The 64,472-nt window shown below is 34.5% G+C and overlaps 4 protein-coding genes across 5 annotated transcripts in view; 1 reads left to right on the top strand and 3 right to left on the bottom strand.

Annotated features, from left to right (window-relative positions):
- Positions 1-18,697: 18,697 nt before the first annotated feature.
- On the bottom strand, positions 18,698-19,174 carry LOC133855049 (uncharacterized). The gene has a single exon (XM_062291341.1). The coding sequence runs from the start codon at positions 19,154-19,156 to the stop codon at positions 18,755-18,757; it is 402 nt and encodes a 133-aa protein (XP_062147325.1). The 5' UTR covers positions 19,157-19,174; the 3' UTR covers positions 18,698-18,754.
- Positions 19,175-33,537: 14,363 nt separating this feature from the next.
- LOC133854334 (mitochondrial adenine nucleotide transporter ADNT1-like) lies at positions 33,538-39,787 on the top strand. Of its 2 annotated transcripts, none has more exons than XM_062290484.1 (8): positions 33,538-33,864; positions 37,165-37,213; positions 37,425-37,588; positions 37,699-37,736; positions 37,990-38,099; positions 38,228-38,341; positions 38,683-39,027; positions 39,362-39,787. In XM_062290484.1, the coding sequence occupies exons 1-8, from the start codon at positions 33,698-33,700 to the stop codon at positions 39,443-39,445; spliced, it is 1,071 nt and encodes a 356-aa protein (XP_062146468.1). In that variant the 5' UTR covers positions 33,538-33,697; the 3' UTR covers positions 39,446-39,787. The 2 variants fall into 2 exon arrangements, with proteins under 2 accessions (XP_062146468.1, XP_062146467.1); XM_062290483.1 differs by having other exon boundaries at positions 33,540-33,864; positions 37,987-38,099.
- Positions 39,788-42,724: 2,937 nt separating this feature from the next.
- LOC133854198 (COP1-interactive protein 1-like) lies at positions 42,725-48,883 on the bottom strand. Its single transcript, XM_062290283.1, has 4 exons — positions 48,691-48,883; positions 48,028-48,091; positions 46,372-46,547; positions 42,725-46,137 (listed from the first exon to the last, which is right to left on the bottom strand). The coding sequence occupies exons 3-4, from the start codon at positions 46,463-46,465 to the stop codon at positions 42,914-42,916; spliced, it is 3,318 nt and encodes a 1,105-aa protein (XP_062146267.1). The 5' UTR covers positions 46,466-46,547; positions 48,028-48,091; positions 48,691-48,883; the 3' UTR covers positions 42,725-42,913.
- A 13,922-nt stretch (positions 48,884-62,805) lies between these two features.
- Positions 62,806-64,472, bottom strand: part of LOC133854306 (uncharacterized) — a 10,720-nt gene continuing 9,053 nt past the window's right edge. The window contains exons 7-8 of the mRNA XM_062290439.1: positions 64,266-64,384; positions 62,806-63,360 (exon numbers count right to left, since the gene is read on the bottom strand). Of these exons, the coding sequence (XP_062146423.1) occupies positions 64,270-64,384 (115 nt within the window). The 3' untranslated portion in view covers positions 62,806-63,360; positions 64,266-64,269. The remainder of the gene's footprint in view (positions 63,361-64,265; positions 64,385-64,472) is intronic.

The following is a 64,472-nucleotide window of genomic DNA, read 5'->3' as shown; positions in this document are numbered from 1 at the left end:
TTTAAATGATGGCTTACATTTTGTTCTTATAGAGCATTGTTTCTCTATGTGACAGAAACAAATAAATCAAATTAAAAAGAAATGTCACGGGTACTCAAAATGTTATAGAGAGAAGCTTATCGAATGACATGGAACCGACATTGTCGAGCCACTAATATTAAAAAATAAATAAATAAAAAATAAAAAATTAGAAGACGTAGTCTTGCATGTTGACTGAAGGTATCAAATCAATCAAAATTGATGTGATTTAAATTTTTATCGGGATATGATTATCTATATATAAAGTCATCCCGGAGCTTCCACCCACCTTCTGTGTTATCTTTTATCTCATAAGGATGTGGACATGGACGGACCAAAGGGAGTGAATGAAGGGAACCTCTGCGACCTTCACTGCTAAGAAGTGGAAGGGGTGGTCGTACCTTCGCTTTACCCGTTAATATAACGTGGTTTAAGTGGCTTTTATTTTACTTTATAAAATAATTGACATATAAATTTACTTAAAATACACCAATTGATATGAAATGAGTGTGATAAATAGGTAACATTAATTTTATTTTATTTTTCTCTCTCTTTTATAGTAATGCTACATTTCAAACCTATTTATCACACATATGTCATACCAACAAACATGAGTGTGATCAATAGATGTGAAGAGTAACATTATTGTTTTATGAAAAATAATAATAATAATAATAATAATAATTTTTTCAACAGATTTAACTCGGTTGAGTTGGCTGGCCACGTGTAGTAAGTTGGCAGCTTTTATGTGACTTTGTGCACGCGTAGTCATGGTTGGCAAACCTTAAGAAGCTAATTGATTAAATTAAAAATTCATACATTAAATTGAAAATAAAAATAAAAGAAAAGGAGACTCCATGACAATTGTTGGAGGAGCGAGAAAAAAAAAAAAAAAAAGTTCAAGTTGGTGGTGAGGAGGAAGGGACAAATGTGGAATTATTATTGCGGTGGCTAGCATTAGTCTGTTGAGCTGGAACTGTCAAGGGCAGTGGTGGACCCAACCTTGTGAATATGGGGGGCCAAATTGAAAATAAATAAATAACTAAAATAATAATAATAAAATAAAATTGGGAGGCAAAACCAAAAAAAAAAAAAAAAAAAAATTAGGAGAAAATTTTGGAGCTTGGGGGAGGCCAGGGCCCCCTTGGCTCCTATGTAGGTCCGCCATTGGTTGAGGGCTTGGAAACCCTCGCACAATTCGGAATCATTTCCAAATAGTAAAGGATAAGAGACTCGTTTTGGTTTTTTGGATGGAGACCAAATTACGAACAAATAAAAAGGAAGGAATTTAAATGAAGCTTGGTTTTAATAAAATGTTTGTGGTGGATTATGTAGGGAGGAGTGACAGTTTGACCCTACTATCGAATAATGAGATAGATGTAAAAATTCAGAACTACAGTCATTGGCACATTAATGCTACAATCAAAACAAATGGCGCTACATCTGCTAGTGGTTGGAAACTTACGAGCACTGATAATAGCTTAAAAGTGCTTATTTTATCTATTAAAGTAAACATTATCATACCTTATTATGATTTAATTCTTGCATTTTATATTTAATTGTGGAATATTGTTTAATTATTAATCTTAAACTTAAATAATATATTAATCTAAGAGATTGTATTATGTAAGAATTACAAAAAAAAAAAAAAAAAAAAAAAAAAAAAAAAAGCCAAAAGGGGGGGCAAAAAAAAAAGGTTCATCCTATGCCCAAGATCGAGTCCAACGTATAATACAAGAAGATGTGAAACCAAACTCCTGAACCTAAGAATTAGAGAAATATTTTAATACTACTACATGACAAAACAAGGAAAAGAAAAATGAAGATTGAAATCTAGTCTATCACTAAGACTATTGGTAATACAAAACCAAGAAGAAAAATGTCTCTTTGGCCCTTATAAAAAGAAGAAGCATTGTTTTGTTTCAAGTGTAAAAGAGAGACCTAAAACAAATAGAAGACTGGGATTCCTATAGTTGTACGAATCCCAAAAGAAGAATGAATCTTATCTCTATAAGAGAAGACAAATTGCACAGGAAGAATAGAGGAATTTTCGGCAGTTTTTCTTTCTCTTCAACTCAGTGACAGAGTGGATTTTTAGAAGGCTTCTAGAGATTTTTTACTAGTTTTAGTTATTTGTTATTTTCAATTTTTTTTTTGGGTAATTACCTTTTTCTCCCATCAACTACCAGCCATTGTCAACATGCCCCCATGAACTGACACATCGACCAAAAGAGAGCATCCATCTACCAACTTTACACACTTTGCCCCCTTCCGTCAGTTTAATTCGTAAAAAGACATAAATGCCCTCAACTTTTTTAAACATATTAATTTTAATATTTTTTTTATTAATTACTGTTGGAGGGCATTTTGGTCTTTAAACCAAAATTAACGCCCAAAAATGGAATATTCCGTCCAAGTTAACGGAATTCCTTGACGGAATGGGGCAAAGTGTGTAAAGTTGGTAGTTGGATGCTCTCTTTTGGTCGAGGTGTCAGTTTATGGGGGCATGTTGACAATGGCTGGTAGTTGATGGGGGAAAAAGGTAATTACCCCATTTTTTTTCTCTTAGTTGTTTACGTTTGATGTTAGTTATGAGTGGCTAAATTTCTAGTTAAGACTAGAGGTGAAGCATAGTATTTTTATTATGTGTTCTTGAGACTATTTTATTTGTTATTCATAGATTAATAATTGAATGTTTGGGATGATTTTTATTTGAGAGTAATTTAATGAGACAAGTTTATTTTGATTCATTATGATTTTTGTTTATATCAGATACTTACTTTGTTTGATTTGTTATGATTCGAAAATATATTGAATGTTTAATTTATTGTAACATGTTTTTGAAATCAAATTCTCAACCAACCTATGTTCGATTTATTTTATATTTGATTTGTGTCGAATTGTGCTATCTTCCGATTAGGAGAATTGATTCTCTACCTAGTTGAGTTAAAAATATGTCTCAGAAATATGTAATATAATGCTAGGTGGATCTATGAAACCTTATTGTTTTCCATTATTTTTTTCTAATTCCATCTTTATTTAGTTAGTTTAATTAATTTAATTTTAATTTACCATCTCTCTATTACTCCACTTTTTAGTGGAGAAATCAATTCAATTTACTTTTCTGCACAATAATAGAAATTTTACTTAGTATCTATCATTCCCTGTGGATCGACATTGTACTTATCGAGATTTTATTACTTGCGAAAGCCTGCACTTAGGTTTGCACTCTTTTTGATGCAGCAGACACCCTAAAACAACTAAAAGATGAGGCATAGGGATTCCTAAGACAGTTGTCACAGTTTACTCCAGTTCCATGGATGTGTGTTGGGAATTTTAACAAAATTCTGGATCTCTCTGAGAAATCTGGGGCGTGTGGAAGCCTTTGGGGTCAAATGGAAGCTTTCAAAAAGACCTTGGAGGACTGTCAGCTTTGTAATCTTGGATTCTTTGGGCCAAAGTTCACATGGAGTAATGGCTGGAGTGGTCATTTTTTCACTCGTGTTCAGATCACTCGCCACTTCTATTGCTATTGAAGAAAGGTAAGGGAGATCAGAAAAAGAGGAGTTTTCATTTTGAAGCTAGTTGGGCAAGGAACACAGAATGTGCAGCTATTATTAAAAAATTATGGAGAGAAAAGGAGAAAAGAGATGACAAATGGGGAAATTTTCAGAGAAAGCTCACAATATGTCGACAAGACCTCTTGCAGTGTAATAAGTCCAATTCTAACGAGTTTCATATCCTTATAAAATAGAAGTCCAAACAACTTGTTGAATTGCAAAGGGACGACATAGTACCGGATTTGGGAAATATTACTCGGCTACAGGCAGATTTGTATTCTTTAATGGTACATGAGGACTTGAAATAGTGACAGAGGACTAATGAGAAGTGGCTGAAGCATGGGGATAAAAATACTAAGTATATCCATGCTTGTGGTAGGCTAGTCAAATTGACAAAATTATGGATGAGTTCGGCACAATGTGCGAGTCAAAAGAAGATATACAGCAGGCGATAATAAATTATTATAAAATATTATTCATATCTGAGGCACAAGGGGGAATTGAGGGTTGTCTTTCTGCCATGAATTGGCGAGTCACAAATGTTATGAATTCACAGTTGCTGAAGGAGTTCACAGTGGAGGAGATCAATGGAGATCTAAACCAAATGCAATCTTTAAAGGCTCCTGGTCAAGATGGGTGTGCCACTTGTTTCTACCAGAATAATTGGATCACTGTCGAGGAGGAGGTATGCAATGTTATACTCAGTTTCCTAAACTCAGGCCATTTACATCTAATGTTGAATTTCACTTATATTGCTTTCAGTCCCAAAGTCAAAAACCCATCTAATGCTAGTGAATTCAGACCCATTAGTCTGTGTAACATGATTTATAAGATAATCTTGAAGGTGCTAACTAACAGACTTCCCCATTTCCACTCTCAGAGTGCTTTCATTCATGGGCGCCTCATCACTGATAATATCCTGGCTGCATATAAGATGCTTCACTTATGCAAACCAAAATGTGGGGGAATGAGGTTTCATGGCCTTGAAATTAGATATGAGCAAAACCTACGATAGGGTGCAGTGGGACTTTCTAGAGGAATTGATGAGGAGGATGGGTTTTGGCTGCAAATGGGTTTGCTTTGTTATGAATTGTGTTTGAACTGTCAATTATGTTGTCATTGTAAATGTTGAACCAGTGATGTAATACCCCAAACATTAATTAAGGGGCTAGAGTTAGATAAATAGGTAATTTTTTATTTTCTGTAATGGCCGAACGTTCGGCCATGATTACCGAACATTCAATATCATAGTACACCGAAATTTTGAATCCTCAGTCAACGAACGTTCGACAACCTAATGTATGTTACTGTTCAAGCATTAGCTTTGTGTTAGAAGGTACACTACACATTCGACCAGGGACCACTGAACGTTCAATCTAACCCAAAATGCTGGATAATACAATACACCGAATGTTCTATGTTCTACAGTATTGTGTAATAACTAACTTATTCTTATTTTCATATGACCCAGCTATATAAATACCCACCTCTATGCCCCTTCAGCTTACTTTCACCCTCTTTTGCTCAACTTATTGGTTATGTGTGTGTGTGATCTCTTGAAGAAGGAATGAGTCATTGTCATCCTAAGAGGGTAACCTTCTCATCCTTGTTCGCTTTTGGTAGAGAAATCATGTTACTTGCTTACTGTTTAGGTCTTATCTTTAGCTACTTATGCATCTTTGCTTAGGTTTTGACCTTAATATTAGCTTAGGATCGGATAAGTGTTTTGATAATGTTTGATGTAACAAGTTCGGCATGGAGATGTTATTCAGGTCTAGGACTCTGTTAGGAATCATCCCAAGACCTTAGGAATTGCATAGAAGTGGTTTGGTGGCTTTTAGGTTCGGAAATGGGATTCTGCCCTAGCATCGAACGTTCGATCCTGAACTGATTGAATGTTTGATGTCGGGCCAAACTTTCAAATCTTCTGTCTGAACGTTCGACCAACAAGCAAAGAGCATATTTTAAGCTTTAAGGTTAAGATTTTGGCTTAAAACTAATATATGGTCTTTCTCAGATTTCGAGGAGCCTCAAGAGAACTTTATGGAAGCACCCTACGACTCAAGTGAATAAAAACTCACATGGATACTTGTTATTATTTTCCCCGCATAACATGATTATTTTGTGTACCGAAACATGCATGTTTACAGTTCACATAAAATATACTTTTGATTACTGTGAATTATATTTTTGTGAAAATAAGTGATTAATGACAAGAAAATGAAAATGATGAGTTTATGAAAAGCATGTATGTAAAAGATGATGAATATTAAATTGCATCATACGATACGGTACACCGGTATGTGTGGAATAACGTGTAACACCCCCAAACTTAATGATTTTACTTAACTTGAAGAGTTACTAGCAGTCCCTCCAGAACAATTAACGAGTAATTGCTTAGCAGAACTTAACATCTTATCAATGTGAAACAAAGTGGAAAACGGAAAACATAATATGAGAATCTAAGTGTAATTTAACATAACAATAGTATCATCGATTACAGACTCAGAGTCGTCCAATATCATACTAACCTAAACAACCAAACCTCATACTACGGGCCATTAACTTGGCGTCTTCATCCTAGTGAATTTCTCGGTTTGGACACTGGTAACCTGCTAAATCGTTAACACCGACGTGTTTAACGAGGGAGGAGAAACAAAATACTATGTAAGTTTAAGACTTAGTAAATAAGTTATTACAATACTAGTTATGTAATAAGCCTCAAGTATCTGTTTCATTTACAGAATCACAAATGTAAAATTTCCACAAAGATCACGTGTATTGCCCCCGTTAGTGTACCTATAAAAACAGTTTAATTTTGAATAGTTACTGAAGCATAGTTCCGGTAACAAACACTTGGTAAGTAATTGTGTTGTAAAATATTTGTGTATTGTATAGTAAGAAGTGATTGATGGGATATAAAATTTGAGAATGTTCTTTAGAAAAGTAAAAAAAAAAAAAAAATTGTTTTGTAGTGGGTTTTTTTATTTGAATAGTAATAAAATATGATTGATGTGATATAAAAAGTGTAAAAAAGTTAGAATGTTTTTTATTTGATATTTTTGGGAGAAGTGAAAAAAAAAAAGAGGGAGAGTTAGGAATGGTTTATCAAACAAGCCCTTGTATTTTGATGCAAGGAAAAATGCTATAATTATTAATGTCATAGTTTAATTCAACATAGTCTACCCAAAATATTAATCATTTTCAAGTAGGGTTGATACTCTCCCGAAGGACCTGAAATACAACACCGATGCCCCGGATATGTAAGCATATGGTCATATACTAGAAACCCAACCGAGTCCAACCTCAGGTGGCCCATGCTACTTGTAAAGCTGTAACTGTGACCCCAATTCAAGCATAGTGTGGCTTTCACAAAATAACCATTAGATCCAAGGCCCATCATATTATATCATAAATGTTTTACCATTAAAAATAAATAAATAAAATAAAATAAACCTATACCATGACCGTTATCCTACAAGAGATGGTGTACCATGTCATACGATGAAATTTAAGTATAGTTTATTTATTGTCATTCTAAAATAAATAGTACTCATCTTGAAACAGTTGAAAAATGTTATAGAAATTTAATATGCTTATAACATACCATTTAAGAAAGGTAAATCATGCTTAATCAACTGGAATATTGCATTTCAGGCTGATCATTTTTTAAAGTATTTACTTACCTCATTCACTCATCCATAAGCTCGGACATCTTGGATTTCTGCTACTGCAAAACATACCCTAAAATTAATGATACTTGTTTAACTAATACTAAAACACTAATTCAACATTTTTGGCATGCTTCAAACGTTCAGCCTTTAGAGTGATCGTTTGATTCACAGGTTACAAACGTTTGTTCAAGGGTTGGGGAACGTTCTACTGTACCATAATGCATGAAAACCTAAGGATACTCTACCTAAACATGATAACTCATAAACAAGGCTTCTAATAGCCTAAGAATAATACTTTGAAACATATTAATGTGACTGATTAAGAGTGAACTTATACTTTGTTTAGAAAACTTTTTCGTCCACAATAATATTTAAAGCTTACGTGCTTAAAATTTGTAAAAACATTAAAACTCATATGACCAAAATATCAATAGTATGAAAGATAAATTAGGTATCGAGGGTTACCTCTACGATGGTGAATTATCCTCAAAACTCCTTCCTCCCTCTCTAGATTTTCTCTCTCTTACACAAAAACAAGGTGAACATGGTTCATGGAGGGATTTTGTGAATGAAAAGCATAGAGAAGGGAAAATGGTTATTTATAGGGGAAAAATGTAGAGATAAGGATGAGCTGATTTGTCAATTGTCGAACGTTCGGTACACGAGGCTTGAACGTTCGTGTATGATTTAGGGTTCAACAAAAGTTTGTTGTTCGATTTTGATTGTTCGACATACGATCTAACACACACACCAAAGGCATGAGATGTACCTTTTGACACACAGTACACCACGTCATAAAACGTTCATAAAGGGAACTTTGATCGTTCGCTAAGGGATGAGAATGATGGTTTCGTCAACTAGGACAACCATCAATCGTTCGCGAAGGAATGAAGAATGTTCATTATAGGGTTTCATCAAACGTTCCAAGGAATAAGGAGAATGTGATAAGGGACTCAAAATAAATAAAAACACTATTGTATAAATTGTTTTGAGACGAATTATAGAGTTAATCTTTCTTATCTTGAATTTATAAAAACGTTGATTTTTATACGGGGCATCACATAACAGCCAATGGCTTACTATTATACAAGTTATTCTCTATAGTCAAAGGTTTTTTGTAATAGTTGACCTTGGATCCAATGATTCTTGTGATTGGCGCAACCATATTTGAGTGGTGGTCACTATAAAAGGAAATCATTAGCTGCGTGGGCCGCTCGAGGTTGGACTCAGTCGAGCCGTTAGTGATGATAACATGTGCATCATGTGACTTACACCTTAATTTCTGAGTTTACTTCATGATAACATGTGCATCATGTGTATTATTGTTCACTAAGTCGTGGACTTACACTTGTATCTTTTTCACCTATGAAACATGTGTTGTTTTATAGTTAGGTTTATAGATGCCGCCATCGAAACGCATGAGGGTCAGCTTGGAGGATGTGGTCCGTGTGATTTTTGCGGAGTTGGATCCGGTTTGCCTTAAGTCCATGTGTGATGTGGACGAGAAAACCCGGCATAGGATGATAAAGGTCATCCACTTGCTCTATCTTATTAAGACTTGGCCTTGACTCTTTGGTGATTATCTATGTTATGATGCTTTAGTATTGCTCTAGTTGTTGATGATGTGATTGTGGGTTTTAAATTGCAATCTTTATTGTTAAGTGAAAGTCTTCCGCTATAGACTATCTTCAAAGATGATAAATCCTTGTGGTCTTATTCTTCCTTGAATAAGATTGGGAGATAAACCATAGAGTTAACTACCACTTAATTAATTTCACCAGGGCGTTACAAGTAGGGAGTATCCCACCAACCAGAGATATTAGGCAACGAGACCATCTATCTCCTTACCTATTTATTTTATGTTCAGAGGCTATAAGCTATCTTCTCCAGCATGCAAAGAAGATAGGAAAATTAATTGGTATTCCTACTTGCAAAAAAGGACCCAAGCTTAATCACCTTTTTTTCGTTAATGATAGCTTGCTTTTTTGCAAGGCAAATTCTTTACGTTGGGGTAGGCTAACTAGGTTGTTGGAGATCTATGAAAAGGCTTCTATACAGAAATTGAACAAGGCAAAAACCTTCATCTTTTTTAGTAGGAACACAAGTCAGGTGGATCGAGATCGAATCCTCAAAATTTCTGGTATTCCAGCTACACAAAGATATGATAACTACTTGGGATTGCTAGCTTTAGTTGGTAAATCCAAATCAAAGGCGTTCAAGAGTATAAAGGATTGAGTGTGAAAGAAGCTGAATGACTGGAAATTAAAATTTCTTTTGCAAGCTGGAAATGAGATTTTGTTGAAAGCAATAGTCCAAGTAATTCCAACATATAGCATGAGCGTCTTCCTTTTGCCAAAAATGCTTTGTGAAGAGATAACTTGATGATGCAAAAGTTTTAGTGGGGACATCAGGAAAAAAGTTTCAAAATTTACTGGATGAGTTAGGAGAAAATGGGATATTCCAAAGTACCAGGAGGGATGGTTTCAGGGACTTAGTGTGTTTCAATAAAGCTCTGCTTGCCAAATAGTGTTGGCGATTATTACATAATCCTAATAGTCTGTGGCTACTAGAATTATCAAGCCAAAATACTACCTTCACAGAACCATCTTAAAGGTGGATGCTGGGAAAATGCTTTCCTTTACTTGGCCCAGTATCGTGGGGGCATGTGATTTGCTCAAACTCATATGGAGAATTGGGGATAGTACGACAGTAAAAATCTAGGGGGATAAATGGATTCCAACTCCTATAACTTATTCAGTCCAGTCATCTAGAAGCGTGTTAGATGTGAATGCCACAGTAAACGTGCTAATTGATCAAGCCACAAAATGGTGGAATCTAACGCTAATTAAAGAAATATTCTATAAAGATAAGGTGGGGATTATCATTCAGCTACTATTAAGTTACTATAAGCAACCAGATGTTTTGATATGTACAGGTACTGTAACATGCAAATTTTCTCTGCGTAGTACTTATCACATGGCAAAAGACAGGCTGTAGGGAGAAGGTTCAAAACGATTGGAGAACCATGGGATTTGACATGAGCTTCGGAACCTTAATGTACCAAATACAAAAAAGATAGTCATGTGGAGAGCATGTCAAAATCAGCTGCCAACAAAAGTGAACTTGCTAAAAATATGTATTGTAACTTACTTCTCTTGTCCTAATTGTGATATAGATGAGGAAACTATTGCACAAATTCTATGGAGTTGTCCATTAGCGATGGGTGTATTGGGGGGAGGGGGGGCGAGTGGAAAAAAAAATTAAGAAAATCACGTGTAGTGTATTTGATTTTTTGTAGGTGGTGGAGAAGATGTACAACAAATGTAATAGAGACAATTTCATGTTTTTTGTGGTAATAGCAAGGAAGATTTGGTTCCGGCAAAATACAATAGTGCATTGGGGACTTCATCCTAATCTAGTAGTTTGTGGAGCTAGGGAGTCACTTGATGAATTCAAAAATGCCAATCCATTGGACAGTGATCAGATGACAGGAAAAGGTGTTGAGGAACACAAACAATGGGAAGCCCCTCCAGTTGGTCTTCAAAAAGTAAACTAGGATGTGGCAATTGACAAGAAAAATGGGTGTATGGGTATAGGAGCCATAGTGCAGGCTGTGAGGGACATGTGCTTGCTGTGAAGAGTTTTACCATTGTGGGAACCCTCGAACCCATAGTGGCTGAGGCCTTGGCTGCCCTACATGCAGTTGAGTTCAGTTGAGACCAGGGATTGCGAAGAATAATTTTAGGAGGTGACGTGCTTCAGGTAGTGAATGCTGTGAAATCTACCGGCCGCAATTGGAGCAAATATGGTCAACTAGTGGAGGACACACGAGAAGTGCTCAATGGTATGATTATGTGGTACATTTGTCATGTTAGAAAATATGAAAATTTTGCTACTCGTAGTTTAGCAAAAGAAGTCGTTCAACAAATCACAGATTTTATTTGGATGGAAAAAATTCCTAATTATATCTGTAATATTGTTTTGTTAGAGCAACTTGCTCTATCTTGTTGATTATGAATGAAATCATTACTTCTTTTGAGAAAAAAAAAAAAAAAAAAAAGAATTAAATTTAGAATTTCCCAAAAAACAATCCATTATAGTGACATTTCATATGAGTTATTATTCTCTAGTTTATTCTAATGAAATTGTATGATTTGTTGACATTGTTTATATTTCATTAAACAATATAGTCGAAATGCTTTATGAACTTCTTAAAGGAAATGCTTAATTAGTAATTTTATCTCAAATTTTTATATGATTAAAGACTGATTAGAAGCTTCCTTAGGTTTTAGAATTTTAACACTTTGGAGAAGCAAGTTAGAAGGAATTTTCTTTCTTCTTTTTTTGAATTTGGAGATTGATATGTTGACAAAGAAAAGTTGGCGTCAAATATCAAACTAACGAATCGGACCAATCCAACAAGCATGTACCTTCTTTTTTTAAAAAAATAAAAAATAAAAGGGCAAGAGGGGGTGACTAACTGTGGCTACTCTACCTGTGCGTTACACCATGGTAGCACCTTGCCGTTGGGAATTGCTCAGGCGGCGAAAAACCGCAGGCAAGCCCCTCAAGACCAATTGAGTCATAGCATGACCCAGCCCCATTAAGGCATCAGTGGGAGCCATAGCCTGACCCATCATGTACCTTAGTTATGTCTATGAGGACATATACAACTACAAATATATAGACATATGAATTTAGATTGATTGCAATTAGCTCTTAAGAGGACAAGTAAGCTTTACACGTTTCTAGACTATTAAAACAGAATTCTTGGAGGATAAGAAGAGTCAGAAAACTATACAAAAGTCATAAGAGTTACAGTAATAATGAGGAGTTATGTAATATATAAATCATTTGAAGTGGAAGAGTTTGTAAAGTGTAGTGGAGAATTGCTAAGGTGTAGAGTCTTAATAAATGTACTTGTAACGTGCAAAAACTAATGAATGGTATATAGTTCATTATAAATAGAAGACAATTCCTCTCATTGATTTACAAGGGTTAAGCATAACTATATTTTTACGTTCTTACTTAAACAAGTGCATAAACCTAACTAACATCTCACATTGTCCCCAAGGGGTAGCTCAATCGGCTGGGGACCACGCCTCATGAAGTGGAGGTCACTAGTTCGAATCCCTCCTCCCCCTCTTGTGTGGACATGTAAAAAAAAAAAAAAAACTAACATCTCACATTAATTGCTCATATAATTCAAATTTTTAACAATTTGTCATCTGAATTGCACAGTAAATGTAAAAAGAGTCCCTATAAAACCGGACATAAATTTCATACAAATTGATTTGTAAGAAACTCTTACAAACCAACTTCTAACAGCGAGATGTCTTTTAAGTTATTAAAAAAGCACGTGAGAAGCTCATGCTATTAAAAAAAATGTGTTTTTCATATTGTAAAATACACGTCACTTTCATATGGTAATTTATATGAAATTTTTACCCAATATAATCCACATCTTTAATCAAGTAGGTGGGTTATCCAAAACGTGCTCGTAAATGTAATCTTTATAAAAATTCTCTCAAATTTACTACCCAAATTACTAGCTATCCAAACATACAAACTAAAGTGGGAGACCCTTAATTAGGGGTGAAAAGGCGGTTACGATCAACGGTTATTGGCCAAAACCGCTAACCGTAACCGCCTAGGCAGTTGACGATTATAAACCGGCAACATTTTTTTTTAGAGGGGGGGGCTTTTCGCTTTGTGGCTCTGCTATGCTATGCACCCCTAAAAGTGCTTAAATTAACCATATTGATTGGCAATTGGAGCCAGATCTGTGCGAAACAAATGTCAGAAAATGCGTAAGATCAACCATATTGACCATATTCGTCAGTGAGCGGCCGCCGAGAAAGAAATATGGCCAGTGGTAAAAGAATCAATCGCCGAGGAGCCAATGGTAGTTCTGGAGGAGCCCGATTTGGAATAGGAGGTGTTATGCGTAGCGTGCTGTTTGAAGGTGTGAAACAATTTGTGTCTGAAGAAGAAGAAGGTTCGTGAAGGTTGAAGACTTGAAGTGATAAGGTGGGGTGGTTTGGAGACAATCACGTGTCCCACTTGGCAGATGGGGTGTGCGTGTGTCTCTAGACTTAGATAATGTGATAATGGGTTAGTGGGCTAAAAGTAATGGGTTATGGGTAGTTATTTTAGTAAGTGGGTTAATTAAGTAAATATGTTAGTGCTTCTCAGCAATGTTTAGTGTTCTTTCCAGCATGAGTGGATCGAGGATCATAATGAGACCAGGGCCTGTTGTGAGTCATGGCCATATCGTGCAGTAGTTACTTCCTATTTCCTAGGCTTAGTTGGGCCATGTTGGCCAATAGAAGTTAGTGGATAGTTTCATTCAGTTATTCAATATTGTATTCAAATTCTGCATTTCAACTTAATAGGGATTATCAAAGTATTTGGATCAAAATCCGTGAGGTTATAGCCATGTGCTGGAGGAGGACTTGACCCCTTGAAGTGTCAAATTATTACTTTTGTTATCTTTTATTTTTTTCATTTCACTATCAATCCCACCACCAAATATCAAGGTCCATAACAAGTGGTATTAGAGCTGCGTTCTTGCGACCATGGCCAAAGGTACAAGAGTATCTCAGCTAGCTGAAAATCTATTTAAATTCATAGAAGAATACATGGAGTTCAAAACCAGCACAACCGCATTTCAAATCAGCACTGCTGCATTCCAAACACGTGTTGCTGAGTTCCAAACTTGCACTCAAATCACTTTAGAGGAGATCCTCAAGAGGGTCTCACCTGCTGTCCAGCCCAACAAGGACTAGGAACTTATCCAAGGAGGGGCTAGTGGACACTCCAACAAGTCTCCCATCTACGTGGAGCCAATTGGTGAGACTTCTAGTTCCACGGTTCTAGAAGGAGGAGGAATTCTGGCAAAACCCGTACAGCTTGAGTTTCCTAAATTTGAAAGAGCTGATCCGATTGATTGGGTTCTCAAAGCTCCACAATTCTTTTCCTATGGCCAAATTCCAGACACTCAGAAGGTTCCCATATCAGCCTTTCACATGGAGGGGAGAGCATTACAATGGTATAATTGGTTGATGGAGTCGGCTCCAGTAACCAATTGGGAGGAGTTTGTAGTATCACTCAAGACCAGATTTGCACCATCAGCCTATGATGATCCTATTGGAGCTTTCACTAAGCTCCTGCAAACATTGACAGTTGAAGAGTATCAATACCAATTTGAAGTCTTGTCCAACAAAATTCCAAGATTAACAGAGGAGTTCAAAGTGAGCTCATTCATCAGTGGACTGAATGAAGAAGTGAGGATCATGGTGACCATGCTAAAGCCACCAAACTTGCCAGCAACATTTGGACTTGCCAGGCTACAAGAAGAGGAAGTTGGGAGGAGAAACAAAAGTCCTAGAACACCTCTCTGAGCTCCTACCAATTACTCAAATAATGAGCCATCTTACCCTAAACTTGCTGTCCCACTCACCCTATCCAAACCATCAAATCCCATTTTTCCCACAGCAATCCGAAATAATCCCCATTTTCCCAACAGCAATACACCTTACCAAACTAATGAGGTAATACACCCCAACTTGCCCGTTACAAGGATTTCTTCCAATCAAATGCAAGAGTGCAGGGAGAAAGGGTTCTGCTATTACTGTGATGACAAATACAACATAGGCCATAAGTGTAACCAACCCAAAGTTTATTTGCTAAAGGGATTGGAGATAAAAGATGTTGCTGGACCAGCAAAGCAGGGAGGGCAAATTTAGGAAGGAGAGGCGTTTGAGACACAAGGTGAAGAAGGAGAATTGCCGAACCTTGTGGGCAAGGTCTTCTTAAATGGAAGGCCGTGTTATGCGCAGCGTACTGTCTGAAGGTGTGAAGCAATTTGTATCTGAAGAAGAAGAAGGTTTGTGAAGGTTGAAGACTTGAAGTGATAACGTGGGGTGGTTTGGAGATAATCACGTGTCCCACTTGGTAGATGGGGTGTGTGTGTGTCTCTAGACTTGGATAATGTGATAGTAGGTTAATGGGCTAAAGGTAATGGGTTATGGGTAGTTATTTTAGTAAGTGGGTTAGTTAAGTAAGTATGTTAGTGCTTCTCAGCAATGTTTAGTGTTCTTTCCAGCATGAGTGGATCGTGGATCACAATGAGACCACGGCCTGTTGTGAGTCATGGCCATATCGTGCAGTAGTTACTTCCTATTTCCTAGGCTTAGTTGGGCCATGTTGGCCAATAGAAGTTAGTGGATAGTTTCATTTAGTTATTCAATATTGTATTTAAATTCTGCATTTCAACTTAATAGGGATTATCAAAGTATTTGGATCAAAACCCATGGGGTTATAGTCGTGTGCTAAAGGAGGATTTGACCCCTTGAAATGTCAAATTATTACTTTTGTTATCTTTTATTTTTTTCATTTCACTATCAATCCCACCACCAAATATCCAGACCCATAACAGGAGGTTGCGAAACTACCGTGGACGAACAACTTTCCCTCAATATAAAACCAGAACAACTCTCTTACTAATCCTGAAGATTTAATCAAACCAGAACAACTCTCCCCCAATATATATTAAATATTTCCCCAGCCATACATCACATATTACATTACAAAGAAACAAATTAACAGCAAATTTCATAGATAAAGAAAGAAAATAGTTATACGCAAGGCGATTATGATATCCCATGGCCATCAAACAAGAACAACAAAAAGACAAGAGTTTTAGGCTTTCCCTTCAATCCTTGCGTGTGTAAACCCAACACATGCATCTACAAAATCTTCATCTATGAAATATGTGGAGAAGATCTGCATCCGATCCGCGTAGCCCCTAGAGAAGCACTCAGCAATAAACAACCTCACAAATTTGTGAATCAATGACAATCGTAGGTAGCGAGAGAGAGCGAGAGAGAGAGAGGCCGGCGAGTGGCGTTGTGTTGAGAGAATGGAGAATCAGAGATAAGAGAGTCGAGAGGTTGAGGGTGAGTGGCAGCGTGGATACGAGATGAGATGAGTGAGGGCTTTCTTTTGTTCTTTAGGTTTAGGTTTCAATTTTGTTTAACACCAAAACTGAAACGACATCATTTTTGTGTTAAATATCAAAACGGTGTCGTTTCATATATATATATATATATATATATATATATATATAAAATAAAGGCCGTTAGTGTTTATAACCGCTAACCGCCTTTATAAAAACTGTTAATTGTCACTATAGGGCAGTTTGCAGTTAGAGGTTTTTAAAGCGAGTTTAACGGTTTTACGATTGTATGGTTAACTATTATAGGCGGTTAACGAATAGCGGATGATTATTAGAGAGCGGTTAATTCACCCCTACCCTTATTGACACCCGTGCGCCTGCCAATCCCACACAAGATACAACTAGGAACTTTCTATTTTTTGTCAATGTGTCATTAGTCTCCATTACAGCTGAATCTGATTGTTTATTAGCCAAAAGTAACACACGTGTTGGCGCAAGACAAGTCGCCACGCGGCATTGCAGATATTTGTCCTCAGTATTTCTTTCTGACCACATGATATTTATTCTTTTCTTTTCTTTTTTTTTGTGGGTGATATTTATTCTAAGTTGGTGGCATGGAATAAGGACTTTGCCGACATGTAATTAATGCCACGCTTCTCAAACTGTTCCTTTCACATTGTTTAATAAAAATTTAATTAATAGTATTTTTAATCTACCAAGAAGATTCAAGGAATGATTTATCGTGAATATAACATTTGTAGGAAAAAAAATTATTAATTAAAAAGATTTTTCTAGCTTATACTTAACAACTATCATATGATATATAATTGTTGGCCCAAGTTTTTAGAGTTTATTCAGGCCCATTCCAATCTACGTTGGGTCCAATGTGTAGACGTGTGTTTGATTCATAGTGCTATAGTATTGCATGCCCCGGGCAATAAAATGGCTAAGTTTCAACCAACCTAGTAGACATAATTTGGGCTCAAACCCGCATTACTTTTGGATCTCTTGATGCTTTCCCCTTCTTTTCTCATAACACGGGTCATTGCCGATGCATATTTTTGCGATCTCCTTCCTTGCCAATTGGGCTTTTTCTTGTAATGACGGGAGGACTAGGCCGGGTATCTATTATCTTTTTGTTGAAGTTTTGTCTAATGATGGAAGAGATCGATGGTCTTTTCGATTGGGATTCATAGTAATTATCTATTTAAATTGCTAATAATTTAGACAAATAATGTGAGAGTTATATATAGGATTTACCTGTCCAGATTACTAACAATTTAGTCAAGTAATTAGTGTGGAGCTTTATCTTAGTCCCTCAGTTCCCTCCTTTTGTTTTATAAAGTTCATTTGCACTTAAGACTTGCTATTTAGGAGGATAAAAGAATGAAAGCATATGCTATGGAATCTCATAATTTAAATTTATTTACTAAATAGAAAGACAAAAGAAAGGATGCCAAAAGTGATATTAGCAAAAATTAAAATAAAATATTAAACTAACTATTTAAGCCCAAAACTTTTTCATCTTATTCAAGGGTATACTTTTTGTCCAAAAACATTTGAGAATTACTTCATATTCATATATCATATTAGTATGTGATGATGTTATCTAACCACATAAAAGTACTTTCTAATATGATATTAAAAAAAATGGGTAAATTGTATGCATGCCTTACTTTATAGTTCATATATCATATTAGTATGTGATGATGATGATAATGTTTTTTTTTTTTTTTTTTTTTGTTGGATGAATGAGAATTGCATTAAACAACCAAACAATATTATAAACACCCACTAGTTAAAAATTAGCTAGAAACCCCACGAAACCAACAAAGCTTCCTGAACATACCACAAACCAGTAAAGGGAAACAACCGGCCTTCACAAAACACAAACCAAATCTAACTACAAACAACTCAAAAAAAAAAAAAAACTGTGGTACACAGCAGCCTACTCCACTACCAGTGAAACAGACAACCAAAACTGGAAAATGGACAACCTAATAAACAGAGAAGCCCCTTCACTTACCACTGAAGTTGCTTTCTAACATGTTCCAACTTCTGCAAAGCTTTTCATTTTCCTTACTTCTCGAATACCTACTTTTGGACATAATTCTTGTTCTAACATCCCAGCAAATTAATTTGACAGATGATTTGCTCTTTAGCATGCAATTGATTTTCATGCCTAATATATCTTATAAATAGAAGCACTCAATATTACTAGACGGAATTAAACAGCTTGCAAACCTTTTCCCTTCCAATACTTAAACTCCCCTATCTACAATAAAGAAAGTGATGATGATAATGTTATCCAGGTAATTATTAACTATGTAAAGTACTTTCTAATATATATGCATGATATTAGAAAAATGGGTAAATTGCCTTAGTGATTTGCCATATTGTAATCTCAAAAATTTATATGAAATCAAAAGATATGGCACAAAGTGGGAAAAAAAAAAAAAAAAAAAAAAAAAAAAAAAAAAAACCCTCTAAAAATGATAAGGTTACATGCAAAGAAACTCCAGGCATGTCAGCTGTGGAAGAATCTATAGAGTAAAGATATTCTCAATATTCTTCACGTTTATATCATTCTTCTTGCATAAACCGACGGTGCTGCAGATAACAGAAAACGTGCTCCTAAGTTTCTTGGCCATCTCGTTCATTTCCACGTTCATCCTCCTCCTTTTCCTGATCAAGCTACTCCTTACAGAAATGGTGACTGCAGCTTCCTTCTCTAGGGTACCGCGGCCATGTTCTGAGCTTGATGTAGTTGGTGAAACCGTGAAGCGTCTAGGGCCGCAGAAAAGTGGCAAGGCCATCGTATGCCGCTCAAGAACGTGACCAAGTGAAGCTATTTCATATGCATCATATAAAGAACTCCCACAGTCCCATAGGATAGCTGCCTTTTCTTCCTCTGATCTCTTCTTCATTTCTTCATCGCCGGCCATATGCTTTCTTCAGCTTATTATAAGGAGTCACTAAGCATTTATTTTATTTTATTTTCTGAAACCTAAATTAATTTGTTAGGTGATAAAAGACATGATGTCACCCTAAACTGTTTTTGATAACTATCATGTAAGATGAATTATGTTATATAAATCACCCGTTATCCTAAAAGTTTAAGTTAGTAATTAGAAAAACAAGGTTCAAGCTAAGTTCGAACTTTATTAAAACCTTTGCTCTGATTGATATTACGTTAAAAGTACATTTGACACTGTGATTTTGCTTTCAAAAAGTATGATTTTAAACTAAATGGTAGAAACTGTATTTTTGGAAGTGAAACTGTATTTTTAAATCGTTGGTAATAAGTGGGTTTTTAAAAATGCACGATTTTAAAGGTCGAAGGGCGATTTTACCAACTGTTTCAATTATTGTGTTTTTTAAAAATCGTTTTTTCAAATTACTATTTTTAAATCACAAATTTTAAAATTGTAAATTAAAACGGACTATAAATTATTAATTATCCTAGAAGCAATTGATTAATGCCAAAAAAAAGTATAGCATTATCTAACCCTTTTTTTATTTCAAAATTGACTTCCATGATCTCATTATGATAGCGTTGATCATCACATTAAAAAATGTATTACTCTATTGGCTAGTAGGTTTTTATGCCTTTTTTTTTTTTTTTTTTTTTTGGTTTTGTGTTGGTACACTTGTCCTGCTCCTTGGCATTTTTTTCAGTGTTCCTTTGCGTTTGTTCCTTTTTTTTATGGCCACAAATGTGAACCCAAAGAGCTAATACATATGAACTCGTGGATGAATTCTAGTGGTTTTTTTTTTTTTTTTTTTTTTTATAATAATAAGAAGTGATTAGTATGATATAAAGTAGAAACAGTTATGGAAAAGTGAAATATATATATATATATAGTAGATATTTTTGTTTGAATTATAATAAAATGTGATATAAAAAGTGAAAAAATAAAAATTAGAATGTTTTAAAATTGACTTTTTTTTTAAAAAAAAAAAATGGAAGTGAAAGCAAGTTGTCTCTGCTTCACAAAGTTAAACCAAGTATGGGGATCTGGTCAAGCTGAGTAAAAAAAATTAAGGAATGTTGGCATGGGCTTGGCTCGTTCAAGATCTATTCAAGCACTCGAGCCTGACTCGCAGGCCCAATGCATGTAAGGTTATGTTTGAGTGATTTTTGTTTTTCAAATACTTTTGAAATAATATTTTTAGAATTTAAATTCTACTAAGACTTTATCTAACTTTTTCTAATTTTGTTTCAGGTCTTTTAAATCATCCAAACATAATTTTAAAATACAAATTCTGTTGGTATTCACAATTTTAAATATTTTTCAAAAAAATCGCACACCTAGACGAACGATAAGCAAATCCTTGCTGAAGTTTAGTTGTTGGTCTTTTTTTTTTTATAAAAAAAAAAAATTAATAATAAAAATAAAAAATAAAAGGAGTATAATGATAATTTTTACAATTGTGTGCTTGAATTGCACTTATGCTCTGTTTGTTTTGACGTAAAATGTTTTCCATCATAAAATATTTCAACTAAATCATTTTTTTTTAAAAATGATTTCATTAAAAATATTTTTCGGTGTTTGACTCGTACAAAAAAATCACCATTGGCGTAAAATAGAATCCGGCGAACCAGATTCCGGCCAAGCTGGACGAAATCTGACCAGCACAGCCGGAATCCTGCCAGTTTGGCCAAATTTCGACCAATTTCTTCGAAATATGGCCTAAATTGGCCGGAATCTGGCAGAAATTTTCAAATTCTGGGAATCAGATACCAAAATTTAAAGATCTTTGGCAATAGAGTTGGGCTACAAACAAACTCCAACGCTTAGTGGTAGCGGATTCCCACAAACGTGCATGCAAGAATTGAGAGTTTAAATTCAGAAAACGATTTACGGCTTTAAAAACGGTAAATCGTTTTCTAAAAATTAAAGAGACTTTTACAGTCAAATTGAAAATGTTTTCCATTGACCATTATTTTCGCCTCCACCAAACACATAAAAAAAATAAAATAAAAAATAAAAAATAAAAATAAAAAATGCCACAAATATTTTCCAAAAAACATCTTACACAGAAACAAAAAGAACATTAAATTCAGGTAAATTGTGGGACTTACTTGATCCGGGCAGTTTAGAGTATGTGACCCACATGTCTTGTATAGATGGATATTGTAGCCCCCTTTCTATTAGGACTGAAAATGAGGTTGTAGTTAGTGGTTATTGGCCAAAATTGCTAACCGCAACTGTCTATGCAGTTATTCAAAGTTGAATAACCGACTCCGCTAACTGCCTAGCAGTTACTTAATAACCGCCGGTTAGCAGTTATTTTTCACTGTTAACCGCTTTTGGTTTTTTTTTTGGTTGAAATGAGCTTGCTATGGTGAAAAGAAAGAACATGAGATGGCTGTAGAAGAAGTAAATGAGCTTCTGAAAGTACTAGAAAATGAACTGAAGGAAAAGATTGAGATTCTTTGGAGGAGAGAATATTGAAGGATGAATTTATCTGATAGGATGAGAATCGATAAAAAGAATGGCAAAAATATATTTATTTCAGATGTTGAAAGATTCATTCAAAAAAAAGATATATCGTAGGGAATAGGGAACCTCTTGAGCAGGTAGAATCACTCAATAGATAAGGACGATGAGAACATCAAGAAGCTGCAATTCTCACATATGACTTTTGTAATGATTAAAGGTGCAGATCATAAGGAATGAAGAAGATGACCATTGCATAGCATAGGAAAGGAAGGGCATAAAGGAAACTATAGGAAGGATATAAATAAAGGCGGTTAGCGGTTAGCAGTTAGCAGTTTTTAAAGCGATTTTAACGGTTTTACGGTTATACAGTTAGCGGTTATAAGTGGTTAGTGGTCAACGGACGGTTATTAAAGGACAGTTTTTTCACCCCTACTTTGTATAGACTACCTAAATTTTAGTAAAATTTAAAAACTTTGGGGATTCCAATCCAAAAAAGTAAAGGAAGAGCAACCAAGAGTTGAAATCTTGTATTTAAGCTTTATTATAATACCTTATTTGTTGGCGCCCAATGAGGAGGAGCTTAAACGGGTCCGCAATGTGGATATATATTTTAAAGAGTCGCTCCCTTAAGAGGGATCGAATCATATTCTAAATCCAATCCTATCAAAGGCTAACAAGAAGCAAATTAGTAATGATTAATGAATATGAGCCTTGTCCCCTTAGCGTCATGCCTACAGAGATTCCAATCCATGTCTTTCCCTTCACCAATCTACTTGAAAAGAAGCCCCTATCATTAGACCTAACAGATTGAGATTTATGGTACATTTCATATGTGGAAGATATCTTTAGAATGAAATAATTGTTTCATTGTTTTGTTGAATCTTTATTCTTACATGTAGGTATTTCTTTTAAAGTGTTTCATATCGCCAAGAGATACATGATCTAAGCACTTTATAACTAATGAACGCCCCTCCTCTTTCAATGCGTCTTTTGAAAGTGAGTAAGATTCATAGACTTTTACATGATATCAGAGCCAGGTTCATTGGACGATGATGAGTCTTTTCCTCCCGATGTTGAATACGTGTTTGGCCAAAAGTTACCACACGTGAGAGGGCGTGTTAAAATGTCTCACATCGTCAAGAGATACATGATATGGGCACTTTATAAGCCATGAACATCCCTCCTCTCTCAAGGCGTCTTTTGAGAGTGAGTAAGGCTCATAGACTTTTACAATTCCAAAACTAAAAAAATAAAAAATAAAAAATCATATTTCTTTCCTTTTCGGAATAGCACACTTATCTTCATTGACACAAAACCTCTATTTAAGGGTTCGTCTGGATTTACGATTTCAAAAAGTGCGATTTAAAAAAGTGAATTTTAAAAACGCAGTTAAGCGTTTGACAAAATCGCAATTTGACATTTAAAATTGCAAGTTAACCTTTAAAATTATGTTTTTAAAAAAAATAAATAAAAAAAAAAAAAAAAAAAAAAAAAAAAAGAAGAAGAAAAAAGAAGAAAAAAAAACCCTATTACTTGCGATTTGAAAAAATAGTTTTCTGTATTTTCAAATCGCAATTTTTAAAAAACACAATTACCAAATTATTCATTTCTGCAATTTTGTTTATCGCACTATTTGTTGTCGTCCCTTTATCTATTTCTTCCCTCTTGCAAGCATTTCTATTTGTTAAATACATATTTAGGGTTCTATTCTAATGTTACAATCAAATTAAAGAATAAGAATAATTATTCCATTAACTTCTTCTATCTTTAATAATAATTATTTATTTTCTGAATAAAATAATCAAACATATATTTAGCATTAAGTTGTGTTTGGGTGAAAGATAAACAGCCCCTATCATGGCATCCATGAGTGGCAAAGGCTTTGTTCTAGGAATAATCCCTCTCCTTGCAGCGAGGAAAGCAACAGGCTCGATTTGGGTATAAAGATCAGATTCCGTATTCATTCTATTATTGCTATCCACAAGAGATGGATAATTCAACGGTACGTAATTATCAAGGAACAGTATCTAACAATCAAACGCATCTTTTTTTTTCTTTTTTTCTTTTTTCTTTTTTAATTTTTATGAATAGAAAATTTTTATTAGGAAACTTCATCTTGCTCCGTAAGGACAATATGCTGAATAATAGAGGAAAACTTCATCTTGTTCCGTAAGTACCATATCCTGAATAATAGAGGGACAATCCTTTATCCAGGCTTTATCCATCAATTGAGAAAGAGCAAATTCTACCATACAGTGTGCCACCTTATTGGCATCCCTTTTAACATGTTGAAAATCACAATGAGCTAGACTAGAAAGGAGAAGCTTAGTATCATAAATTAACTGTCCGCTACCATTCCCCAAAGGTCCAACCTTCTTCAAGTATGAAATAACTTGTAGGGAATCACCTTCTAGAATCACGTGTTGAATACCCAGGTCACATACGAACTGAGCAGCAAACCACACGGCAACCGTTTCAGCTATAAGAGGATCAATAATGTAAGGGACAAACTTTGTTAAAACCGCCAGAAACTCCCCTCCCTCATCCCAAACGACAATCAAACACATCTAAGTGTCCCATATCTTTATCAAAGAATTTATAAGAATATATTTGTCTTATTAAAATTTTTTTAGGGTTTTTTGTCTTTTTGTTGACTTTAGGGAAGATATTGACATTTTTCTATAGTTTAAAAATGACATTGACACAATTGATAGATCTGGAACACGTTAACAATATAATATAGTTTGAAGAAGTATATGTACTTCTCCTTTTTTATTATTATTTTTTATTAGAGGTGATTTGTACACTTTATTTTTGGAGAGGAAGATCTCCAATTTTTTTTTCATTGGAAGCAAGCCAAAGAAAAAAGATATACATACTATCTGACTATGTATACATATATATATATAACATCTTCGAGTAATGTCAATGACCATATTTTTATCCTTTTTAATGTAACTTTTAAAATCTTCATTAAATCAAATTTAATAATAATTTTAAAAATCATATTATGATACAATAATCCCAACACCAAATATCATTACCAAACTAATTTCAATACAACTACTGTTGCGATCCTGAGTAACACTAATCACACATGTATAACATAAAATAAAAATTAAAAAAAATTAAAAAAATTAAAGAAAAAAAGGCTAGATCTTATTAGAGTGTAAATTGTGGGACGTACTTGTAGAGCTGGCAATTTTGACACGACCTAACAACCCGACACGAACACGATACGAAATTAGTGAGTTTGGGTCTACCTTAAACGAGGTTGGGTCATAAACGGGTTGACCCATTTATCTCAGTTTAGCGGGTTCGGTCACACCCGCTAGACACGATTTTTTTTTTTAATATATATTTTATTTTTAAAAAAAGAAAAGAAAAGAAATGGGATTAGATTTACTGATTTAGATTATTAGGCAATTTAAGTTAGGGCCGAAAAGCCCTAACTTCTTCAGTCTTCTTTTCTCTCTCCTTCAAGCTTCAGCGCCGTGCCGCCCGCCCCCACTTCTTCCATTTTCTTATTCTTCAACGCCACGCCGCCCCCTCATCTTCTTCCATTTTCTTCTTCTTCCTTCCGCTAGACCCACTCGAGCAGAGACGCTCTCTCTCTCTCTCTTTGCTCTTCTTCAGCGCTGCCCCTTCTTCTTCAGTTCCCAATGAATAGCAGCGGGGGCATGGGGGAGTTTGGACAGGGATTGGGGCTAGGGAGTGCGTAGTTCAGGGACGTTAGCGGTACGAATCGGGACGTTTCGAGGAGTGATCCAATGAGTTTGGACCTGAGAGCGAATCACAACGGTGCTGGTAGAGGCGGTGCTAATGGCGGTGGTGCGAGGAAGCCACGTGATTTGGATGACGAGTCCGTCAAGGGCGTGCGGTATGTGTTCGAAATTCATCAACTTTTCTTTATTAGCTTTATTGGCTTTGCTAAATCTATGGACAAATCTAGAATTGATTGAATGAATTGAGAAATGGGTATCCGAGTGAAATAACTTGTAAATCATGTTTTAGTTCCTAATTTGATGGTCCGTAATCTGTATGTATGATACCATATGGAGTTCAGAGAGTGAAAAACCGACTGTTCGTGGATGCTTACATTGTTTAGCTTAGATTATTAGGTTAGGGTCAAGCGGGTAGTGTATGCGACCCATTATGCTAAACGGGTTTCACGGGTCGTGTCGGGTGACCCATGAAATTGTAGTGTCGTGTTGTGTCTGGAGCCCCGACTCGTTAACATAAACGGGTCGTGTTTGGGTCTAACTTAAACGGGTCGCAGAACTCCACGGGTCGTGTTGGGTACCTGTTTTGCCAGCCCTATTACTTGATCTGGACGGTTTAGAGTGTGTGACCTACATGTCTCGTATAGATGGATATTATAGTCCCTTTCTATATACAATCAAATTTTAGTAAAATTCATGACTCATTTGGATGTGCGATTTTTTTTATTGTATTCTACTATTATTTATTATATTAAAAATTGCGAATATCGAATAAAAAAATTGTTTTTTGAAATTATGTTTGGATAGTTTAAAGAACCTAAGATAAAATTGGAAAAAATTGGATAAATCTTAAATAGAATTTAAATTAAAAAAATCCACCAAAAGATGTTTTCCAAAAATAAGAAAAAACATGTGTTATCCAAACATGCCCTTAAAAACTCGGGAATTTCAATCCAAAAAAGTAAAGGAAGAGCAACTGGAGTTGAAATCTTGTATTTAAGCTTTATTATAATACCTTATTTGTTGGGGCCCAATCAGGAGGAGCTTAATGAGTCAAGAATTCGGAATTAAATTCTTATTTGGTGCGTGAATTTCGAGGCAATCTAAATGTGTTTAGGTGATTAGTAGAATTTAAATTTTATTTGAAATTGTGTTTAGGTGAAAGTTGTATGAGATTTTTTTCACGGATAACCATAGTAGTAGGGGTGTAAACGAGCCGATCCTGAGCGAGTATTGCCTGTCCGGGATTGGCTCGTTTAAGTAACAGTAGAGCTCGAGTTCGAGCTCGATACGAGCTGAAAAATCCTGTGCGAGACCGGCTCGCATAGGAAAATATGTTGTCCGAGCTCGAGCTTGGCCAATTTCACAATTCAAAATTATTGACTTTAGCATAAATAAATAAATAAATCATGAAATTTCAAATAATGTGCAAATTGCATGTATTAGGATTTTGAATTAAGCAATTGCCAATGAATCTAAAATCTGAATACAATTACAACTAAAAAAATAAAATAAAATTACTGTAAGACATTGTTAATGTTTTAACTTAATATAAGTTGGTTAGTTTTTATATTGACTAACTTATATTGACTATTAATTCATCATATATATATAATGATAATACTTTGTTTTTTTTTTTTAAAGTCGATTGATAATACTAATTAGATCATATATAACGGTTATATAGCACAATGTTAAATCATATAATGTAAATTATAATAATAATTCATAACTTGTGAATTGTAATTATAATTAATATATAAGTAATTTCAATCCTAATAACTTAATTTGAGATTGTATGATCATATTATTATTATATATGAATAACATGATTAAGTTTCATAAGTGTCATTATATCATATGAATAATATGAATTCATACTTACCGTAACTTACGTATGTAATCTATATACCTAGTCATTGCATTTAAATATTACTGATAATTATTAAATACTTAAAATCATAAATCGTATTTATTAAGTGTATGAGTGTATCTAACTAAGTATCTAAATACTAAACATTTATATTAGTATGAATTTGTATACTATATCATATATAACATTATGTAGCTATAATTATATATGTTACTAATATGTATATATATTTATGATTATGAATTATGAATCATATCATATCACTTGATTTATGAGATTATCTATGAATTTATAATAAGTAATTAAGTATGATCATTATAAATTTATGAGTTATAAATCATAATTATCAAATTTATCATAATTCATAACTACCTACTAATAATACTAATATTATATAATCTAATTATTATCATATGATAGTATATTTAACATATTAACATGATCTAGCAATCCGTATGTAATGATTATCAAATATTTAATGATAATACTCATAACATATAATAAAGTGATTGCATATTTTATATTTACATGTCATATGGTAGTATGGTACAATGTTATATTATTATATGATCATATAATCCTATAAATTATAATCCTATTATATTACATGAATAATTTGATTAAGTATCTGAATTGTCATTATATCATATGACTAACAATTAATTATTGATATTATTCACTTCTACTATTTTATATATATATGACAAATTAATATATATTAACTAATAACTATTGTTATTTGTTACTTAATTTATGCTTACATAATACACATAGTATATTATTCATTAATATATATATATACGAGTTAAGCCTTAATAAACGAGTTGATCCTTATACGAGCGGGTTCATGAGCTTTAGTCGAGTCAAGCCGAGTTTATACGAGTTTACATCGTTTAATAATCGAGTTTGATTTTCGTGTTCACGAGTAGTTCATTTAATAATCGATTCGAGTATGAGTCGAATTTATTCGAGCCGATCTCAAGTAAGCTCACGAGTAGTTCAGCTCGTTTACACTCCTACATAGTAGGAAATGATTGGAGGTATAAAAAGTTGTGTATAATAATTGGTGTTATAAAAATTAGTGTGGAATAATAATTGAAATAATAATTATTTATTATAAAAAAAATAAGAAAAATTATTATTTAATTTAAATAATTATTATTTAATTATTAACTTGTACCAATGGGTTGCAAAAGCAACCCATTTTCTCCGTGCGTCAGATTAACGTGGATCTTGCCTTGGAGTTTAGGTAGTTTTTGAAATCATAGGAAAAATGTATAATTTTTCGAATTGAAACTGAGTTATTATTCAAATACTGTGTTAAAAAAAAAAAAAAAACCCTAATAATTTTTTTTTTATTCCTTTCGCATCCAAACAGACAAGAGGCGCTCCCTTAAGATGGATGGAATCATATTCTAATTCCAATCCTATTAAAGGCTAACAAGAAGCCTATAAGTAATGATTAATGAATATGAGCCTTGTCCCCTTAGCATCATCAGATCTTTATTAATGAGATAACTGTTCCTTTGTTTTGTTTAATTTTGATTCTTACAAATAGGAACTCCAAAACTTAAAAAAAAAAAAAAAAAAAAAAAAAAAAAAAAAAAAAAAAAAAAAAATTTCATATTTCTTCCCTTTTCGGAATAGCACACTTATCGACATCGACACAAAAGCTCTCTCTAAGGGTCCGTTTGAATTTGTAATTTTAAAAAGTGCAATTTTAAAATATGAGATTTAAAAAAATAATTTAAAAAAAGGCAGTTAAACGTTTGACCTTTAAAATTGCAGATTAGCCTTTAAAATTATGCGTTTAAAAAAAAAAAAAAAAAACACCATTTTGCTTGCTATTTGAAAAAATAGTTTTCTCCATTTTTAAATCGCAATTTGTAAAAAATGTAATTATCAAACGATTCATTTATGCGATTTTGTTTAAAATCGCATTTTTTATCTAAAAAATCACAATCCCAAACGTAGACTAAAATGTTGCATCTTACGTCCCTTTATCTATTTCTTCCCTCTTGCAAGCATTTCTATTTGTTAAAGTAAATATTTAGGATTCTATTCTAATGTTACAATCAAGATAACAAACAAGAATAATTATTCTATTATAACTTCTCCTATTTTCAATAATAATTATTTATTTTCTCAATAAAATAATCAAACATATATTTAGTCATTAAGTTGTGTTTGGGTCAAAGATAAAGAGTCCCTGTCAAGGCATCCATGAGTGGCAAACGCTTTGTTCTAGGAATAATCCCTCTCCCTGCAACGAGGAAAGCAACAGGCTCAATTTAGGTATAAAGATCAGATTCCGTATTCATTCTATTATTGCTATCCACAAGAGATGGATAATTCATAGGTAATTATCAAGGAATAGTATCTAAAAATCAAACGCATCTAAGTGTCCCATATCCTTATCAAGGAATTTATAGGGATATATTTTTCTTATTGAAATATTTTTAGGATTATTTTTATCTTTTTGTTGACTTTAAGGGTCGGAACATTGACATTTTCATTTTTTTTTATAGTCTAGAGAGATATTGACACAATTGATAGAATCCAAACACATTGACAATAGAGTATAATTTTAGAGGCTATATGTACTTTTCTATTTTAATTATTATTTTTTATTAGAGGTAATTTGTACTGTTTATTTTTTGTTGAGGAAGATCTCCAATGTTTTTTTCATTTGAAGCAAGCCAAAGGAAAAAAGGAAAAAGATAAACATACTATTTGACTTAGTGTATATATATTGAAAGCCCCTTCCATAAAGATGGGCTGTAAAAGTGATGTTTTACAGCATCCACTAAAGAGTTTTTTTTTTTTGCATGTCCACACAAGAGGGGGGAGGAGGGATTCGAGCTAGTAACCTCCGCTTCATGAGGTGTGGTCCTTAGCTGATTAAGTTACCCATTGGAGACACGCATACACTAAAGAGTTGACACATCATTAAAAGACTAAAATACACTACGCATGAAAAGCACCCAATATTTGTCATTTCTTCAAAGAGCCCAATCAGTTTTAAACCCACCACTTGTCCAGCCACCCGTCGCCGGATTTCGCCGACGACCACAACCAAATCTTCATTGGATTCCGCCGACGACCAATCCTCCAGCCACGTCATGGCGACCCGTTCTTCGTCCAAAATAGCCGAATCCCAACTAGCTTTCCCCGACTAGAACGGCTGGATCCAGGATGGCCTAGATTTGGCCCCTCCCCAACCAAAACGGCTGGCCGGCCTTGATTTGGCCACTCCTCAGCCATAACGGCTGGATTCCGACCTATTGGCCAGGGAAACGTGCTCGAGCGTTTCCTTCTGGCCAGGGAAATATGCTCAGGAGTTTCCTTCCAGCCGAATTCCGGCCTATTGGCCGTGGAAACGTGGTCGGGAGTTTCCTTAGAGAGTGAGAGGGGGATAGATTTGGTGTTTTTAGGTTTATAGTATTTTTGTTATAATTTTTGTTTTTTTATGAGTTATTAACTTATAATTGGATGATGTAAAATAAAGATTTTACAGCCTATCCTTGTTGAAGGTAAATTCATATATATAACATATTCGAGTAATGTCAAAACCATATTTTTATCCTTTTTAATGTAGTTTTTAAAATCGTCATTAAATCAAATTCAATAATAATTTTAAAAGTCACGTTAAATTTAGCAACATAAAATCATAATCCCTATGATTACTCAACGTCTTCACATTCTCATCTCATATTCATATTATGATGCAATAATCCGAACACCAAATATCAATATATCATTACCAAACCAATTTCAATACAACTACTGTTGCGATTCTTAGTAACACTAATCACGCATGTATAACATAAAATAAAATAAAATTTTTTTTAAAAAAAATAATTAAACAAAAGACTAGTTTTTATTAGATTTTTTTTATTATATATATATTATAATATTTCATATGGTCTACTTTCACCTAACACACACCTAGGTGAGATTTAATAAATGTTTATGCAACATTTTCACAATGTACACGATCTAAAGTGTCACAATTTTTCCATAAAATTATCTTAAAAAATCTATATAATTCTATTCTTTACATCCTAAACACTTCAATAAAAATCTTAAAATAAAAAGTATCTATATTTTCATGTTTGAAAATAGATGTTTGGTAGAATATTCTAGGAATTTTTAAAAATTTAAATTAAATAAATAAAGTTATGATTAGATTGAGATTCTAAGTTATTAAGTTGTTTGAATTTTGATAAAATTTAAGCAGACTAAAAGAGGAGGTTATAGAGATTATCCATGGACGAAACCAGAAATTCTTATGGTTATGGCCTAAGGACCAAAAAATTTTGTTAGTATGGGCCAATAGGCTAAATTTTTTTTGTTTACCTTATAGTTTTTTTTTCACTCTTTTTTTTTTATCTTTTTTTTTTACCTTTTTTTTTTTTTTTTTTTTTTTTTTTTTTTTTTTTTTTTTTTTTTTTTTTAAGAATTGAGGGAGGCTATAGCCTATAGTCCCATAAATCCATCCCTGAGCTCATCTATCCCGAGTAAGTGAGTCTCAGGAGTCACGGGTGAGTCTTACATTCTAAACCGTCCGAAATAAATGTCTTTGTAATATTTTTTTTCTTAAACTATCAAAATTTTTTTTTTTATAAAATTTAAATTGCCTAAAAGTGGGAGATGATTAGGGGTGGGCACCAGGTGGGGCGAGGCAATTTTCCGCCCTTTTTGCTCTCGCCTCGCAGCCCTATGAATTGCTTGTTTTGAACCCATGAACCACAATATTTAGGAGAAAACCGTGAGGTGTGAGTGCATTGCGGGGTGGGGGTGTAGGTTTGACGGGGCGGCATGGGTTTTTCTGAGTGGCATTTATGTAATATAACCAGAATAAGGGGGGATCATATCGGAGTGAAAAAAATCTGAACGTATGAAGTAATTTAACCAGAAAGAGAGAAAATTTAAAACTTGAAATGGAATCAATAAATTCTCCATTGATGAGCAGCTTGGTGAACCTAATCGTCGGGATCTTCACAAAAGGGTCAAAGCCATCATTGCAACCGCTCCCCATCTGATCTCTCTAAATATTGCAAGCATTTGTGAAGTAGAGCTCCTCCTCTAACTGCAAGGGGAGGCTGTGATTCGTGAAGACTCGAAGAGACTAGAGATCTTAGAAAAATGAAGAGAAGACTCATAAAAGGAAGGGCTGCGGAGCTAGAAGAAAAGAAACAAAAAAAAAAAAATGAGGGGGTGCGTGCGGCGGCGCTAGGGTTGAAGGGGGTAGGGTTTTTTTTTTTACTTATTCTTTCTTTACGGGGGCAAGGCGGGGCGGGTCCCTTTTTTTTTTAAACCAAGACCCACAACCCGCCCCGTGCGGATCCCTTATTTTTGGACCTGTACCCACAATAAAAATTGAAAACCGGTGTTTCACGGGACAGGTCAGTGCGGAACCTGCAGATCGGGTTGGTTCTTGCGAGTCCTGCACACCCCTAGAGATGATGATCTATCCTAAAACTAGGGATGTACAAACGGTTATAACCAACGGTTATTGGCTTAAACCACTAACCGCCTATGCGGTAATTGCATTTTATCAACTGCAACTGCTAACCGCATAGGCGGAGGCAGTTATTTTTATAACTACTGGTTAGCGATTATTGTGTTTATAATTGGCGATTTTAAAACCACTTTTCAAATTGTGTTTTGTGTGGGTTTTAGACAGAATTTTAATTTTTTTCAAAAAACACTTTAATAATTTTTGAACCTTTTACCTTTTGGTACAAGACTTTAATAATTTTTTATTGAGAAATGAAACTTAAGTATGAAACCCTAAAAACTTCAGATGTTTATTAAACATCTTCTTTTATGACCAAACGACGTCGTTCTGGTATTTAAAATACAAAACGACGTCAACCTTTCCCAAGTTTTTTTTTTTTAATATATATATATAGAGAGAGAAAAGCGGTTAAAGGTTATTAACCGCTTTTCGTAAATCCTATAATCTCTAAACACTTCCGTCTAAACGATTAACGATTATACGATTATTCGATTATGCGATTAACCGTTTGAAAGCGGTTGTAACCGCTTCAATTGTACTCACTCCAAACTCCAAAGTAGTGAAAAAAAAATCCAGGGAGACGTCGTATAGGTGGTCAACATTTATGAGTTACGTTAATTAGGAAAAGTGAATGGTGAGGAAAAGCTCAATCCACTGCGCTTTTCAATATAAAAGTAAGAAAACCTCATTGTTCATAAATATTCAATGCCCTTCGAAAAAAAATAAATCTAAACAAAATATTCTTTTTCTTTTTTTTTCTTTTTTTTTTTGTAACCAAACTAAACATTAGCGCGGCCATCTCTCGCAAAGCGTGCCCGTTTGGACATGGGAACTCGCTCTCGCTGCTAAACGACGTCGCTAAATCGCGGGAGAACCGGTCAACGGGTGCGTTTTGACCGCGAAACCCTAGCGTTTCAGCGATGGCGTCGGAGGATGTGGTGGGGAAGACGACGAGCGAGTCCGCGGTGTCGACAATCGTGAACCTCGCTGAAGAGGCGAAGCTCGCGAGCGAAGGAGTGAAGGCGCCGGGCCACGCCGTCCTCAGCATCTGCAAGTCGCTCGTCGCCGGAGGAGTAGCCGGCGGAGTGTGAGTTCTCTGATTTTGTCGCTGTTTGGTTTCCGTGATTTTGCTGGATCCTCTTTTTCTTTTTTCTTTTTCGTTCTTTTTGGAGAAAAAGTTTTGATTCTGTCTGGATCATTTCTCTTTGTTGTTTGCTTTTGATCGTGTTTTTATTTATCTTAATGCCGTTAATTTTAGTAATCTCTGCTTTAATTATCGGAATTTTCAATTTTTCATTTCTAAGCTTCTTCTTTTCCTTTTTTTTTTTTTTTTTCCTGTGATTTCATGTAGTTTTTACACACATACACATATTTTGATAAATAACATGTAAATGTATTTATGAATGATGTGTAAGATTATGTTTTTTGAATTTGTCTTTTATATATATAGTGGTTGAGGTGATTGTTTAAATGCAGTGACGATTTTTTTTTGGGTATTATTTTACCTCTTGAGTGTCATGGCAGATACCTAAGTAAGAAATGCAAAATTTGGTCTCTATTTTTCATTTCAATTTGGTTCAATTGACAATTTTTGTTGTTTTTTGAGATTGCCGCTCTTAGAGTTGCATGAATTATTGGAGAACTAAGTTTACTCTGAGTCTTGTAAATTTGGTGTGTATTTCTTATTTCAGTTGGTTGAATCACCGAATTTGGATGGTTTTAGGAATTGTCACTTCAGAGCTGCATGATTTTTTTATTTTTTTTTATTTTTTATTGTTATTTATTTATTTTCTATTTGGTTGTTGGTGTTCATTGGAAGCGTCTCTTGAGGAAATTGGTTATATCCTTGGGTCAGATTATTGGGGAGGTTTAGATGGGTGTGAGATCAGATACTCATTGACAGTGTTTTGAAAAAAACTCAAGTAGGGCATAGCGTTATTGCGTTATTGGTTGGTGCTGCCACTTTATTGTTTTTGGTCATCTTAGAGGCAGGGGTTATTGAATATCATTTAGATTTTCTTCTCCTGACTGTTAAGGGACTGCAGTCAAGGCAAATTAGGATGTTATGTGTACATTTATTGCATCTTTACTGTTACATGGCTCCATGAATGGTACCAAATTGATGAGATTTTTAGTTCTTTTTTTTTTTTTTGTTAAGCTACTCACCCAGTAGGTTTTGAGTTCATGACTTCACCCTTCACTCTGTCTACTGGGGAGTATGGCTGTCTTTGCAACAGGTTCTCTATTTTATTTTGAAGTTATTGAACAACACTAGCTGTTAAATCAAACCTACTAGGTTTAAGGAATTAGGATTTTGTCCTGTAAGTCCACAAGTTATAGTTTTGAAGAAATTGGCTGTATGTTTTGGGAGCATACTTATAGTTTATGGGAATTGAATTGAAGACTGAGGGTTAACATGTGATATTGGCATGTTTGACACACCAGAGGTTTTGAGCCCAAAGATTTTTTAAGCATTTTATTTGGAAAAAGTTATCTAGATCAATATGCCTTAGTGTATTGTTCTTTCCAATAGAAATCATGGTTTTTCCAGGTATCTGAATGTTGTCTTTAGTTGAGGTGCTTGAACGGAAAGAAAAAATATATATTGACCTCAATTGCCTCATTACTATACACCTAACTTTTTTTTGTCAGTAAAATCAAGTTCATTAAAAAGCACAAGGGACCCAAGCACACAGAATATACAAGAAAAAACACCCAAAGTACATAAATCTACCAAGTTAGAGACATTCAAAAAAGCGTTACTAGAAATCCACTCAAAGAGGAGCGTTATTAGAAATCCACTCAAAGAGGGATTTAAGAAAACATAATGTAGATCTGAACTCGTCTTCTTGCAATCATCGAAACTTTGAGTACTCATTTATCTTCAAATATACCACATTAAACATGAAGGGATTAGATTCCAAACAATTTTCATATCATTCTGACCGACTCTTCCTTTCCAACAAGTCAAAAGATCCATCACCCGTATAGGCATAACCAGTGCTACTCCAAACATCTGAAAAATCATATTCCACAAATCTCTTGCAACATAACAATGAAAAAAGAAATAATCATGAGTTTTCCCACTCTTTTTACACATACAACACCAATCCATCACTATGATGTGACGCTTGCGAAGATTATTCAAAATGAGAATTTTTCCTAAAGATGTTGTCCAATTGAAGAAAGCCAACCTCAAAGGAGCGTTAGTTGTCCAAATGCTCTTCCAAGGGAAGGGAGTCAAACATTGGAAAGGAGAGCTTTGTAAAAAGTTTTGATCTCAAACTATTGTCTCTTTGAAGAAACCCCCAACCTCATAGGAGCCTTAGTCCTTGAAATGCTCTTCCAAGGAAAATGAGTCAAACATTGGGAAGGGAGAGATTTGTAAAAAGTTTGGGTAAAAAAAAAGTGGGGTTTTTTAGTTTTTGCCCGAAAACTCAGGAACTTATTATACATTTACCCAAAAAGTTTTGACCTCAAAAGATTGTCTTTTCAAAGGAATCTAACAAAACTTATTGTTGCCGCCCTTACCCATCCTAGTGGAATACAAAACATTGAAGAAAGAAGATACGGAATACACTCCCCAATCATGCACTAATATGATAAAATTTATGTCCCAATGCACCACATCATTGTGAGCAAGCATATGGCCAACCACCAGAGCATCCTTATCCCTTGTAAGGCAAAATAGCTCCGAAAACGTTTCCTTCAAAGAGTGATCCCCACACCAAACGTCATGCCAAAACCTGATTCGAGAGCTATCACCTTCAATACTAACAGAACTAGAGAAGGCATCCCAACCCCTTGTAATATGTTTTCATGAACTCATCCTATAAGGTCCCATGACAACATTAGTGCACCAACCACCCATCAAACTAAAATATTTTTTATCCACCAACTGTAGCTAAAAAGCCTATTTCTCCACATCATACCTCCATAACCACTTTCTCAAAAGAATCTGATTAAAAGTAAGGAAACTCTTAACCCTCAAACCTCCCAAGAGTGCAAACCTTCTTCCGATTAACAAGATAGAATCCAGACTCATTATCCAAACCACCCCACAGAAAATCCCTCTTGCAATTTTTCTTACCAATTAGTGACACTAACAGGGATAGAGAAGAGAGAAAAGAAATAGGTAGGAAGGCTGGAAAGCGTGCTCTTAGTCAACGTTAAATGACCACCCTTAGATAAGCAGAGCCTTTCCCACCCAGCTAATCTTCTTCCCATTTTCTCAGTAATTGTATCCCAGATGGATTTACTATACACCTAACAATAGTTATTGGGTAGGGTTAGCAACAAAATTTTCTGTCTTGCAAGCATTCATGAGGTAGGCCTTTTACTTTGTTGTTTAATACACTTAACATGTCTCATGTACTTTCTGCTGCAGCTCACGTACTGCTGTTGCTCCGCTAGAAAGATTAAAAATTTTGCTCCAGGTAGTTTCGTCTTCACCATCTGGAATGCTTTTCTTTCCCTCTCCTTTTAGGGAGTAGATATAATTTCATGATTATTTATATATTACATTGAGAGAGAAATTTGTTCATGATTCTCATGATGGCATTGGGGAGAATATTTTACTTTTGGACATATTATATACTGTTGTCACTTTTAGCGGAAACGAATAGTTTTTGCTTTTGGATTATATAGGTTCAAAACCCTCATAGTATCAAATACAATGGAACGATTCAAGGCTTGAAATATATATGGAAAACTGAGGGTTTCAGAGGATTGTTTAAAGGCAATGGAACTAATTGTGCTCGTATCATCCCAAACTCGGCAGTCAAGTTCTTCAGCTATGAGCAAGCATCTCAGTACGTTTCTGCACTTTAAACCCCCCACTTTGATGTCTTTGATTCCCCTGAACATTTATTTCTCTATCCTAATAATTAATTTCTTCCATTTTCTCACCTGTTGTAAACAGGGGTATTTTATTGCTTTATCGACAACAAACTGGAAATGGTACAACCATCCATTTCTTTTCCTTGTGTTATAATTTGAGCCAGAATTTTAAAATGATACTTTCTTTTCTTCTGGTTTATTTTGCCTAATGGTATCATTGAATGCCTGCTGTTGTCGTATTTAATCTCTCTCTCTCTCTCCCTCTCCCTATTTTTGGGGTTGGCCCAGGGGGAAGGGGGTTTGTATAGAGAGAGATGATAATGATGATTCATAAATGATTAAAGTTACATTTCTTCATGATGTCATGCAGAAGAGGCTCAGCTTACTCCACTTTTACGACTTGGAGCTGGTGCATGTGCTGGAATTATTGCCATGTCAGCAACTTACCCAATGGACATGGTACGAGGTCGGCTGACTGTCCAGGTATTCTTTGGAGTTCTGCTTTCAATTTTTTATGTGGGCTCCACTAAGAACTCTTATAGAGTGTAGGGCCAGCTTTTCATATGTTCACTTTAATAGCTTAACTTTGTTTCTTTGCTGTATTTTTACAGACAGAAAAATCTCCTCGCCAGTATAGGGGAATCTTCCATGCCCTTTCTACAGTCCTCCGGGAAGAAGGCCCTCGGGCTCTGTACAGAGGCTGGACACCTTCTGTTATAGGAGTCGTAAGTAAATGCTTCATGATTTATGAAGCTCCTTTGCTGCTACCTATTGGATTTGTTCATCAAACATTCACTGCATATTTGCATGGTAGAGTCTGCACTTGATGCAGCCTTTTGCTTTGGTGATAAATTTCAGTTTCTGATCTTACTCTAAAAATAAATTCTGTTTCAGATGGGACACAAACTTAGGGCATACCTATTATAATTGTACCGTGTATTTGCATTTTGTCATATTCATAGAAGGTTTTGAATTCTCGTTTTTGTATGAAGAGGCATATATATATATGTTGGGGTTTAGTAAAAATTTGATTAGAAAGGAAATAATTACTATATGGTCTTTGCAGATTCCATACGTGGGTCTCAACTTTGCTGTTTATGAATCTTTGAAAGACTGGTTAATTAAAACTAGACCTTATGGACTGGTTGAGGACTCTGAGCTGAGTGTGACAACAAGACTTGCATGTGGTGCTGTTGCTGGAACTGTTGGCCAGACAATTGCTTACCCTCTCGATGTCATTCGACGAAGAATGCAGATGGTGGGTTGGAAAGATGCTGCATCAGTCGTGACTGGTGAGGGGAGGAGCAAGGCAGCCCTTGAATATACTGGTATGATTGATGCATTCAGGAAAACAGTTCGGCATGAGGGATTCGGAGCATTGTACAAGGGTTTGGTCCCCAATTCAGTGAAGGTAGTCTAATTTATAATTCCACGTTCAATTTGACGTATTATACCTATCCATAACTAGCTTCAGTGTTTCCGTTTTTCATAGCAAACATCTTTTTGGGCATATCTTAGATGGAGAGTTACACTAATCTATTTTCCGGATTAAATCCTTTTAATTGGTTCTTTGAGTGGATGGTAACTTATCTTTAGCTTCATTTTCTCATTTTCAAATAAATTCAAAGATTATTATTATTATTATTTGGTTAATAAGAGGAGATTATTGTATCAATTTCCATCTGGGCTATAAATGAAAATATTTGGTATAGATTACATATTAATGGCACTGCTTTTCTCTTTAGGTGGTCCCATCCATAGCTATTGCCTTCGTGACATACGAGATGGTGAAGGACATTCTTGGAGTTGAGATGAGGATATCTGACTGAAGCAAGGGAGGAACTTCAAACTATTTGATCAACCTTTGTGCTAACTTTGCAAGCAAAAGAGATGATTACTAGGAGAAGGTATATTGTCAGAAATTATGTTTCTTTCCCGTTAGGAGGAATCTTAGAAACCCACTTTTTTTAGCTGCATGTTGATATTCCTTCCAATCTAGACCCATTTGTCTCTATCCAAAGCCACCTTAGTTTTTAGGATTCACATTCTTATGCTATGGCAATAAGTATGATGCACTAGATGCATTCTAATGTCTTCCCAGAGAAGCTAAGTAATTCTTTTACCCAGTTCTATATGTGTTGACTGCTTTATAAAATAGAACTGCTTTCTTAGGGGTTTTTGTTTTTGTCCCTTCCTCCCTTTTCTATTTTTGGCCATGTGAATTCATGGATTCTGTGCAATATGATGGATGTGTTGTAATTAACTACTGTTTGGGGGGCCAAATTAGTGTGACTCATCAAGTAAAACTTTAGAACTCCATGCTGGAAATTCAATCATCATTGACCTAGTTGACCATTACAACATAAGTTTCACTTTATTCTGTCAATATGTTTCTTGTCCTATATCTACATCTACAGTTAGGGATGTTCATTGGGTCGACCCAAACCGACCGACCCGATGATTTCGACCAAATTAATGGGGGTTCAGTTTGGGTTTTTGTCTCCCCCCATCTGCCAGTTGAGTAGGGGAGGGGGATTTCTAATTTTGGCGGGTTGGGGGTTGGGATTGGGTTGAGGGTGTCGGTAAACATACTTGACCCGATATTTTTTATTTTTATTTTTTTAAAATATTTTTACCCTGACCTATTCAATAGATCCCTCTACTATTTCGTTTGACCTTAACCCCTCCGTCTACTCGGCACCTCTCCTTTGCACTAACTCTAAGGCCTTTCGTTTGGTTTGTGGAATAGACTCTTGGAATAGAATGACTATTCCATAGGAATAGTTATTCTTTTATTTGGTAAGGATCTATTTCTTGGAATAGTTATTCCCATTAGAATAGATATTTTCTTACGAAAAAGAATACCAATTCCTCTAAAAAATGAGAGGAATAGCAATTCCAATGGGAATAGACTACAATTTTCAGAAAAAACACTTGCATTTTATTTTCTTTCAATTTTTTTTTCAAACAAATAAAGGAAAAAAAAATGAAACCCTAACCCTGGCTGGCCGACCACCCCAATGGGTTTCCGCAAACCAAACAAGGCCTAAGTTTGTTGACCGTAACTCTCTCTCTCTCTCTCTCTCTCTCTCAATTTCTGTCCTAGCTGAATAGCCCGGCCATTGAGGGTTTTTGCGGTCTTGTGAGTTGATCCGACTGTGAGGGTTAGATCTGTTTGAGAAGAAGGGGAGTTACATTTCTCTGTCGATGATGACAATGTATTGTCCTTCAAATCCAATTGTGGGCGGAAAATAATTGCACGCATCTGCTATCCTCACATAATCGTTATCCGCTATCTGTACATGCAAATGCAAATATCAAAACCCATTATTTGCATATGCGGATAGCGTTTAAGGTATGCGGATGCGATTAATAACCTCATCCGTATTCCCTTTATATAAAATATATATTTGATTTAATTTAAGAAAATGAGGTCGTTTTGAATTTGATAAGTTTAGGATATTTAAGTTATGTTAAATTTTTTTCACTATCATCTCAAAGTCATACCTCACTACATTTATTGTTTTTTTTTTTTTTTTTCCTTTGAGTAATTCAAATACCGATTATTCTATGAGACAATGATCCTCTTGGTTGATAATTATGAATTGTGTAACAAGTGAATCTTAATTTATTTAAGCTTGCATATAGTAATAACTGTATTATTTAATCTTGCATATAGATTTAGATAGTAATAAAAAATGCCATTTACTTCATATGCGGAGAGCGGATAATAACTTCAATAACCGCGCACGGATGCGAATACCTAAAAGTAGGGTTGGCAATTCAGATTGTCATGTCGGGTTCGGGCCAACCTGCTTGACCGCCAACCCGAACCTGACCCGATTATCAATCAGGTTGAAACTCGCAACTTGAACATGACACGACTAACCCATCGAGTTACCCGACACGACACAATTAAGTTAATGATCATATCGACCTAACACGACTCAACTTTTTTAAAGAGTTTTTTCTTTATATATATATATATATATATATACTTTTTTTTAAAGAGCATTTTTTTTTTTAACCTAGCCTAGTAACTTATGTTTTTTTTAAAAAAATAATAATAATAATAATAATAATTAAGTAAACGGGTTGGCGGGTCAACCCGAGAGTTGACGGGTGACCCAAAAACTAAACGGGTTGTAATGTCTCCGTTTATAATTGTGTCGGTAAACAGGTCAATCTGCCAACTCGTTTAACCTAAATCCTAACCCTATTGCAGATGTAGATATTCCTAATAACCGCATCCGCATTCGCATTTTCATCCTACCATGACCTATGCTATGTCATTAAAATAAAAAATAAAAAATAAAAAAGAAGAAGAAGAAGAAGAATGAGGTTTTCGATCTTTATTAGCTCAGTGGAATATCACCTTTATTAGTGCATGATTGGAAAGTGGAGTTGATTATCTTGTTTTTTTAATCCTGAACTTTGAAGATTGTGAGAAGACGGTGATAAAGTTAAAAGCTATTATGTTCAAATTTCTTTATATTTGGATAGTTGCTTACAACAATTATTGCTTTTCTAATTTTGTAAATTTCTGAATTTGTGCTCTACTACTTTTTTTTTTAATTAGATTTTTTTATTGTATATTTTTTTTGTGTATTTTTGTGCCCTTGTGCTTTTTATAAGATTGAATTATTTACATGAAAAAAAAAAAAAAAAAAAAAAAGGCCCAAACGATTTAGGCTTTGTCCGACCCCCTTGGTCAATCAGTCGGATATTAAAACCGACGACTGATGGCCTTCGGCTCGGTAATCGGTACGGGCTAAATTCCAGTCGTGCTTAAACTATTGACAGTGTTAAGTATATTGGTGAATCAAAATTAATTTTACTCCAAGTGTGTGAAGACTGAAGAGGCCCATGTAGTTAACGTAAAACCGGATTCCCTTATCATGATGAATTTATAAGGTTTGGTATCAACGCCTTTAGCTTTTGAAAGTCTGAAATATGCTAAACTAAAGAGGCCACAATTGAAGCTCAGACTAGTGAGTAGTGACCAACTGCGTGGGAAGAAGTTGTGAGGAAGAAATAATTAAAAAAAATAAAAAATAAAAAATAAAAAAAAATGAAGATGCTAGCAGCCTAGTTCTAAGATTCAATCAAGTTCCAACCAAATTTTGTATAATGTGCTGATCAATGATATCAAGCATCACCTAAAATGTGCTTATCAACATAGTGGCCAACCAAAAAAAAAAAAGATGACGAGAAAAGAAAAAGAATCAACAAAAGCGATCATGGTGAAAAACCAAGAAGGACATACACAGCAATATAGAATGGTGGTGATTAGGCACTTAGCTTGCCCTCTGGCCTCTACCAGTCACCTTTGACAGCGTTTCCTTGAGATAATCGTTGCAGCTGCGGTGATAATCAATCCACACACACAGCTGCCTTATGGCTTCCCTCTTCTCCTCCCCAATACCCAATATTCCCTCCTCCTTTTCTTTCATCATCTTCTCTAACTCCCCTACCGTCTTCTCGAGTTGCTCTACTGCTCTACGCAGAAGGATAATCTCATCTTCTTCCTTGCTTGCCTTCACCACCAGCTTCTCAATCTGCTCTCTTAATGCTATTTCCTGATCTATCTTGTCTTGCAGCTGCTCCGCCAGATGTTTTACCTCCTTACTTAGCTCTTCTTTATCCTTATTTGTCTCCGTGACCCAGTTCTTCGCAAGGTGAAGCTCAGCCGACATACCCGACATACTGTTCTCGTAATTTCTACAGTTTTCTTGAAATTTCTGGATCAATTCTGCCAGTTCTGTTAATGTTCTGTTCACATTCTCTGAGATATCTGTTATCATCCTTTGATGAGCTTCATTGTTACTAGCAATTATCCCAGACAATGTAGCAATTCTGTCTTCAAGGGCTCTACGTTCTTGCTGGAATCCCAATTCTTTAATCCTGAAATCTTCTTCCTTCTCCGATAGTTCTTGTTCAGTGACCCGGAGCTTCTGGTTTGACAGGCGGAGCTGAAATTCAATTGTGCGGACATTCTCGATCTGTGTACTGTGTTCATCTGCTTTTACTTCTAGATCTCTTCTTAGGACTTCAGCCAGTTCTTCCAAATCAGCTACCACCTGAGCTTTGGATTCAATGTTGTTACGGAATTCCTCTGCTGTTTCTTCAATCTTCCTTTCTGCAACCTTGAGACTCAACTTGCATTCCTGAAGCTGGCCTTCGAGCTGTTTATATTCCTCATTTAGCTGCATGTTTGCATCTTCCTGCTCTTTCAGAATCCTCTGATGATCAGTAATCTTGCTTGTCAACTCAACTTTTTGATTCTCCATTTGTGTCAGGCTTTCTGAAAGTTCCTGTTTCTCTCTCTCAAACTGCAACTCCAGCTCATTTTTCTGGGTCTGCAAGGAATCCAACTCTTGTTGTAGACTGTTAATCTTTGCCTCTAAGGCCATTATTTGGGCAGAAGCTTCACTCTCTGCACTTTTAAATTTCTCATCAATGGCAGAGAACTCAAACCCTCTTTCTGTTAATGTTTTCTCCAGTTCAATAATTTTATCCTGCAGCCCCGCCTTCGCCTCTTTTAACTGACCATTCTCGAGAACTTTATCGCCAATCTGCTCTTCAAATTCTCTTTTCTGGTTGCGGACAGAATCCAAGTCCGCTAGCAGATTGTTGATCCGTGCTGTCAAGTCTGCAACTCTAGACGATGATTCCCTCTCATTATCATCAAGTTTCTTCATGAGAACAGAATTTGCTTCTTCTCTCTCCTTCAAAATATTTTGAAGTTCTGAAATTCGAGCTTGCATTTCTATATTCTCCTCTCTCAGTTGTTTTGCTTCAGTTGCTTTAGTCTCTATCTGCACACCCATATCTCTTTTCAGGCCTTCGACATTTTTGAGAAGTACTTCCAGGTGTGCAACCTGTCCCTCTAATTCCGTCATTTGAGCTGATAATCCATTCTCATGCACCCCATGCCTCTCAGCAACAGCTGATAATTCAATACTTCTACGCACAATCTCTTCTTCCATTTCACCCTTTTTAGTGTGTAAAGAATCCAACTCCACTAGCAGATTGTTGATCCGTGCTGTGAAGTCTGAAATTCGAGCTTGCATTTCTATATTCTCCTCTCTCAGTTGTTTTGCTTCAGTTGCTTTTCTCTCTATCTGCGCATCCATATCTCTTTTCCCATTTTGCACCGAGTCCAGTTCCACTTCCAGGCCTGCAACTTGTAGGGATAATTCCTTCATTCGAGCTGATAATTCGTTCTCATTCACCCCATGCCTCTCAGCAAGAGTTGAAATTTCCCTTTCCCTCTCAATTATATTCTCCTTTAACTGGCTCGATTCAGCCTTGAGTTCCTGTATCACGTTATGTGCCTGCTGAACCTCATTTGAAATCTCTGAGACTTTCAAGGTTAGAGATTTATTCTCTTCCTCGGTGGCTTTCAGAGTGTGGCTTAAATCCGAAACTCTCTCTTCGGCAAATACAAGTTGCTGCTGTTTAAGGCAAAATTCTTTTTCTCTAATCTCGATCTGCACTTCCGTATCTATTTTCTGGGTTCGTAACAACTCCAGCTCCTGTTCCAGCTTTCTTACTTGTGCATCTAATCCATTTATTTGAGCAGATGATTCATTGTCATGCACCTCGTGTGTATCTTTGAGATTTGAAAGTTCTCTTTCCCTCTCAACCAATTTCTCCTTTAACCGACTCGAATCAGCCATGAGTTCCTGTATTGTCTTCTGTGCCTGCTGAATATCATTTGAGACTCCTGAAATTTGAAAGGTTAAAGATTTATTCTCAACCTTGGAATCTTTCAGATTTTGGCTTAAATCTGACACTTGCTGCTTCATATTGGAAACTTCCCTTGTAACTGCTTCTAGTTCTTTCGCTAGGTTTATTTTTTCATCTTTCAGCTGATCAACCATGGTCCTCAAGCCTTCTGTAATTTTTTCTCCCTCTTCAATCCTTCTGATAGCAGTTTCTTTCTCTCCTGTCAGTTCTGCTTCTATGTTACCAGCAGTCTCCAACTTTTTATTCAGTTCACTTTTCTCAACCATAAGTTCCGATTTTTCAATGTTTAACCTTTCAACTTCAGTCTTCATATCTGCAATGGCTTTGTCTGCTTCTTGTATCTTGCTCAAAGCTGCAACATATTCCAAATTTAAAGCTTCCTTCTCTTCACTGGTAGTTGTCAAATTCCTCTTCAGGTCCGCAACTTCTAGATGTGCTGTTTCAAGTTCTTGCTTAATGCCATCACTAATTTTCTGACGTCCACTTTCCAATTGTCCGTTTTTACTGACTCCTTCCTTCGACGAATGCTCTGAATCTGAGTCTGAGCTAGACGAAGCACTGTCATTTCCTTGTTTGCCATGAGCTTTTTTCCTCAGCTCGCTCGTTAGATGATCATATCGTGCATAGAGTGATTGGTACTGTTTGTGTAAATCCTTAACTAGTTTAGCAAGTGGTTCTTTTTTGGATTTTTCTACAGGGGTACCGTCTCTTTCTTCCCGAGCTTCTTCCTTGATAAGCTTCAAGATCTCTTCCACTTTGTCATCAGTTTCTGCAAAATCAGGAAACTTCTTAATTCGAACGTCAAATAATGTTATAAGGAAAAAAGACCAGCAGCTTAAGATGCAAACACAAAACATGTAAATCATTTAACTCAAAAATGATCTTAAGCTACTTAAAAAAAATGATATTAAGCTAACTTATACCACAAATTTCATTGTTTCCAAAATACCCTTCACCACCTCTAATCTACGGATTGACATTATCTTGATATAGTAGAAAATACCTATTTTATCTCCTTTCAGCTGTTCATCGTTCTCTGAATCAATGTGACTCCCAAATAAGGACTTTATAGAATCCCTCAGGCGATGCTTTGTCATCTCTTCTTCTGAATTTGAAATTCCTTTAGCGAGTACACATCAGGAAAAGGCAGTCTTCATCTTGATTTCAGAAACTCAAAATCTAAGAAAACAGAAGAAAATTTTAACAGTGTTAAGCATAAAGATTTGAACATGCATAAAGAGTCATGAGTAAGATGGACAGCTTACGAGCAAAAACTCTGTCAAGATGGACCATTTATATTGTATATAAAGGTTTGATTCCAGGAGAAGCCTTTTATATGATATCCTATTCAAATAAGATCTAATTATCATACTCTTACGAGCAAAAGAAGGGTAGCAAGATGTTTTTTTTTTTTTTTTTTGCAAGATTAGATTACATAAAAAGGTTCAATAGTGTATATAAAGATTTGATTCTAGAGGAAGCTTTTTATATGATATCCTATTTAATTTGTAAAACAATAATATCTAATACTGTTACCATACCCTGGCATTGCACTTATTGACAAACCCACAGGCCGCAAAAGATTCATTTATTCAATTGTAAGTTGTTCAGAAAGGCTGCTCCTTATGGTACAAGCAAATCCTTAATTGATAGCATGGCTCCACATCATTAGAAAATTATTGAATCGGTGTAATTCTTTTATGTACTAAAGTGGTTGAAGCGCTTCTCAAAGTAACAAAACTACAATGTTAATTAACTTTAATATAAAATACTAAATAAATGGCCAAGTAACCCCCACAGCATTGAGAATAAAAGGTTCAATGAATACATCTGTTCATAAAACCATAGATGGGAACTATAGCCGTTAAACTAGATCTACTAGTGGGGGAAAAGGGGCTACACCTAAATTTCAGCTGCTGGAAATTAATGTTCAATGGATGTATTGGTTTCATGAATCTACATTGATGGAACTATAGCTGTTAAAATAGACATATTGGTCCCAACCTAAATTCCTCATTATTCGATGATAAATACGCCAAAGTCCGATGCCTTTTGTACCATCACACGGTTCACACCCATTTATATAGCATCAAGCACCAACTCAACCTGAAGTGGCATTGTGATTTCCGAATCAAAACCAAGCAAATAGAAACACCGTCTTCAATTTACAACACTGCCCCCTTCCAAATCCATCCAAAACCAAACATGCATCCCACCAATAGGTTCACTCTTCATCTTTTATTTTTTTTTTTTCCTAAAGAAAATAATCATAATTATTATTAGTTAAATAAAATAATATACCATCCCAATACTGGTTAAACAGGGCACGTCACTAATAGCGCCATTTTACTAATCTGGCGCCACCTCAGCATATTCCAGGAGAATCGAATCCCTCAGAAGCCAAATTTGGATTCAGAAAAGACAGCTATTCTTCCAGAAAAAGTGAGCTGTGCTTTTTGTTAGCTCTCTCCTATTCACATATAAGCAGATAATTATCACTACCCTAAAACCAACAAAAATAATTAAAACAAAACAAAACAGTTTCTTTCGTAACGGAGAACAGTAACAGTTTCCAATTTCAGCCACGCGGTAAAAACAGTAAAACCATAGAGCAGTTCAATCTCAACAAATGGTCAAAAACAGCAAGACAATTACTCACCTTCCACAATTTTCTTTCACTTTCCCTTCGCTCTTCCTCTACCAACTCCAAATTTTCACCCAAGCTGCAAAGATTAAAAAAAAAAAAAAAAATCAATAAATAAATAAATGATAATAAAACTATGTAAGATTCAGCAAAATTACAAACTATAAAGAACCTTATAAAATTTAGAGCCTAACTTTGAAAATTGCTTTGAATTTCAGATTTAAAAACAAGAAATAAATATAAAATTCAAAGAATCTGAAAAAATAGAGGAAACGGTTCAGGACTAGGACCAGAACGTAGACAAATCATGATCTTAATACAGTTCTGTAATAATAAAAGGCTTAAAATCCGGATTAGATGTGAGATTAAGAACCGAGGCAAAATACGAACCAAACATTCAAGAAAAGCGTAAGTAGCCACGTGAAAAATAAAAATTCACCGTACAAGAACTTGATCTAGGCAAATTTGAAAACCAGACAAAGCAAACGGAAAACAGAGCGGGGATTTCAAAAAAAAAAAAATCAATAAATTCCACTAGAAATGAAGTCCAAAGGCTCGAGTTCTTGACTAATTGTTGTTCTTGGCCGAGAGTTCAAGCCGTAGATCGAAATTTTCAGTTGAAAAGATTTGAATTAAGAACAAAAACAAAGGTGATTATATTAAAGAACTAAAGATTACCTGAAAGTCAGAGAGAAAATCCTCAAGCCGAAGATCAACGTCAGAGAAAACCAGCAAAGAAGAACGAAGCTCTCCAATTACACAGAGAGAGAGAGAGAGAGAGAGAGAGAGAGAGTAATGGAAATGGATATTAAAATAACAAAGAAAAAAAAGTGAGTTGTAAAAAGTTGATTTGTTTGGATTTGAGCGCACAAGGAGACTGCACAGCATTTGTAAGCTTCAAATTTCAGGAGCTGGAATCTTATGGAGCTTCTTTGGTGGTATTTGCCCTTTGCTTTTAATTTTTATTACGATTGCACCATTCAGCCTTCATATCCCATTGGCCGTTGTCAAGTAACCACCAGAATTTTAAGGCCTCTTATTACAAAATAATTTTTTCTAAATTATTTTATTAAAATATAAAATACTTTTTAAATATGAATTCAGCAAAATGACACCTCTCATATAAAGCAAATTATTCTATTTGTTGAAATTATCACTAAATTTCTAATTTCTTTCCAAACTTTAAGCCATTGCAATTGTTCATCAATTTAAAGTCTGAGTCTCAATATTCTCTTCATCAAAATTAAGCGTAAATTTATTGGATTTAAAAATCCTTCACATGCATTGCATTATTTTCTGGGATAGATGAAATTACATAATACCCTTCAATAATCCTTTAAAAGACAAAAATAAAAATAAAAATAAAAAAGAAATAGTCCTAAAGTTTGTTTCATCTTCCTTTACGAGTCCGTTTGGATTTGTGATTTGAAAACGTAATTTTTAAAAATACAGTTAAGCATTTGGGAAATTGTTGTTTAATCTTTAAAATTATGCATTTAAAAAAAAAAAATCATCTTTCCTATCTTAAATAATACTAATCTCTTTTCCTGGGCTCAAAGCAATAAATAAGTCGATAACAGTAAGAAGTTTTTTTTTTTTTTTTTTTTGCTCTCCAAATGAAGGAAGGGTTACCAGGGAAGTTAGAATTGTTATTTATTATTATTAAAAGAAGGTATATCCCAATGGCATCATGGTCTTTAAATTTCTTAGAATAATTTTCTGGTTTTTTTTAAAAAAATTAAATGAAAAAAAACATGGTTACATGGGAGGATACTTACCACTCTTAATCCTAATCAAAAAAGAGGAGAGAGCGGGGATAATAATTTTCTGGTTAAGTTCTTAAAATTTTAACTATTGTTTTTAAAGTAAATCTTTCAAATATTATCACTTCAATATTTTTATATTGTCGCTGTTAAAAGATTTTTTTTTTTCATCAAATAAATTGGTAAGTGGATATCTTCCTCTCATTGTTGGTTAAGATTTAGATGCTTAATTGACTTAGAGTGGGTTTGGCACTGCAATTTACAAATAAAAAAAATGTGATTTTAAATCAAATTTCAGAAAATATATCTTTTTTAAAAAATTATTATTTGAAATTGAAAACAAAAATGCATTTTCAAATTGCAATTTCACAAATGCTTATTGTGTTTTTAAAAATTACATTTTCAAATCGCTATTTTTAAATCGCATGATTTGATATCTCAAATGAAAACAAACCCTTAATGCTCAAAGGTGGAACAATTTAAGCATTCAAGTTTATTCGTGTATTAATACAATATAATTTTATGGATACAAATTTCTTACAAACCCTATTTTATAAATTCCTTCAATTCAGCCTCTAAAATTATCCCATATCTTTTGAACTTGTGAGAAATACATTATATATATATATATATATTTCATGTTAATGAACACAAGACTTTTAAAGACTGAATTGTAGAATTTTTCAATTTGTAGGAAATTTCCTTTTTAATTTTATTGTGTTTAATTTGCCTCCAGTTATGTGAAAAATTAACTGTGTATATAATTTTTTTTTTCTTATTACTAAAAATTTGAGTAATTTAAAAAAAGAAAAAGAAAAAGAAAAAGAAAACAAAAAAGAGTTTTGAATGTAATTAATTACAGACGAGATAGTCCGAACTTATTGGGCCAGTTTATTAATGAGATTACAAGATCCTTTAAATAAAAAAATAAAAAGAAAATAAAAAAATAAAAAAATAAAAAAAGTCAAGAGACTGGGACTGTTAAGCGGGGGTCTGAACTAGTTATTCAATTTATCGCCATCAGGGTCAAAATATCGCAAACTGTTTTATTAAATGGAGGAAGAAAAGAGCGCGAGATGTCAATTATTTGGTAAAATGATGACGTAATCATGGCCCAATATCTGGTGCGACGAAATCGGTTCCCGCCTTCGTGGTTGTCTTGTTGTAATGGGATGGCTTTGGATTTGCTGCAGCTGCTGGAGGAAATGTTAAAAAGCATTCCTGCTTTGAAGGTTGTACGTTTGGACATAGTTATATAAAATTGTCTTGAAGAACAATACGAGAGAACTAGTAATTTAGGCTATTAAAATAATCATATAAAATAAGATTAATAATATTCTTTATAAGATTGTTATACCACAGTCATATAATTTGATGATGTGGCATTAAAATTCAACACTTATAAAAAAAAAAAAAAATTAATCGATCTTCATTGCCACATCGTTCCAATAATATAATAATATATTAAATAGTATTACTCGTAATAATCCTTTATACAATGAACAAATGTTATACATCTCAATTTTTTTTTTTAATATTTAGGACTATTATAAAAATGTTACAGCTCATCTTATTTAAGCTAATATTAGGGTGCGTTTGGGATTGCGATTTCGTGGAGAAAAAGTGCGATTTTAAACCAAATCGTAAAAAATGAACCATTTGAAAACTGCGTTTTTAAAAAATTGCAATTTGAAAACGCAGAAAAGTGCTTATTCAAATCGCAGGCAATAGGGTGCTTTTTTGAAAACGTAATATTTTAAAAGGCTAAACTGCGATTTTAAAGGTCAAATTGCGATTTTGCCAAACGCTTAATTGCGTTTTTAAAAATCACTTTTTTAAATCGCACATTTTTAAATCGTTATTTTTAAATCACAAACCCAAACGGATCCTTTGGGAAAGTACTTAATAATAGGGTCAAGTTTAGCACCCCAAAATTAAAAGAATATAGTGCGCACTCGGTTCAAAGAAATGTGTCAATGGAGTCGGCTACAAGCTTCTTTTTATTATTGTTTTAAACAAATACCTTTCAATAAAAATAAGTTAATAGAAAATAGTTTAGCAGAAAGTACGTGAGAGATTATTATTTATCTTAAAAGCTTAAGTAGATAAAAAATGGTGAATTCAATTATTTATAATGAAATAAAAAATTAAAGAGAAAAGTAGAAGAAAGAGAGAAAATGAAAACAAAATGATTTTCGGGTGGTTCGGTGTTATATCACCTATGTCCCCCATTAGGTAGTTAATTGCCTAGAAGCTACATTTTGTTCTTATTGCTTGATGATCTTTGAGTAATATTTCTTGCACACACTTTGTATACAAAATCCTACGTGGCACTTTGTTTTAATTTGTTCTTTTTTTTTTTAAAAAAAAAAAAAAAAAAGAAGTTACCATATAGGACTTTGTGTACAAAATGTGTGTAAGAAACATTATTCATGATCTTTACATTACTGACATAAATTAGTTACAAACTGTTTGTAGCTAATTCTTACAAATTGATCTGTAACCATTTTTTACAAACCAATCTAATAAAGTGACACGTGTTCCTAAAGAATTGAGGAGTACATATTTTTTTTTAAAAAAAAAAAACATGTGATAATATTAAAAAAAAAAAAAACATGTGTTTCTCATATGCTAATGATACTTGGCAATTTATTAGATGGTTTGTAGGAATTAGCTACAAATCAGTTTCTAACAAATTTTTGTCCTTCTAACAATACATTAACACTTTTCATATCATCATATGTAGCATCAAATTCTTCCTCGATAAATTAGGTCAAAATACGTGAAATATTTATTTGAAATTGAATAAATTGTGAAGTTGGGATTCGAATTCAAAATCTCAGTTCTAATATCATGTTAAATTACTATTTATTATAAGAGAAATGCTACATTGTATATTCTCTCATGTCCATTTTTCATCATTCTCCACTGATGTGACATTGTCAATTCACCATTAATTTTTTTAAAAAAAATATTAAAATTGATTTAAAGGTGTATTGACAATATTGCCACATCAACAAAGAATGATATATTGCACGTCTCTTATTATAAAAGCTATTGTGTTGGTGTTCGATTTTTTAAATCAGAATTCAATTCTTATTTGGTGCGCTAATTTCGAAGTTTGACTTTGTGAGATAAAATAAGAAAATGTTGAATAAAATATGTTTTGTTTTTTAAAAAGTTGAATAAAATATAATTTTTTTTTTTTAAAAAAAAAAAAAAAAAAAAAAAGCAAACACTGTAATAAGTAGAAATCGTTTTCTACTTGCATCCAAACAGACTTTAAGCTGATAAAACAATGCGGTTAGAATACAATATTACTGGAATGAACAAAGAACCCGGTACAATAGTTCTTTAATTAACAAAATGATGGATATGTAATGTTTCTTTCACAACTTTCACACAACTTTCACACAACTCTCACATGTAGGAAAACAAATTCAATGGTTGACCTTAAAAAAAAATTGGGGATTTGATTCATACACAACACCATCACAACAACCACACAACAATCCCTCACATGAGGGTGGGCCCCAATGTGTGGAGTCCACCCTCATGTGAGAGATTGTTGTGTTGGTGTTGTAAATTTAACATTCTTCTTTCAAAAATCCAGCCTGATTTCATGGTTGTTAAAATTATATTTTTTTTTTTCTCCTTTTTTTAATTTTAATTTTTTTTTAAAAAAAAAAACAAATTGGGTCTAAATAATTGTTAATAAATAAGCACTGTTACACAGAGGCCATTTCAGTGGATGCATTTATGTATTAGAAGCCAAATGGAAGTGGTCACGTTACATGTACCCATCAAGTGGTCACGTTTCATGCGGCCTTTCAGGCATCTTAACAAGTTACGCAATGAAATGGTGAATCATGCTGCACTTGTGTTGAAGAAATAATTAAACAAATATGTTATGACTTCAATCCAGATTAGAATTCACCTAAAAGACAGCAAGACTAAGTAAAAAATAAATTAAATCTAGTTATAATCAAGTTTAATGTGCCCCAAAAGATGTAATTAAATCAATGAGGACAGCAAAGTTTTATTTGGTGAGAGTGAGACAGCTAAATTTCATTGAGAAGAATACAATCAAAACAGCTTGGACAAGGATTCACTGTTATTAATTTGCTCGAGTAGCTTAAGAGAGGAGGTTGTAAAGCCCACCAATGAGATAATCACAGGAGATGCCGTCTCCTTCTTCTTTGCTCATTTGAATGGAGATCCGATGTATTGCACCCGATGCAGTACATTTTATCTGAGCCGTTCATTTAAAATAAAATGAACGGTTAAGATTGTGATAGCAAATGAAAAAAAAAATAGCTTGACCTGCTTTAATTTGGAGTGAAAACTTGAATAATGCTTACCCTTTTTCTTACATTATTAATTTTGCTAATATGATAAATTGTTCTAGCTGATCAAGAGACTGGAAAAAAGATCCAGATGATTGTTTCTTAAACGTTGGAGGAAAAGGTTAATACAGGGTTAATGTTCTCATTATCTAATTGATTGCTTGCGATAAATACTTGAGGTATCAAATCTTTTACTAAGAAATAAGTACCAAGATGATATATAGCTTATTCATTGAAGATAATCAAAACAATTAATAAAAAGAAATGCTACGAATACCAATTAATAAGCTCCACATTATTTTGATATCAATTTTTTAGTAAAAGATTTAATACTTCTACCATTTCTCATTGCGTAAAACATTGCTCAACAGTTTTGGATATCAAACTAACCTCCCACAAGGTAATTTTAATATAGCCGATTTTATTTCTTTTGCAATCAATTTATCTTTCCCACTTTCTGCTCTTGCTAACTGTTCACTTTTTTCCAAAGTAATTAATTTACATGTTATGTATGGGCGTGCCTACGGGCATATCTAGGGGTAGGCAAAATATCCGACTACCACCTATCAATCGCTTACCGACCGCCACCAAACCGCCATCGACCATCTATCGACTCTACAAACTAATTTCAGTTCGATAATCGGTATAAAATTTTGTTCAGAAAGTTGATTCGGTACCAAACCAAATCGACATTTAACTAACCGATTAATTGAACCGACATAAACGAAACGACGTCGTTTTTGTTCGTTTTCACAGGACAAAAACGACGTCGTTTCGTTTAATCTTTAAAAAAAAAAATATAATAATAATTCAAAACGACGTCGTTTCATTACAATTGAAACAACGTAGTTTTGAAAGACTATATATTCATCTCTTTCGGCTAACCCTAAAACACATTACCAATCTCGCATTTCCCCTCCTCTTTACACATTTCCGCTGAATCGGCGAACAGTAACCCTTACATTTGAGTTAACGCAGATGCCTGCCACCCCCCTCCCCCTAAGAAACTAACGAAAATGAATGATTCACTGTTGCAGTGGTTTGGTTACAAGGTTAGTAAAGTTGGCTTTGCTGGAATCAAGAGAAAAAATGATTAGAAATCCGAAATCAGGTACCTTTCCTTTAAAATAAGCATATAATGATATAATGATATACAACTTTCCCTTGATATACAGCTTCTGACTTCGATCTGCTATATGTAGTTATATATGGTCAGTCAAATAGGTTTAATATCCCCTTGATTTGTTGTTTTTACAAGAAAAATTATGTATTTGTTGTTTTAACTTAACCGACCGCCTACTGACCGACTTAACCGCTTTAATCAAGAATTTCGAAAATATAATTTGTCGAAATGAAGATTGTGAATTTACTGACTTAACCAATAAAATCGGTTAACCGAAAATTAACTTAATCGAACCGACCAAATCGATGCACACCCCTTGGCATATAAGTTGAGGCAAAATTCCTCCTCTTTACACATTTCCGCTGAATTGGCGAACAATAACCCTCACATTTGAAGTTGACGCAACTGCCTGCCGCCCCCTCCCCCTGGGAAACTGACGAAAATGAATGATTCATTGTTGCAGTGGTTTGGTTACAAGGTTAGTGAAGTTGGCTTTGCTGGAATCAAGAGAAAAAAATAACTGGAAATCCGAAATCAGGTATTTTTCCTTTAAAATAAGCATATAATGATATACAACTTCCCCTTGATATACAGCTTCTGAGTTCGATCTATTATATCTAGTTATATATGGTCAGTAAAATATGTTTAATATCCCCTTGATTTGTTGTTTCTACAAGAAAAACTCTGTATTTGTTGTTTCAACTTAACCGACCGCCTATTGACCGACTTAACCGCTTTAATCAAGAATTTCAAAAATATAGTTTATCGAAATGAAGTCTGTGAATTTATTGACTTAACCATATAAGTTGAGGCAAATTCATCTTTTTGATCAATCAAAACCTCTTCCCAAACCATATAAGAGAAAATTCCATTAAACATATGGGGTTTAGGTAACTAGGTATTATAAATTCCAAGTTTTATAATCTCTCCAAAAATTTCTACACTACTAAATGGAGCAAAGTTTCAATTTCGGGACAGCATAAACTGACAAACACAGGAAAATTTCATTCCAAAAGTAAATATTTATGAAGAATTTTGCCAACACCATCATAAAAAGCATTACTAAAGCATGAAAAAGGTGAAAGAAAGAAAAGTACAGAACCTTATTTTGAAAATGACGTGAATAATTGTTTTTTTTTAAAAAAAAAACAAAACAAAACAAAACAAAACAAAAGTATTGAGGCTTTTTATCGATTTTTTTTTTTTTTCAATTTTCTTAAGGTTTTCAAAAATGATGGTGATTTGAACTAATTGATTTAAGCATTTTGATGATTTGATTAGTAATAATAAATAATGCTCTTTTTGTTTCGACATAAAATGTTTTTCATTGTAAAATATTTTCAACCAAATTTTTAAAAATAAAAAAATCTGAAAATATTTTTCTACATTTGGCTTTTACGAAAAAATTACAAACAGCGTAAAACAGAATTCGGCAACAACTATCGCCAGATTTCGGAGAACCAGATTCCAACCAAACTGGTAGGAATTCGGCAATCAGATACCAAAATTCAGGGATCTTCAATGGTAGAGTCGAGCTATCAACAAACTTCAATTCCAGTTGGTGGTGAATTTTTACATACGTGCTTGTAAGAATGAAGAGTGTAAATCTAAAACACGATTTACGACTTTCAAAATCGTAAATCGTTTTTTAAAAATTAAAGAGGTTTTTATGGTTAAATTGAAAATAATTTTTATTGACAATTTTTTTCGTCTCCATTAAATACCAAAAAATATTAAAATAATTTTTTTAAAAATATTTAACGACGAAACAAACAAAGCATAAATGAAAAATTACCTGAGAATTGAACTTGATTTCTCGCTTAGGAGATCTGAAATACAATAAAATAATCGAATTAAGAAATATAAATTTATTTAATTAAAAAAAATCGTAATTTCAAAGAGAGCAAAAAATAAAATTGAAATAAGAAAGAAAATAATATTAGTAACCTTTTTTTTGTTGACAGTTACACTTGTTCCTTAGGCCATCTCCAACAGACATGCTATTCTAACCAAAATGGTTAAATCTAACTATTTTGGCTCTTTTTTGCTCTCCAGCAGAATAGCCAGAGTAACCATTTTCATCTAACATTGAACAGTGAATAGGCAGAGTTGCCTATTCACTGTTCACACAAGTCAAAATATTTTATTGATATTTTCTCTCTCCCCCCTATCCCTCTTTGTCTCTCTGTCCCTCTCCATCGATCTCTCCGTCATCCCCAACGAGCAGTGGACAAGGAAAAGGCCAATAGCTTCGTCGCCCCGGACGCACCTCCGACCTCTCTCAGCCTCGCCCTCTCCACTGGTGAGGCGTTCTGATCGTTCTCCAGCTTACTCGGCACTGTCGACGAGTCGATCGACGCGAATGGGACCGTGGAGGGGACTCACCAGCTCGCTTTCTGGCTCGTAACCGCACCACCGACAAGGGACCTTTGACTGCACTAGCCACTATCGACCGGTTATGGGTCTTGGGTGTGGGTGGGCAAGGGTGGTTTGGTTGTGGGTTTGATGGGGTTGGCCGATTGTTGGGGATGGGGACGGAAGAGATCGATCGGTTATGGGTCTTGGGTGTGGGTGGGCAAGGGTGGTTTGATGGGGTTGGCCGGTTGTTGGGGATGGGGATGGAAGAGATCGACCGGTTATGGGTCAGCCTCTCAGATCCCAAAGAATATTACAACTCAGATTCGACCAATCGCCACCTCCATGTTCTTCTTTTTAATAATTCTTCCAGCTTCAGGGCAAGATTTCTCGGAGAGCTTTTGATCCATGGCGTCTCTTAGTTTGACTCATCTCTGGGCAAGAACTTGGTGCCCGAGTTCGCTAGGACTCGCCCGAGTACGAGCTGGGCTCGGCCGGAAGTTGGTGGTTGGGGGAGATGGGTTGGGGTTGGGGGAGACCGGAGAGTGAGAGGGAGAAGCGAAAAGAAATAAAGAAATAAAGAAAATATTAAAAAATAATATTTTAAGAAAATGAAGAGTGGAATAGAGATTATTGTTGGAGTGTTTTTAAGATAGTCAGTGGTTAAAGTAGAGATTGACACTTTTTGAGTAGCTATTTTAACTCCAACTGCTGGAGATGGCCTTACCTGGAGAAGTTAAAACTGGCGCTTCTTTTTGATAGAAATACCCTTTGATATGGTCTTTATTACACCGAAAACCACTGAATATCCACGTGAATTTCTCGTCCAGTCAGTGCAAAAGAGCGTGAGATGTCGTCTGGGAGTAAAATTATTGGGTACTTTATGTGATGCCACGTGAGCCATTTCCCGCGCTCGTCCGTTGTCTTGTCGGGTAGTGGGTGGGGAAATAGACCAGCTGCAATAAGTGCAGGGAATTGGGGTTATATCCTGCTTTCCGGTTGTACTTTTGGGGCATAACTTGTGGATTCCCCTACCTATTTTCAAGAATAATAAATAAATAAATAAATAATTATAATATTGGTCCATAAATTTAGTTTAAATTACAAATCAAGATGATGATTGATGAAGACTTTGATAAGAAAGATGATGAAAAAAAAGAAGGGCGAAATTGCACGATTACACCATTGGTCTTGGTCCGTCGGCCCGTGAGATCCACTCGTCGAAGTGTGTGTTACACATGCCGGTCAGTACATCCCACCTCTCATGTTCCGGCTACTGTTGTTTGACGGTTATTTTGTTATGTATCTATCGGTTGTTTTTTTGTTTTGAATTTATGGCTCCCTGTATTTTCTTAGTTAGATCCAGTTGTGGAGACTTTTGGTCCAATCTTTGTGTTGATCCCTCTTTCTTCTTTAATGTCTGATTCAGACTTAGACAGTGCATTTACTGTTGTGTGAGGGTTCATATAGATTTATCTTTTTTGTGCTTCGTTAACTTCTGTACCCGCTTTGTATTGTTCTTTAAGATGATCAGGTCACTTGTTTGACCTATTTCCTACACTTTGTATATATTTTTGCACTGTTTTATTTTTTTTAGGTCTGTTATCTTTGGAGCCCATATGTTTTTCGGTTTTAGTATCCAAGACCCTTCCTTGTAACCCTTTTTCCCCGTATTTAATTAAAAAAAAAAAAATACTATGGCCTATGGGTGCTCCTAAATGTACTATAGCCTTAATTACAAATCTTTTTTTTTTTTTTTTTTATATAAGTTGGCATGAAAGTTCGTAATTGATAAAATGATTAAACAAAAATCTAACTTGTTAATTTCATTAAGTAGTATCTTATTTATCAACCCTATACTTTAATTATTTCATCAATTATAATTTGTCAAATCAATTTATATGAAAATTATAATAAAAGTTGTAGCCGTCCAAATTTTTTTAATACAACGCAAATCCTGACAAAGAATTATCATGAGTATTAGCTTAATAGCTTATTTATCGGCAACTGATCATGGCTTTATAAGTATAATTATATTTCTTCCTGGAGGCTGGAGATAGTCCCGTTCTAACAATTTTTTTTTTTTTTTTTTATTTTTTATTTTTTATTTTTAATTTTATATATATTTTTAATTTTAATTTTATTTCTTTCCGGGAGTGGAAAGGTTGGTTAGAGGTTAGTTTACAGAACGTTTGTTGACCGGATGGTTCAACCCCACCCTAAGTGAATAATCGGTGAATATTATATTGATGGATTGGGGCTTTGGTGCTGTAAAAACTAAAAATATACCTAATAATTGTTGTAATTTTTTTAACTGTTTAAATTTTTAATTTTTTTTTAAAAAAAAATACACATTTTTCTTAAATTATCACTTTATTGTCAACGTGTCTTCTAAATTATTAATTGTGTTAATATCCTCTTAAACTACCAAAAAATATCAATATTCTGTAAAAATTTATGGGCCTTACTTATTCTTAAAAGACACCTTGAGAGAGGATGGGTGTCTGTAGCTTATAGGGTGCCCAGGTTAAGAAAATCTTAGTGATGTGGAACACTTGACATATTCTCTTTAAGTCAACAAAAAGACAAAAATAACTCTAAAAAAGTTTCAATAAAACAAATATATCTTTTTAAAAAAAAGTTTTTTTTTTTTTAAAGAACGAAAAAAAAATTAAGAAAAATAAAGAAAAATGTAAATCGAAGGGGTGGCCCAAACATTATAGTTTATGGGAGATATTAACACAATTAATATTTTGATAACACATTAACAATTGTGATAGCTTAAGAGGAGTAGGGGTACTTTTCCGTTCAAATTTTCTACACACATCTTTCTTACTGTGGGGGCATGCTTTAATGATAACTAGGAGAAACTTCTTACCCTATAACCTAGGGCATGATCGGACTGGAGGGCACATTTACTATGACTTATGAGCGACAGAATATTTTCTTAATTCGAATTCATTGATTGAGGGTTTTAGTTTGCGAAGTGAGATTTTATTGTTATTATTATTATTATTCAATTCATTACAAGGAAAAAGGGGTGCTAAAATGAGTTTAAATTATAGCTTATGCTGATATACATGTTGACAAGAATATAATTAAGTAATAATATTGTTATTGAGATTCATGCACCTTAACTGTGTAGGAATTAAATTCCTATTTGATGCTGTAAACAATTTGTAGGCTTATAATCCTATAAAGGTTTATATATATATATATATATATATATATATATATATATATATATATATATATATATATATATATATGATACGTCCCCTCTTTACCATAATTTTTTGCAATCCCTACTATTTGGGAGAATAATTGATGGCGTGCCCCATTGATGGCTACTTAAGAGAGGAGCAAGAACGAGAAGATCTGGTCACTATTAATTTTATTTTGCAGTGCTGATGATTCAAAAAGAATATTTAAAAATAAAAAAAATTTGAAGAAGCGCTTCCACGGTATTGATGAATTTTCCTAATTATTAATTATTGTGCTCAATTACTTAGCATGTTTAATTATAAAGTTTTAACAATTTTATTTTCTCTGTTGAGCGCCAATCAGGAAGATGAGATAAGCTCTCCCTTTTTTCTTTTTTGTTTGTCTGCAATTTAGAAGCCAAATCTACCATGTTTCACTCCCCTTCACCACCCACACGCCACCCCCTTCATCATCACCGACCTCTACTACATCCGTCAACACCCTTTGCCCACATGCGCACCATGCACCACAGCCTTTGCCACTTCCTTTTGGTCCATGTGTCAGATTGTTGGCATCACCCTCTTCTTCCACACTAGATCTCTCTAAATGGTACATTCTTTTTGCATATGAAGACTCTCAGATTCGGTTGAAGACCCAATTGTAGTGTCCATCAAGCCTTCTTTACCGGGTGCCTTCGATCTCCAAACACTGCAGTGATGCTCCTCTTTGGAGGCTCCGATCCAACCGCCAACAATGTTCCTATTACTATTGTGGTTATAAGTCAAATTGTTGTTGTAGTAGGTGTTGTTTAATATAGTTTTGCCTCTGAATTACCCCTGCAAACTGTAATTTTAGACAACCTCATTCTTGGCCCTTGTGCCAAAAATTCATAGGGTTGAGCCATTCATTTGGCCTATTCCCAACTGTTTTTAGATTTTCTTTTATGCATTGGTACGGGGCTTTTGTTGGAATATCCCCACCTTTTTTATTGTGTTTTTATTTGTTGTAACCTTTATTTACCCCTCTTTTATTGCATTACTAAAAATTAATTAATTAATTAATTAAAGTACGAAGATACTCAGAACAATGCTAAGGACCATTTTTATATTTTTTTATTATCATTTGAAAGTTAAAAATAATTTTCAAAATCACCATTAAATTCAAAGTAAATTAAAAAAAAAATAAAAATAGTCCTAACATTTTTCGAGATAATCACTGTAATCCTATTCTATCAATCAAACTCGATGCCCAATATAACAGCTGGCCAGAGCGGCTGCATGTGCAAGACGGGCCACTAAGCTATTGCCACTTTGAGTCAATGCTGCTGCGTAGAAAACACGTTGTACTTGGAAGGGTTTGAGCACTCTTATCATGGCATTTGGCCTCTTAACAATGGACCTCTGTCTCTGTGCATACAAAGAACACAAAATTGGGGCCACCCCATCATTTTCATTACGTAAGAAAAAGACATGCAACGAGTAGGCGGCGCACATGGGTTAAGTCTAGCCTTTCCAATTTCTCTAAATTTCACGTAATTAACGGATATGTAAACAGGATACCTGTGAGCCGCTACCTGAGATTACTACTCTGAAACTGTCTTTTTTCTTGGGCAGAAAAGCTTTCCCAAGGCTATACTTCTTCGGTGGACGATGCTAGGATTGCTTTACTTGCGATCAGGACTGACATGCAGTGGCGCAGTGAGTCAGTGACATCCTCCCTCCCTTGCATTGCTCCAAAATAAAAAAAAAAAAGAAAAAAAAGAAAAAAAAAAAGACATGCGGCGACATAACACCTCAACAATAGAGTAAATGTTACATATCACTTTTGTATCTTCTCTTTAAAATTGATATTACTTTTAAAATTACTATTAGATTTTTAATCTAATAGGTGATAAATAGTAATTTTAAAAGTCACATCAATTTAAATTAACAAAAAGAAAATACAAAGGTGATACGTAACATTATTAGACAATTAAATTCATTTTATCTTCGAATTTGCAGGCTTCTGCACACCATCCCAATTTGGAAATTTCATAAAATTCTTCACAGCGTCAATTTACTTGCGCATGATTGAATCTCGTTAAATGGGCCACCTCTACTAAACTAAGTGGAAGCATTCTCATTTTTGCTTTGTTTCTTTATTGTTTTCCTATTAGCGACATCAATCCAATTATATTATGATTTTTACCTCCTTTTTTCTGTTTTTCCTTCTTTTTTGGCCCCTTTTCGAGTACTAATTGCTCAGCCCAAAAGAAAAGGGGCATGGAGAGAATCTATAATAACTTGCAACAAACAGTCAAGCAACTGAGGCTGATTTAGCTAGCCGTCATGCATGCGGCAGATTAACTTGGCAACTCAGTTTAAAGCATATTTGCATCGCCGAACTCCAAGATTTGTAAAGAAGATCCCGCGAGCTAACAACGGTTTCCAACTCCAGCTGAGAGACTGAGCAACTTGGTCTTCTCAGTAGTCACTCACAGCTGAGTTAAACTCAATCATGAATGGTTATAACCATCGTCCCAAACTAAGTTCAGCCTGTTGAGGAATTGCCCAAATCTCTGTTAAGCAAACCAGCTCATATTAGTATGTCTCAATCAAAATTATTCATAGTCAGATCATGTAACCAAAGCATTATCAAAATTCGCTACTATAAACATAACCATTACCAAACTTTACAAGATGATCTATAGAAAAACCCATGCTTTCCACCATTTCCAGATTCACTATTGTCTGACTCACCCAAAGCAAATTCAAGCCCATGTGGTCAGTGAATAAGGCGAAAAGGCTTTAATAATTTAGGATACGTTTGGTACGCAAAGTGGTTATTCCATTAGGGAAAGGAAATAACCTTGTTAATAATGGAATAATGTAAAATAAAATAGCCTCAGTGTTAAAATATACATAACACTAGGAACAGCCATGATAATGGCTCTTCAAATACTATTTAATTCCACTTTCTTCCATTTTTAATAGAAGCTATTCCCTTTTTCATACCAAACATAACCTTAAAGTTTAAACTATTGATTCCATATTACCTACGGCTAGTGGAAGGAACCAAAGCAAGGGGCAGAAAGCGTGCAGCATAAATTTCCATTCCATGCTGTGTACCATGAAAAATTCATCTACGAATTGCTTATGACATGGTGAATACAGCATTTTTTTTACATGCGTTTGAACAATTTATTCGTAGTGAATATCACATAACACAAACTATATTCAAATATCAGTTCAAAGTGCATTACAGGAATTGACCAACCATGCAATTACTTTGAGCCCTAAGGAGTTTGTTGTATCCACGCCTATCGTAGTCTCAGAATCTAAATTCTCAAACACTCCCCAGAATACTTTAGTTCCCTCAAAATTCTAGAAAAATCTCATTAGCAGGTAAACTATTTCATTTTCACCCAGTTAAAGTTATAAAAAAAAAAATATGTGTATTTACACCGAAGGAAAAGCATGTTACCATGCTAGTCTTCATCAGTAGAGATCTTTTGCTTCTTCCACTTATAAGCCGCTTCCAATATCTTAAGATTTGTAGTCTGAGTTTCTTCTGGGAACAGATAGTCAATATACTCCTCATACCTGCCATTTCAAATTCGTTAGCACAAGCAAACGAGGAAAACAAGGAAAAGCTTACAACAGAATAGAACATAATAAAATCAAAACTGCA

The sequence above is a fragment of the Alnus glutinosa genome, chromosome 13 (assembly GCF_958979055.1).
Source record: "Alnus glutinosa chromosome 13, dhAlnGlut1.1, whole genome shotgun sequence".
NCBI lineage: Eukaryota > Viridiplantae > Streptophyta > Magnoliopsida > Fagales > Betulaceae > Alnus > Alnus glutinosa.
This window is presented reverse-complemented; position numbering and strand designations above follow the sequence as displayed.

Bases quoted from the DNA above. Each gene is read 5' to 3' on its own strand.
- LOC133855049 (XM_062291341.1), bottom strand. From the start codon at position 19,156: ATGGCCGGCGATGAAGAAATGAAGAAGAGATCAGAGGAAGAAAAGGCA.
- LOC133854334 (XM_062290483.1), top strand. From the start codon at position 33,698: ATGGCGTCGGAGGATGTGGTGGGGAAGACGACGAGCGAGTCCGCGGTG. The intron at 37,589-37,698 runs GTACGTTTCTGC...TGTTGTAAACAG, and splicing joins AGCTATGAGCAAGCATCTCA to GGGTATTTTATTGCTTTATC. The intron at 38,342-38,682 runs GTAAGTAAATGC...TGGTCTTTGCAG, and splicing joins CACCTTCTGTTATAGGAGTC to ATTCCATACGTGGGTCTCAA.
- LOC133854198 (XM_062290283.1), bottom strand. From the start codon at position 46,465: ATGACAAAGCATCGCCTGAGGGATTCTATAAAGTCCTTATTTGGGAGT. The intron at 46,138-46,371 runs GTATTTTCTACT...CTGATTTTGCAG, and splicing joins GCTGAAAGGAGATAAAATAG to AAACTGATGACAAAGTGGAA.